The sequence below is a fragment of the Ranitomeya variabilis genome, chromosome 3 (assembly GCF_051348905.1).
Source record: "Ranitomeya variabilis isolate aRanVar5 chromosome 3, aRanVar5.hap1, whole genome shotgun sequence".
Classification (NCBI taxonomy): domain Eukaryota; kingdom Metazoa; phylum Chordata; class Amphibia; order Anura; family Dendrobatidae; genus Ranitomeya; species Ranitomeya variabilis.
In genome coordinates, this window is record NC_135234.1 from 782029318 (window position 1) to 782101406 (window position 72089).

Consider the following 72089-nt stretch of genomic DNA (forward strand, 5'->3'; position numbering starts at 1 on the left):
CGGTCGGCGGGAACGCCCCTTTATAGCCCCTGTGACGCCGCAGAAAGCAAGCCAATCACTGTCATGCCCTTCTCTAAGATGGTGGGGACCGAGACCTACGTCATCACGCTGCCCACACTCTGCGTCCACCTTCATTGGCTGAGAAATGGCGCTTAAAGCGTCATACGAAACGTGACTTTGGCGCGAAGATCGCCGACCGCATGGCCGATCCCACGCTGGGATCGGATCGGGTTTCACGAAACCCGACTTTGCCGAAAGTCGGCGATTTTTGAAAATGTCTGATCCGTTTCGCTCAACCCTAGTATTAACAACAAAAAATAGTTTTTAAACTCTGCACCACCTCTGCAAACATCTGAATTTCAGCTACAGTAAATTCCAAGTTGAAATATGGCATGTTGTATTGTGTTAGTCACAGAATAAAGAATTGTTTGCGTGTGGATGAGGCCTGTATGGCAAAGAAGTTATGCTACAAACAATTTGAAAGTCAGGTCCCTTACTGTATAACACTAGGAACAGAAGAATATTTGTGGCCTCTGGATAAGGCCTCTATAACACACTAGATGCTACAAACTATTTTAAAGTCAGGTCCCTTACTGTATGACGTTTAGAACAGAAGAATTTTTTGTGGACTCTGGATTAGGCCTCTATAACACACTAGATGCTAGAAACTATTTTAAAGTCAGGTCCCCTACTGTATGACACTAGAAACAGAAGAATTTTTTGTGGCTTCTGGATCTGGCCTCTATAACACACTAGATGCTACAAACTAATTTAAAGTCAGGTCCCCTACTTATGACACTAGAAACAGAAGGGTTTTTTGTGGCTTCTGGATCTGGCCGCTATAACACACTAGATTCTGCAAACTTTTTTATAGTCAGGCCCCCTACTGTATGACACTAGAAACAGAATAATTTTTTGTGGCCTCTGAATCAGGCCTCTATAACACACTAGATGCACAAACTAATTTAAAGTCAGGTCCCCTGCTGTATGATACTAGAAACAGAAGATTTGTTGGTGGACTTTGGATCAGGACACTATAACACTTTAGATGCTACAAAATATTTTAAAGTCAGGTCCCCTACTATATGACACTAGGAACAGAAGAATTTTTGTGGCCTCTGAATTGTCTAATTTTTTGCAACTGAAAAATTATAATTATTTATTAATGTGCCTTTGGTCTGCAGACAGGTTCATATCACCGCCACAAGATGACAATGTGGGATACAGCAGGCTGTTTCACATTTAGCAGCTGAAAAAATATAAGTTTTTTATGCACCTTAGGTCTGCAGACAGGTTCATATCACCACATCTATAAATGACAAGGTGGGATACAGCGGCTGTTTCACATTTAGCTAGTGAAAAAATATTATTTAGAATGCTATACTCATGCATGGAGCACAATTGTCATGTCGGACGCTGTTCAGACCAGGTCGTTTGACAGACAGCGGTAATTCCGCTTTTGACCACTATGTGCTAATTGGCGTCGGCTAGATTTTATCTAGCTGGTCCGGGGTTAATTTACCTGATGCTCGGATTGGAAGCTGGGCCATGCCCATTGCCTTTAAATAGTTCTCCTGAACATTGGGCGTCGCTGATTATAGCTTCTGTCTTGTGCGTTGTTATCTCAGTCTGGAGTGGTGAGCTAGTAGTTGGAGTATCGCTGCTGGTGGTGTATTTCCCTTTGTCTTATTTACTCCTTCCTATATTTGTATTTATTTTGCCCTGCACATTTTATAGTGTATTCCTGAGTGACTGCGGCGTGGTGTATATTTTCCGTTATCCTTGTCTGTTCTAACTGTGGGTATTGGTGTATGATCTTTTCACTGGGTGGTGGGCGGTGGTTTCAGCCTAGGGTTGAAACAGGAGACAGGGCGAGGGTTGAGGCCTAGACATGCACACCATCAGTGTAAACTCTAGGTAGAGGGTCAGTCAGGATTTCCCCAGTCTGAGGGAAATTGCAGGGGCCCAGGTTATTAGCTCTTGCCCACCTAGTCTCCCCGTGACATTATAATCGGCCTTTAAAACAAAACAAAAAAAAGGGTTTCCTTTTTTTTGTTTTGTCATGGATCCCATGACTTCCATAACCCGCCAGTTGGAGGCGCTGTCCCTACAGGTCACTGAGTTGAGGGGGGCAGTGCAGCAGCAGGGACTAGCAGTATCTAATGTGCAAGCTGGAGCGACAGGTAGAGTTGCTGAGCCTAAGTTTCCTTTGCCTGAAAAATTTGCTGGGGAACGCAGTAAATTTGTTTCTTTTCGTGAAGCTTGCAAACTATATTTCCGTATGCGCCCGATCTCAGGTAATGAGGCTCAGTGTGTGGGCCTGGTGTTGTCATTGTTAAGCGGGGATCCCCAAGCATGGGCGTTTTCTTTGCCATCCGATTCTGCTGCATTTGACTCTGTGGAGAGTTTTTTTTCCTTTCGTGGAAATATTTACAATGAGCCAGACAGAATAGCTCTAGCAGAATCTAAGATACGCACTATTCGCCAGGGGGAGCGAGTTGCAGAGGATTACTGTTCTGAATTTCGTCGCTGGGCGATCGATACACAGTGGAATGATCCAGCGCTGCGGAGTCAGCTTATTCATGGGGTTTCTGGAAGGGTTAAAAAAGCCCTTCTGATGTACGAGACTCCTACCTCTCTAGATTCCGCTGAGTCTGGTTGTCCGCATTGATCGCCATTTGCGTCAGGGGGAGCATGAGACACCGCCTATGGGAGAGGGTTTAGGTTCACGTGTGATTGCTGCAGGTGAGCCCACGGAGCCTATGCAAATCGCAGGGGTGTCACATGTGAAGCGTCGAGCCCCTGAGCTCAGGAAGCAGGGAGCCTGTTTTTACTGCGGTAAGACTGGTCATTTTATTAACATCTGTCCTCTGCTGTCTAAGAAAAACGCAACGGCGGAAACTTCTAAGCTCAGAGGGTGTGGAGGAGACCAATCTGAGCTTATGTATATCCTCCACGGTGGTTTCTCAGTGCATGCTCCCTGCTAAGGTTATTATCGCTGGCAGGGAGCTGCCAATTACTGTGTTTGTGGATAGTGGTTCAGCCACAAATCTCATTGATGAGGAGTTTGCGCGCACAGCAGGTTTTAGGATTGAAAAACTGCCTCATCCTATCCGTGTGGTCACCATCAATGCTGCTCCTCTCTCACAGGGGGAGATTATTGAATTTGTGGCTGAGGTGAAACTCCACATTGGGGTTCTACATTCTGAGCAGGTTACATGTAAGGTGCTCAGGAATCTTCCTGCTCAGGTGGTTTTGGGGTTTCCATGGTTGTCTATGCACAACCCGGTAATTGACTGGAAAACTCAGGACATAATTCAGTGGAGCGAATTCTGCCAGGAGAATTGTCTGGCTACATGTGTGGCTGCTGTGACTTCAAGCTTTCCGGAGTCACTTCTGGATTTTGTGGATGTGTTCTCTGAGATGGGTTGTTCAGAGTTGCCGCCACATCGCCCCTATGACTGTACTATCAGATTTAAACCAGGGGCCAAGTTGCCTAAAGCAAGGATGTTTAACATCTCTGGTCCGGAGAGACAAGCATTAAAGGATTACATTGCTGAAAGTTTGAGCAAAGGGCACATCAGGCCTTCATCCTCGCCTGTGGCAGCAGGGTTCTTCTTCGTGAAGAAGAAAGATGGCGGATTACGCCCGTGTTTGGATTTCAGGGAGTTGAACCAGATTACGGTTCATGATCCATACCCTATGCCTCTGATACCAGATTTGTTCAACCAGGTGGCTGGTGCTAAGTGGTTTACCAAGCTTGACCTCAGGAGGTCGTACAACCTCATAAGAGTCCATCAAGGTGATGAGTGGAAGACGGCTTTTAATACCCCTGAGGGTCATTTTGAAAATTTGGTGATGCCATTTGGGTTGACTAACGCACCTGCAGTGTTCCAACATTTCATTAATGATGTGTTTTCACATGTTTTGGGGAAATTCGTTATCGTGTACCTAGATGACATTCTCATATATTCTTGCGACCGTGAGGCTCATTTAGATCATGTCAGGCAGGTGTTACAGCTTCTCAGAGAGAATAAGCTGTATGCTAAACTTGAGAAATGTGTATTTTCTGTTCAAGAGTTGCCTTTCTTGGGCTATATTGTGTCTGCTTCTGGTTTTAAAATGGGCGCCGCTAAGGTGCAGGCGGTGCTGCATTGGGAACGTCCCGATAACCTGAAAGCACTTCAGCGGTTCCTTGGGTTTTCTAACTACTATAGGAAATTTATCAAGGATTTTTCCATCATTGCTAAACTGCTAACTGACATGACTAAAAAGAGTACCAATTTCTCCGTTTGGCCTGAGGCTGCTGTGCGCGTATTTGAATTTCTTAAGAACAGTTTTGTTTCAGCCCCCATTCTTGTGCAGCCAGACATATCAAAACCTTTTGTTGTAGAAGTTGATGCGTCTGAGGTTGGTGTGGGGGCAGTACTATCTCAAGGCTCATCTTTGAGTGGTTTGCGTCCGTGCGCCTATTTCTCCAAGAAACTGTCGTCCGCCGAACGTAACTACAATATCGGCAACAGGGAGTTGTTGGCTATCAAGTTGGCCTTTGAGGAATGGCGACACTTCTTGGAGGGGTCGGTACATCAGGTTACTGTTATTACCGATCATAAGAATTTGCTTTATTTGGAGTCTGCCAAGCGTCTGTCCCCCAGGCAGGCTCGCTGGGCATTGTTTTTCACGCGGTTCTATTTTGTGGTCACTTACAGACCGGGGTCTAAAAACACTAAGGCGGATGCTCTGTCCAGGTGTTTTCTGGAGGAAGAACCTCGGGAGGATCCAGTACCCATCCTCCAAAAGGGTGTTGTGGTTTCGGCTCTCACTACCGAGGTTGAGGCTGAGATTGCCGAGGCTCAGGAGGAGGTACCATCTGAGCTTCCCGTCAACAAATCTTTTGTACCGCTTCATCTCCGCCTAAAGGTTTTGGCGGAGCATCATGATGCTGTCCTGGCTGGCCACCCAGGGGTTAGAGGTACCTTGGAGTTGGTGTCACGTCGGTTTTGGTGGCCCAAGATCCGACAGGACGTGGTCTCATACGTGTCAGCTTGTACCACGTGTGCTACGACTAAGACGCCTCGCTCCCGTCCTGTTGGCACACTACTTCCTCTCGAGGTACCTAGTAAGCCATGGACGGAAATCTCCATGGATTTCATCACTGATTTGCCCTCCTCAGCTGGGAACACGGTCATCTTGGTGATTGTTGATCGGTTTTCTAAAATGTCGCACTTTGTGTCTTTGCCTTCGTTGCCTAACGCTAAGACTCTGGCTCAGGTATTTGTGCAGGAGGTGGTCAGACTTCATGGGGTTCCGTCTGACATCGTTTCTGATAGGGGGTCTCAGTTTGTGGCAAAATTTTGGAAAGCATTTTGTTCATGGCTGGGGATCAAGTTGTCTCATTCTTTGGCATTTCATCCTCAGTCAAATGGTCAGACTGAGCGTATGAACCAAAATTTGGAACAGTAGTTACGCTGCTTTGTCTCTGATAACCAGGAGGAGTGGTCTACCTTTCTTCCTTTGGCTGAGTTTGCCATCAATAATCACCGCCAGGAGTCGTCTGGGGAGTCTCCGTTTTTTTGTGTTTACGGGCTACATCCTCAATTTTGTACCTTGAGTCAGAGGGGCTCTTCCGGCGTTCAGGAGGAGGATCAGTTAGGAGCACAATTGTCATCAGTCTGGAGGAGAGTTAAACAGCGCCTGTTGAGTGTGGGTGCTAGGTACAAACATGTGGCTGACAGTAGGCGTGTGCCAGGTCCGGACCTGAGTGTGGATGACTGGGTGTGGTTATCCACAAAAAACCTAAGACTCAAAATACCGTCCCTTAAATTGGGTCCACGGTTTATTGGTCCATTTAGGGTCACCGCCGTCATTAACCCAGTAGTGTACCGATTGGAGCTTCCTACGGTGTATAAGATACACAACGTGTTCCACAGGTCTCTTTTAAAGAAGGTGGTGGGTTCTGTGGACGTGGCGCCTATGCCACCTCCAGTCTTGGTGGATGGTAATTTGGAATTTGAAGTCTCCAAGGTGGTTGACTCTCGTGTAGTGCGCCGCACTTTACAGTACTTGGTACACTGGCGTGGTTATGGGCCTGAGGAGAGGTCCTGGGTACCAGCCTCGGACGTTCATGCGGATCGGCTGGTCAGGTTTTTTCACCGCCGCCATCCGGACAAGCCAGGTCCTATAAGCCGTGAGGGCCCTGGGGTCCCTCGTAGAAGGCGGGGTACTGTCATGTCGGACGCTGTTCAGACAAGGTCGTTCGACAGACAGCGGTAATTCCGCTTTTGACCACTATGTGCTCATTGGCGTCGGCTAGATTTTATCTAGCTGGTCCGGGGTCAATTTACCTGATGCTCGGATTGGAAGCTGGGCCATGCCCATTGCCTTTAAATAGTTCTCCTGAACATTGGGCGTCGCCGATTATAGCTTCTGTCTTGTGCGTTGTTATCTCGGTCTGGAGTGGTGAGCTAAGTAGTTGGAGTATCGTTGCTGGTGGTGTATTTCCCTTTTGTCATATTTTCTCCTTCCCATATTTGCATTTATTTTGCCCTGCGCATTTTATAGTGTATTCCTGAGTGACTGCGGCGTGGTGTATATTTTCCGTTATCCTTGTCTGTGCTAACTGTGGGTATTGGTGTATTACCTCTTCACTGGGTGGTGGGCAGTGGTTTCAGCCTAGGGTTGAAACAGGAGACAGGGCGAGGGTCGAGGCCTAGACATGCACACCATCAGTGTAAACTCTAGGTTGAGGGTCAGTCAGGATTTCCCCAGTCTGAGGGAAATTGCAGGGGCCCGGGTTATTAGCTCTTGCCCACCTAGTCTCCCCGTGACAACAATAGAAGCACAACACACTTGTAGGACATGTGCCCTGCTGGCTTTGAACTAGCTAAAATCTTGCTGCTAACAGTGGAAACGTAAGGAGCAGCCTCTCTGCGCTGTTATACAGTGTCAAAATGGCATTAAAATAAAATGTCCGCTATTTATATGGAGAGGGACATGTGATTTCAGCAGCCAATGACACAAGCCGTTGTTTCAGGACATTGTGGGTGTTTCCTGCTCCCTGATTGGTTAGCTGCAACGTGCACACATAAAGTTAGGAAAAATAATTGACTGCTTACAAGAACGCCGCGCCTCTGAGCTCTGCAAACCCCCTCCCCTCATGAAACATGTGCCAAACGCTCGTGATACACCACCATTATCGTTGCTAAAGTGCTGAAAATACTTTTGTGGCAATGCAAATATTTTTCTGAACTTTTACAGAATGTTACCGATTATTTCCTATTTTATGAAATTTTGCTCGTATTTCTGATCAAGAATCTGACTGTGCCATATTCGCATCAAATTTATGTTTGACAATCATTTTCCAAACAAATTCGCTCATCACTAATCCTGTACCTCATCCTGGTTTATATGTGCCCCATCCTGGTATACTGTATATGTCCCCCATCCTGGTACAGTGCCTTGTGAAAGTATTCGGCCCCCTGGAACTTTTCAACCTTTTTCCACATATCGCGCTTCAAACATAAAGATACCAAATGTAAATTTTCGGTGAAGAATCAACAACAAGTGGAACACAATTGTGAAGCTGAGCTAAATTTATTGGTTATTTTACATTTTTGTGGAAATTCAGGGGTCTAAGGGGTAACGTTTCTCCTTATGGAGAGTGACATACCAGCTGTGGCTTGTCAAGGTAAGGAGGCTTATTCGCCATGGAAGCTCCACTGGGAAATTCAATATGCAAATTGCCTCTTCAGAGAAAAAGAGGACTTAAACTCTATAGCGCCACCTGTTGGACCCAGCGATCCTACAAGTCACAATCAACCCTGATTGTGACTTGTAGGATCGCTACTTCTAACAGGTGGCGCTATAGAGTTTAAGACCTCTTTTTCTCTGAAGAGGCAATTTGCATGTGGAAATTCAAAAACTGAAAAGTGGGGCGTGCAATATTATTCGGCCCCTGTAACTTAATACTTTGTTGCGCCTCCTTTTGCTGCGATTACAAGTCTCTTGGGGTATGTCTCTATCAGTTTTGTACATGGAGAGACTGAAATTCTCGCCCATTCTTCCTTGGCAAACAGCCCGAGCTCAGTGAGGTTGATGGAGATCGTTTGTGAACAGCAGTTTTCAGCTCTTTCCACAGATTCTCGATTGGATTGAGGTCTGGACTCTGACTTGGCCATTCTAACACCTGGATACGTTTATTTGTGAACCATTCCATTGTAGATTTTGCTTTATGTTTGGGATCATTGTCTTGTTGGAAGACAAATCTCCGTCCCAGTCTCAGCTCTTTTGCAGACTCCCAACAGGTTTTCTTCAAGAATGGTCCTGTATTTGGCTCCATCCATCTTCCCATCAATTTTAACCATCTTCCCTGTCCCTGCTGAAGAAAAGCAGGCCCAAACCATGATGCTGCCTGTTGTGAACTCTATTTCTGGGCTCCCTCTTGTGGTCACAAGTGGTACTGTGTGAGTGCTGTCTTTCTGCAGGTTTGTGACTGGCATCAGCTGTCTCGTTATCTGTGGGCTGGTTTTCTATTTAAGCTCACTTGGACTCTCAGTCTATGCCTGCTGTCATTGTATTCAGTGCTATTCTGTTTGCTCCTGTCTACATCCGTAATCAGTCTCTCCATGAGAAGCTAAGTTCTGTTTGCTTATTCTTGCTCATCTATGTTCAATATGTTTCCTAGAATATTATGAGTTTTGTCCAGCTTGCTTATATGTGATTTCTCTGCTTGCTGGTAGCTCTGGGGTGCTGAGTTTCTCCCCCCACATCGTCAGTTGGTGTGGGGGTTCTCGCATTCTCTGCGTGGATATTTTTGTATAGGGTTTTTTACTGACCGCACAGATCCCTTGCTATTTTCTGCTATCTAGTGTTAGCGGGCCTCATTTGCTTAACCTGTTTCATCTCTGCGTTTGTCTTTTCCTCTTAACTCACCGTTATTATTTGTGGGGGGCTGTTCTATATCTTTGGGGTTATTTCTCTGAGGCAAGTGAGGTCTTACTTTATCTCTAGGGGTAGTCAGTTTCTCAGGCCGTGAAGAGACGTCTAGGATTTCAGGAAACGTTCCACGGCTACCTTTAGTGTGTTTGGTTAGGATCAGGTTTTGCAGGCAGTCCAGTTACCACATCCCCAGAGCTTGTCCTATTTTCTCTGACTTAGCTGGTTAGATTTGTGATCCTAAGCCACTGGGATCATAACAGCTGCCACCACCATGTTTGACAGTGGGGATGGTGTGTTCAGGGTGATGAGCTGTGTTGCCTTTACGCCAAACATATCGTTTGGCATTGTTGCCAAAAAGTTCGATTTTGGTTTCTTCTGAACAGAGCACCTTCTTCCACATGTTTGGTGTCTCCCAGGTGGCTTGTTGCAAACTTTAAACGACACTTTTTATGGACATCTTTGGGAAATGGCTTTCTTCTTGCCACTCTTCCATAAAAGCCAGATTTGTGCAGTGTACAACTGATTGTTGTCCTATGGACAGACTGTCCCACCTCAGCTGTAGATCTCTGTAGTTCATCCACAGTGATCATGGGCCTCTTGGCTGCATCTCTGATCAGTCTTCTCCTTGTCTGAGATGAAAGTTTAGAGGAACGGCCGGGTCTTGGTAGATTTGCAGTGGTATGATACTCCTTCCATTCGATATGATCGCTTGCACAGTGCTCCTTGGGATGTTTACAGTTTTGGAAATCATTTTGTATCCAAATCCGGCTTTAAACTTCTCCACAACAGTATCACGGACCTGCCTGTAGTGTTCCTTGGTCTTCATGATGCTCTCTGTGCTTCACACAGAACCCTGAGACTATTACAGGGCAGGTGCATTAATACGGAGACTTAATTACACACAAGTGGATTATATTTATCATCATTAGGCATTTAGGACAACATTGGATCATTCAGAGATCCACAATGAACTTCTGCACTGAAAGGAAAGGGGCCGAATAATATTGCACGCCCCACTTTTCAGGTTTTGAATTTCCCAAAAAATGTAAAATAATCAATAAATTTCATTCAACTTCACAATTGTGTTCCACTTGTTGTTGATTCATCATCAAAAATTTACATTTGGTATTTTTATGTTTGAAGCATGACATGTGGGAGAAGGTTGAAAAGTTCCAGGGGGCCGAACACTTTCGCAAGGCACTGCGTACATATCCCCCATCCTGGTATATATGTCCCCCATCCTGGTATATATTTCCCCATCCTTGTATATATTTCCCCCATCCTGGTATATATGTCCCCCATCCTGGTATATATTTCCCCATCCTGGTATATATGTCCCCCATCCTGGTATACATATCCTCCATCCTGGTATATATGTCTCCCATCCTGGTATATATATATCCTCCATCCTGGTATATATGTCTCCCATCCTGGTATATATGTCCCCCATCCTGGTATACATATCCTCCATCCTGGTATATATATCTCCCATCCTGGTATACATATCCCCCATCCTGGTATATATTTCCCCATCCTGGTATATATTTCCCCCTTCCTGGTATATATTTCCCCATCCTGGTATATATTTCCCCATCCTGGTATATATTTCCCCCTTCCTGGTATATATTTCCCCATCCTGGTATATATTTCCCCAATCCTGGTATATATGTCCCCATCCTGGTATATATTTCCCCCATCCTGGTATATATTTTCCCCATCCTGGTATATATCCCCCATCCTGGTATATATGTCTCCCATCCTGTTATATATTTCCCCCATCCTGGTATATATTTCCCCATCCTGGTATATATTTCCCCCTTCCTGGTATATATTTCCCCATCCTGGTATATATTTCCCCAATCCTGGTATATATGTCCCCATCCTGGTATATATTTCCCCCATCCTGGTATATATTTCCCCCATCCTGGTATATATCCCCCATCCTGGTATATATGTCTCCCATCCTGTTATATATTTCCCCCATCCTGGTATATATTTCCCCATCCTGGTATATATTTCAACATCCTGGTATATATTTCCCCATCCTGGTATATATTTCCCCCATCCTGGTATATATGTCCCCATCTTGGTATATATTTCCCCCATCCTGGTATATATTTCCCCCATCCTGGTATATATCCCCCATCCTGGTATATATGTCTCCCATCCTGTTATATATTTCCCCCATCCTGGTATATATTTCCCCATCCTGGTATATATTTCCCCCTTCCTGGTATATATTTCCCCATCCTGGTATATATTTCACCATCCTGTTATATATGTCCCCATCCTGGTATATATTTCCCCCATCCTGGTATATATTTCCCCCATCCTGGTATATATTTCCCCCATCCAAGTATATATTTCCCCCATCCTGGTATATATTTCCCCCATCCTGGTATATATGTCTCCCATCCTGGTATATATTTCCCCCATCCTGGTATACATGTCTCCCATCCTGGTATACATGTCCTCATCCTGGTATATATTTCCCCCATCCTGGTATATATGTCACCCATCCTGGTATATATGTCCCCATCCTGGTATATATGTCCCCCATCCTGGTATACATGTCCTCATCCTGGTATATATTTCCCCCATCCTGGTATATATGTCCCCCATCCTGGAATATATTTCCCCATCCTTGTATATATTTCCCCATCCTGGTATATATTTCCCCATCCTGGTATATATTTCCCCCATCCTGTTATATATGTCTCCCATCCTGGTATATATTTCCCCATCCTTGTATATATTTCCCCCATCCTGGTATATATATCCCCCATCCTGGTATATATTTCCCCCATCCTGGTATATATGTCTCTAATCCTGGTATATATTTCCCCCATCCTGGTATATATTTCCCCATCCTGGTATATGTGTCCCCATCCTGGTATATATGTCCCCCATCCTGGAATATATTTCCCCATCCTTGTATATATTTCCCCATCCTGGTATATATTTCCCCATCCTGGTATATATTTCCCCCATCCTGTTATATATGTCTCCCATCCTGGTATATATTTCCCCATCCAAGTATATATTTCCCCCATCCTGGTATATATTTCCCCCATCCTGGTATATATATCCCCCATCCTGGTATATATTTCCCCCATCCTGGTATACATGTCTCCCATCCTGGTATACATGTCCTCATCCTGGTATATATTTCCCCCATCCTGGTATATATGTCACCCATCCTGGTATATATGTCCCCATCCTGGTATATATGTCCCCCATCCTGGTATACATGTCCTCATCCTGGTATATATTTCCCCCATCCTGGTATATATGTCCCCCATCCTGGAATATATTTCCCCATCCTTGTATATATTTCCCCATCCTGGTATATATTTCCCCATCCTGGTATATATTTCCACCATCCTGGTATATATGTCCCCCATCCTGGTATATATGTCACCCATCCTGGTATAAATGTCCCCATCCTGGAATATATGTCCCCCATCCTGGAATATATTTCCCCATCCTTGTATATATTTCCCCATCCTGGTATATATTTCCCCATCCTGGTATATATTTCCCCCATCCTGTTATATATGTCTCCCATCCTGGTATATATTTCCCCATCCTTGTATATATTTCCCCCATCCTGGTATATATATCCCCCATCCTGGTATATATTTCCCCCATCCTGGTATATATGTCTCCTATCCTGGTATATATGTCTCTAATCCTGGTATATATTTCCCCCATCCTGGTATATATTTCCCCATCCTGGTATATGTGTCCCCATCCTGGTATATATGTCCCCCATCCTGATATATATTTCCCCATCCTGGTATATATTTCCACTTTCCTGGTATATATTTCCCCATCCTGGTATATATGTCCCCCATCCTGGTATATATTTCCCCCATCCTGGTATATATGTCCCCCATCCTTGTATATATATCCCCCATCCTGGTATATATGTCCCCCATCCTGGTATATATTTCCCCCATCCTGGTATATATTTCCCCCATCCTGGTATATATTTCCCCCATCCTGGTTTATATGTCCCCCATCCTTGTATATATATCCCCCATCCTGGTATATATTTCCCCCATCCTGGTATATATGTCCCCCATCCTGGTATATATTTCCCCCATCCTGGTATATATTTCCCCCATCCTGGTATATATGTCCCCCATCCTTGTATATATATCCCCCATCCTGGTATATATTTCCCCCATCCTTGTATATATGTCCCCCATCCTGGTATATATGTCCCCCATCCTGGTATATATTTCCCCCATCCTGGTATATATGTCCCCCATCCTGGTATATATTTCCCCCATCCTGGTATATATTTCCCCCATCCTGGTATATATTTCCCCCATCCTGGTTTATATGTCCCCCATCCTTGTATATATATCCCCCATCCTGGTATATATTTCCCCCATCCTGGTATATATGTCCCCCATCCTGGTATATATTTCCCCCATCCTGGTATATATTTCCCCCATCCTGGTATATATTTCCCCCATCCTGGTATATATGTCTCCCATCCTGGTATATATTTCCCCATCCTGGTATATATATCTCCCATCCTGGTATACATATCCCCCATCCTGGTATATATTTCCCCATCCTGTTATATATGTCCCCCATCTTGGTATACATATCCTCCATCCTGGTATATATTTCCCCCATCCTGGTATATATCCCCCATCCTGGTATATATGTCTCCCATCCTGTTATATATTTCCCCCATCCTGGTATATATTTCCCCCACCCTGGTATATATCCCCCATCCTGGAATATATGTCTCCCATCCTGTTATATATTTCCCCCATCCTGGTATATATCCCCCATCCTGGTATATATTTCTGCCATCCTGGTATATATGTCTCCCATCCTGGTATATATTTTCCCCATCCTAGTATATATTTCCCCCATCCTGGTATATATTTCCCCCATCCTGGTATATATTTCCCCCATCCTGGTATATATGTCTCCCATCCTGGTATATATTTTCCCCATCCTGGTATACATGTCTCCCATTCTTGTATATATTTCCCTCATCCTGGTATATATGTCCCCCATCCTGGTATATATATCTCCAATCCTGGTATACATATTCCCCATCCTGGTATATATGTCCCCCATCCTGGTATATATTTCCCCATCCTGGTATATATATCCCCCATCCTGGTATATATTTCACCCATCCTGGTATACATGTCCCCCATCCTGGTATATATTTCCCCCATCCTGGTATATATTTCCCCCATCCTGGTATATATATCTCCCATCCTGGTATACATGTCTCCCATCCTTGTATATATTTCCCCCATCCTGGTATATATGTCTCCTATCCTGTTATATATTTCCCCCATCCTGGTATATATTTCCCCATCCTGGTATACATGTCTTCCATCCTTGTATATATTTCCCCCATCCTGGTATATATGTCTCCTATCCTGTTATATATTTCCCCCATCCTGGTATATATTTCCCCATCCTGGTATATATTTCCCCCTTCCTGGTATATATGTCCCCCATCCTGGTATATATGTCCCCCATCCTGGTATGTATTTTCCCCATCCTGGTATATATGTCTCCCATCTTGGTATATATGTTTTCCATCCTGGTATATATGTCCCCATCCTGGTATATATGTCCCCCATCCTGGTATATATGTCCCCATCCTGGTATACATATCCCCCATCCTAGTATATATTTCCCCCATCCTGGTATATATGTCCCCCATCATGGTATATGTTGTGAACTCCGTTTTCAGGCTCCCTCTTGTGGTCACAGATGGTACTGTGTGACTTTGGTTTTTTGGCTCCCCCTGGTGGTTTGGTTTATTGTCCTGCGGGTCTTGCTGGATCAGCTGCCTCGTTATTCACCAGGGAGGTTCCTATTTAGCTCTGCTTCACTTCCACTTGTTGCCGGCTGTCAATGTATTCAGTGTTATTCTGACTACTCCTGACTATCTTGTTTTCTGCCTCTTCAGGATAAGCTAAGTTCTGTTTGAATATTTTTTGCTCATCTGTCTGCAATATGATTTCTGTGTATGATGAGTCTAGTCCAACTTGCTAATATGTGAATTCTTGTTGCTGGTAAGCTCTGGGGTACGGAGTTGCTTTCCCCGCACCGTTAGTTGGTGCGGGGGCTCGAGCAATCTCTGCGTGGATTTTTTGAATAGGGTTTTTTTATTGACCGCACAGTTCCCTTCCTATTTTCTGCTATCTAGTATTAGCGGGCCTCATTTGCTAAATCTAATTTCATCTCTGTGTTTGTGCTTTCCCCTTAACTCACCGTTAATATTTGTGGGGGGCTATTCTATATATTTGGGGTCATTCCACTGAGGCAAGAGAGGACTTTCTTTCCCTCCAGGAATAGTCAGTTTCTCAGGCCGTGAAGAGACGTCTAGGATTTCAGGTAACGTTCCACGGCTACTTATAGTTGTTTGCGGATAGGATCAGGTTGCGGTCAATCTAGTTACCACCTCCCCAGAGCTAGTCGTCTGTTCAGTTACTTAGCTAGTCCTACCTGCGATCCTTGCCACTAGGATCATAACAGTACAGCCGGCCGGTAAAGTGTTAATTGCATGGCAGAAGCAGGAGAAAAGAAGTTTGGAGAATTTTTTTTTTTTTCTTTTGCCGTGTGTCTAGCTGCTGTGTGTCTAGCTTCTCTCCTCCTCTTAATCTTGGTGTGGCTCTGAGTTCAGCTGCTGATATGGATATTCAGAGTTTAGCCTCCAGTGTAGATCATCTTGCTGCAAGGGTACAAAGTATTCAGGATTTTGTTGTTCACAGTCCTATGTCAGAGCCTAGAATACCTATTCCGGAGTTGTTTTCTGGAGATAGATCTAGGTTCCTGAATTTTAAGAACAATTGTAAATTGCTTCTTTCTTTGAAACCTCGTTCCTCTGGTGATTCCGTTCAGCAAGTTAAAATTATAATTTCTTTCTTGCGTGGTGACCCTCAAGATTGGGCCTTCGCATTGGCGCCAGGGGATCCTGCATTGCTCAGTGTGGATGCGCTTTTTCTGGCCCTTGGATTGCTCTATGAGGAACCTAATCTTGAGAACCAGGCTGAAAAGGCGTTGTTGGTCCTCTCTCAGGGGCAAGATGATGCAGAGGTGTACTGTCAGAAATTTCGGAAATGGTCGGTGCTTACTCAATGGAATGAGTGTGCCCTGGCTGCAAATTTCAGAAAAGGTCTTTCTGAAGCCATTAAGAATGTCATGGTGGGGTTCCCTACGCCTGCAGGTCTGAATGAGTCCATGACTCTGGCCATTCAGATTGATCGGCGTTTGCCGGAGCGCAAACCTGCGCACTATTTGGCGGTGTCTTCTGAACAGACACCTGAGTCTATGCAATGTGATAGAATTCTGACCAGAAGTGAACGGCAAAATTATAGACGGCAAAATGGGTTGTGCTTTTACTGTGGTGACTCAGCTCATGTTATCTCAGCATGCTCTAAGCGCACAAAAAAGATTGATAAATCTGTCACCATCGGTACTTTACAGCCTAAGTTTATTTTGTCTGTTACCCTGATTTGTTCCCTGTCATCTTACCCGGTTATGGCTTTTGTAGATTCAGGTGCTGCACTGAGCCTGATGGATTTGTCATTTGCCAGGCGCTGTGGTTTTGTTTTGGAGCCTTTAAAATTCCCTATTCCACTAAGGGGAATTGATGCTAAACCATTGGCTACGAATAAACCTCAGTACTGGACACACGTGACCATGTGCATGACTCCTGTTCATCAGGAGGTGATTCGCTTTCTTGTATTGCATAATTTGCATGATGTTGTCGTGTTGGGCCTGCCATGGTTGCAGACTCATAATCCAGTCCTGGATTGGAAAGCAATGTCTGTGTCAAGTTGGGGTTGCCAGGGAATTCATTGCGACGCTCCTGTGGTGTCAATTGCTTCATCCACTCCTTCTGAAGTCCCTGCGTTTTTGTCAGACTACCAGGATGTATTTGATGAGCCCAAACTCAGTTCTCTACCTCCTCATAGGGATTGTGATTGTGCTATAAATTTGATTCCTGGTAATAAGTTTCCTAAGGGACGACTTTTCAATTTGTCAGTGCCGGAGCATGCTGCTATGCGGAGTTATATAAAGGAGTCTTTGGAGAAAGGACTTATTCGCCCCTCCTCCTCCCCTCTTGGTGCGGGGTTCTTTTTTGTGGCTAAGAAGGATGGTTCTCTGAGACCTTGTATAGATTATCGCCTTCTAAACAAAATCACGGTCAAATTTCAGTATCCTTTGCCATTGTTATCTGATCTGTTTGCTCGCATTAGGGGGTCTAGTTGGCTCACCAAGATAGATCTTCGTGGTGCGTATAACCTTGTGCGTATTAAGCAGGGTGATGAATGGAAAACTGCATTTAATACGCCCGAAGGCCATTTTGAGTACTTGGTGATGCCTTTTGGACTTTCTAACGCTCCTTCTGTCTTTCAGTCCTTCATGCACGACATCTTCCGCGAATATCTGGATAAATTTATGATTGTGTATCTGGATGATATTCTGTTTTTTTCGGATGATTGGGAGTCTCATGTTAAGCAGGTCAGGATGGTGTTTCAGGTCCTGCGTGCCAATGCTTTATTTGTGAAGGGCTCAAAATGTCTTTTTGGAGTCCAGAAGGTTTCTTTTTTGGGTTTCATTTTTTCTCCTTCTGCTATTGAGATGGACCCAGTCAAGGTTCAGGCTATTCATGACTGGACTCAGCCTACATCTGTTAAGAGTCTTCAGAAGTTCTTGGGTTTTGCTAATTTTTACCGTCGCTTCATCGCTAATTTTTCTGGTGTTGTTAAGCCATTGACGGATTTGACCAAGAAGGGTTCTGATGTTACTAATTGGTTTCCTGCGGCTGTGGAGGCCTTTCGGGAGCTGAAGCGCCGGTTTTCTTCGGCTCCGGTCTTATGTCAGCCAGACGTCTCCCTTCCTTTCCAAGTCGAGGTTGATGCTTCTGAGATTGGAGCGGGGGCTGTTTTGTCGCAGAGAAGCTCTGATGGCTCTGTGATGAAGCCAAGTGCTTTCTTTTCAAGAAAGTTTTCGCCTGCCGAGCGGAATTATGATGTTGGTAATCGGGAGTTGTTGGCTATGAAGTGGGCATTTGAGGAGTGGCGACATTGGCTCGAGGGAGCTAAGCATCGTGTGGTGGTCTTGACTGATCACAAGAATTTGATTTATCTCGAGTCTGCCAAGCGGCTGAATCCTAGACAGGCTCGTTGGTCGTTGTTTTTCTCTCGTTTTGATTTTGTGGTCTCATACCTGCCTGGTTCGAAGAATGTGAAGGCTGATGCTCTTTCTAGGAGTTTTGTGCCTGACTCTCCTGGTGATTCAGAGCCAGCTGGTATCCTCAGAGAAGGGGTGATTTTGTCTGCCATCTCCCCAGATTTGCGACGAGTGCTGCAGGAGTTTCAGGCGGATAGACCTGACCGTTGCCCACCGGAGAGACTGTTTGTCCCGGATAGATGGACCAGCAGAGTTATTTCCGAGGTTCATTCTTCGGTGTTGGCAGGCCATCCTGGGATTTTTGGTACCAGAGATTTGGAGGCTAGGTCCTTCTGGTGGCCTTCCTTGTCGCGGGATGTGCGTTCCTTTGTGCAGTCTTGTGGAATTTGTGCTCGGGCTAAGCCTTGCTGTTCTCGTGCCAGTGGCTTGTTGTTACCTTTGCCTGTCCCGAAGAGGCCTTGGACGCACATTTCCATGGATTTTATTTCAGATCTCCCTGTCTCTCAGAGAATGTCTGTCATTTGGGTGGTGTGTGATCGTTTTTCTAAGATGGTCCATTTGGCGCCCTTGCCTAAGTTGCCTTCCTCCTCCGAGTTGGTTCCTCTGTTTTTTCAAAATGTGGTTCGTTTGCACGGGATCCCTGAAAATATTGTTTCCGACAGAGGATCCCAGTTTGTGTCTAGATTTTGGCGGACCTTTTGTGCTTAGATGGGCTTAATTTGTCTTTTTCGTCGGCCTTCCATCCTCAGACGAATGGCCAAACCGAGCGCACTAATCAGACTTTGGAAACCTATTTAAGATGTTTTCTTTCTGCTGATCAGGACGACTGGGTGACTTTTTTGCCATTGGCCGAGTTTGCCCTTAATAATCGGGCTAGTTCTGCTACTTTGGTTTCGCCTTTTTTTTGTAATTCAGGGTTTCATCCTCGTTTTTCCTCGGGTCAGGTGGAGCCTTCTGACTGTCCTGGAGTGGATGTTGTGGTGGATAGGTTGCATCAGATTTGGAATCATGTGGTGGACAATTTGAAGCTGTCACAAGAGAAGGCTCAGCGCTTTGCCAACCGCCGTCGCTGTGTGGGTCCCCGACTTCGCGTTGGGGACTTGGTGTGGTTGTCTTCTCGCTTTGTTCCTATGAAGGTCTCCTCTCCTAAGTTTAAGCCTCGGTTTATCGGTCCTTATAAGATTTTGGAAGTCCTTAACCCTGTGTCATTTCGTTTGGACCTCCCGGCATCGTTTGCTATTCATAATGTGTTCCATCGGTCGTTGTTGCGGAGGTATATGGTGCCTGTGGTTCCTTCGGTTGAGCCTCCTGCCCCTGTGCTGGTTGAGGGAGAATTGGAATATGTGGTGGAGAAGATCTTGGATTCTCGTATTTCTAGACGGAGGCTTCAGTATTTGGTTAAGTGGAAAGGCTATGGTCAGGAGGATAATTCCTGGGTTGTCGCCTCTGATGTTCATGCGGCCGATTTGGTTCGTGCCTTTCATGTGGCTCACCCTGATCGCCCTGGGGGTTTTGATGAGGGTTCGGTGACCCCTCCTCAAGGGGGGGGGGTACTGTTGTGAACTCCGTTTTCAGGCTCCCTCTTGTGGTCACAGATGGTACTGTGTGACTTTGGTTTTTTGGCTCCCCCTGGTGGTTTGGTTTATTATCCTGCGGGTCTGGCTGGATCAGCTGCCTCGTTATTCACCAGGGAGGTTCCTATTTAGCTCTGCTTCACTTCCACTTGTTGCCGGCTGTCAATGTATTCAGTGCTATTCTGATTACTCCTGACTATCTTGTTTTCTGCCTCTTCAGGATAAGCTAAGTTCTGTTTGAATATTTTTTGCTCATCTGTCTGCAATATGATTTCTGTGTATGATGAGTCTAGTCCAGCTTGCTAATATGTGAATTCTTGTTGCTGGTAAGCTCTGGGGTACGGAGTTGCTTTCCCCGCACCGTTAGTTGGTGCGGGAGCTCGAGCAATCTCTGCGTGGATATTTTGAATAGGGTTTTTTTATTGACCGCACAGTTCCCTGTCATGATTCCCAATGGCAGGGAAACATCAGAACACAAAAATAACGGACGAGCTCTGGGTGATGGAATCTCGAGCTGACCGTGAGCTAAATCTACCACACAACTAACAGTAGCCAGGGAGCATACCTACGACTTCCTAGATGCCACGCGCCAGCCGGAGGACTAACTACGCCTGGTAGAGGAAGGAACAGACCTGGCTTACCTCTAGGGAAATACCCCAAAAGATGATAGCAGCCCCCCACATGTAATAACGGTGAGTTAAGAGGAAAAGACATACACAGTATGAAAGTAGATTTAGCAAAGAGAGGTCCACTTACTAGATAGCAGAAGGATACAAAAGAGGACTTCACGGTCAACTGAAAACCCTTTCAAAAAACCATCCTGAAATTACTTTAAGACTCCTGTGTCAACTCATGACACAGGAGTGGCAATTTCAGCCCGCAAGAGCTTCCAGCTACAGAAAATAACAAAAACTGCAAACTGGACAAAAGATACAAAACAAAAGGACAAAGTCCACTTAGCTGATCAGCAGACTAGTAGCAGGAACATGCAACCGAAGGCTCTGGTTACAATGATGACCGGCAAGGAAATGACTGGAGAGCAAGGCTAAATAGGAAACTCCCAAACACTGATGGGAGCAGGTGAACTGAGACAGCAAAGCACACACAAGTCACCAGTACCACCAGCAACCACCAGGGGAGCCCAAAAAGCGGATTCACAACAGTACCCCCCCCTTAAGGAGGGGGCACCGAACCCTCACGAGAACCGCCAGGGCGATCTGGATGAGCCCTATGAAAGGCACGAACCAAATCCGAGGCATGAACATCAGAGGCAGTCACCCAAGAATTATCTTCCTGACCATAGCCCTTCCATTTAACCAGATATTGAAGTCTCCGTCTGGAAATACGAGAATCCAAGATCTTCTCTACAACGTACTCCAATTCACCCTCCACCAGCACAGGAGCAGGAGGTTCAGTAGAAGGAACCACCGGTACCTCATATCTCCGCAACAACGACCGATGGAATACATTATGGATAGCGAAAGATGCCGGGAGGTCCAAACGAAAGGACACAGGGTTAAGTATCTCCAAAATCCTATAAGGACCGATGAACCGAGGCTTAAACTTAGGAGAAGAAACCCTCATAGGGACAAAACGGGAAGACAACCACACCAAGTCCCCAACACGAAGGCGAGGACCAACACGACGACGGCGGTTAGCAAACTGCTGAGTCCTCTCCTGGGACAACTTCAAATTGTCCACCACTTGTCCCCAAATCTGATGCAACCGATCCACCACCGCATCCACTCCAGGACAATCCGAAGATTCCACCTGACCAGATGAAAAACGAGGATGAAACCCTGAATTGCAAAAGAAAGGAGAAACCAAAGTGGCAGAACTAGCCCGATTATTAAGAGCAAATTCTGCCAACGGCAAAAAGGCAACCCAGTCATCCTGATCAGCAGACACAAAACACCTCAAATAAGTCTCCAAGGTTTGATTAGTTCGCTCCGTCTGGCCATTAGTCTGAGGATGGAATGCAGACGAAAAAGACAAATCAATGCCCAACCTGGCACAGAATGCCCGCCAAAATCTGGACACAAACTGGGTTCCCCTGTCAGAAACGATGTTTTCCGGAATACCATGCAAGCGAACCACATTTTGAAAAAATAGAGGGACCAACTCAGATGAGGAAGGCAACTTAGGCAATGGTTCCAAATGAACCATTTTAGAAAAACGGTCACACACCACCCAGATAACAGACATCTTCTGAGAAACAGGGAGATCAGAAATAAAGTCCATAGAGATGTGCGTCCAAGGCCTCTTCGGAACAGGCAAGGGCAACAATAACCCACTAGCCCTAGAACAACAAGGCTTGGCCCGAGCACACACATCACAAGACTGCACAAAAACACGCACATCCCGAGACAGGGAAGGCCACCAGAAGGATCTAGCCACCAAATCTCTGGTACCAAAAATTCCAGGATGACCTGCCAGCGAAGAAGAATGAACTTCCGAGATGACTCTACTGGTCCAATCATCAGGAACAAACAGTCTACCAGGCGGACAACGATCAGGTCTATCCGCCTGAAATTCTTGCAAAGCACGTCGCAGATCTGGGGAGACAGCAGACAAAACCACCCCATCCTTAAGGACACCAGCAGGTTCAGAATCCCCAGGAGAGTCAGGCTCAAAACTCCTAGAAAGAGCATCTGCCTTAACATTCTTAGAACCCGGTAAGTATGAAACCACAAAATTAAACCGAGAAAAAAACAACGACCATCGTGCCTGTCTAGGATTCAGGCGCCTGGCAGACTCTAGATAAATCAGATTCTTGTGATCCGTCAAAACTACCACCTGATGTCTGGCACCCTCAAGCCAATGACGCCACTCCTCAAATGCCCACTTCATGGCCAAAAGCTCCCGATTACCAACATCATAGTTTTGCTCGGCGGCCGAGAATTTTCGAGAAAAGAACGCACAAGGTCTCATCACTGAGCAGTCAGAACTTTTCTGCGACAAAACCGCCCCCGCTCCGATCTCGGAAGCATCGACCTCAACCTGAAAGGGAAGAGAAACATCAGGCTGGCGCAACACAGGGGCAGACAAAAAGCGGCGCTTAAGCTCACGAAAGGCCTCCACAGCAGCAGGGGACCAATTGGCAACATCAGCACCCTTTTTGGTCAAATCCGTCAGAGGTTTAGCAACGCCAGAAAAACCAGTTATAAATCGACGATAAAAATTAGCAAAGCCCAAGAATTTCTGAAGACTCTTAAGAGAAGTAGGCTGCGTCCAGTCACAAATAGCCCGAACCTTGACAGGGTCCATCTCAATAGAAGAAGGGGAAAAAATGTACCCCAAAAAGGAAATCTTTTGAACCCCAAAAACACACTTTGAACCCTTTACACACAAAGAATTCTCCCGCAAAACCTGAAAAACCCTCCTGACCTGTTGAACATGAGACTCCCAGTCATCAGAAAAAATCAAAATATCATCCAAATACACAATCATAAATTTATCCAAATATTCACGGAAAATATCATGCATTAAGGACTGAAAGACTGAAGGTGCATTAGAAAGGCCGAAAGGCATTACTAAATACTCAAAATGGCCCTCAGGCGTATTAAATGCGGTTTTCCACTCATCCCCCTGCTTAATTCGCACCAAATTATACGCACCACGAAGATCAATCTTAGAGAACCACTTAGCCCCCCTTATGCGAGCAAACAAATCAGTCAGCAAAGGCAACGGATACTGATATTTGACTGTAATTTTATTCAGGAGACGATAATCAATACAAGGCCTCAGAGAGCCATCCGTTTTAGATACAAAGAAAAAACCAGCTCCTAAAGGAGATGAAGAAGGACGAATGTGTCCCTTTTCCAGGGACTCCTTAATATACTCTAGCATAGCAGCATGTTCAGGTACAGATAAGTTAAACAAACGACCCTTTGGAAATTTACTGCCAGGAATCAGATCTATGGCGCAATCACAATCTCTGTGGGGAGGGAGTGAACCAATTTTTTGCTCCTCAAAAATATCACGATAATCAGACAAAAATGCCGGAATCTCAGAGGGAAAAGATGACGAAATGGAAACCAAAGGTATGTCCCCATGAGCCCACCGACATCCCCAGCTTAACACAGACATTGTTTTCCAGTCAAGGACTGGGTTATGAGATTGTAACCATGGTAATCCAAGCACCAAAACATCATGCAAATTGTACAACACAAGGAAGCGAATCACCTCCTGATGGTCTGGAGTCATACGCATAGTCACTTGCGTCCAGAATTGTGGTTTATTACAAGCCAAAGGCGTAGAATCAATACCCTTCAGAGGTATAGGGACTTCCAGAGGCTCTAAATCAAACCCACAGCGCCTGGCAAAGGACCAATCCATAAGACTCAGAGCGGCGCCAGAGTCCACATAGGCATCCACGGTAATAACTGATAATGAACAAATCAAGGTTACAGACAGAATAAATTTAGACTGTAAAGTGCCAATTGAAATAGAGTTGTCAACCTTCCTTGTACGTTTAGAGCATGCTGATATAACATGAGCAGAATCACCACAATAGAAGCATAACCCATTTTTACGCCTATAATTCTGCCGCTCGCTTCTGGACAGAATTCTGTCACATTGCATTTTCTTTGGCGTCTCTTCAGAAGATACCGCCAAATGGTGCACGGGTTTGCGCTCCCGCAAACGCCGATCAATCTGAATAGCCATTGTCATGGAATCATTCAGACCTGTGGGCGCAGGGAACCCGACCATAACATCTTTAACGGCATCAGAAAGGCCCTCTCTGAAATTTGCCGCTAGGGCGCACTCATTCCACTGAGTAAGCACAGACCATCTACGAAATTTTTGGCAGTATATCTCAGCTTCATCTTGCCCTTGAGATAGGGCTATCAAAGCTTTTTCAGCTTGAATCTCCAAATTAGGTTCCTCATAAAGCAACCCTAAAGCCAGAAAAAACGCATCCACATTGAGCAACGCAGGATCCCCTGGTGTCAATGAAAATGCCCAATTTTGAGGGTCACCTCGCAGCAAAGAGATTACAATCTTAACCTGCTGGACAGGATCTCCAGAGGAGTGAGGTCTGAGAGAAAGGAACAATTTACAATTATATTTGAAATTCAGGAACCGAGATTTATCTCCGGAAAACACCTCTGGTGTAGGAATTTTAGGTTCAGACATCGGAGTATGTATAACAAAATCTTGTAAATTTTGAACCTTGGTAGCAAGATTATTTAAACCTACAGCCAAACTCTGAGGGTCCATCTTTAAACAGGTGAGATCAGAGCCATTCAAGGATTAGAAGGAGAGAAAGGCAAAGGCTGTAATTAGAGCTGAAATACAACTGATCCAACTATGGAGCAAGCATAGGGGAAAAAAAAAAAAAAAATCTACAGACTTCTTTTTTCTCTCCTTTCTTCTGCCAATAACTTTAACATAGGCCGGTCATACTGTCATGATTCCCAATGGCAGGGAAACATCAGAACACAAAAATAAAGGACGAGCTCTGGGTGATGGAATCTCGAGCTGACCGTGAGCTAAATCTACCACACAACTAACAGTAGCCAGGGAGCATACCTACGACTTCCTAGATGCCACGCGCCAGCCGGAGGACTAACTACGCCTGGTAGAGGAAGGAACAGACCTGGCTTACCTCTAGGGAAATACCCCAAAAGATGATAGCAGCCCCCCACATGTAATAACGGTGAGTTAAGAGGAAAAGACATGCACAGTATGAAAGTAGATTTAGCAAAGAGAGGTCCACTTACTAGATAGCAGAAGGATACAAAAGAGGACTTCACGGTCAACTGAAAACCCTTTCAAAAAACCATCCTGAAATTACTTTAAGACTCCTGTGTCAACTCATGACACAGGAGTGGCAATTTCAGCCCGCAAGAGCTTCCAGCTACAGAGAATAACAAAAACTGCAAACTGGACAAAAGATACAAAACAAAAGGACAAAGTCCACTTAGCTGATCAGCAGACTAGTAGCAGGAACATGCAACCGAAGGCTCTGGTTACAATGATGACCGGCAAGGAAATGACTGGAGAGCAAGGCTAAATAGGAAACTCCCAAACACTGATGGGAGCAGGTGAACTGAGACAGCAAAGCACACACAAGTCACCAGTACCACCAGCAACCACCAGGGGAGCCCAAAAAGCGGATTCACAACAGTTCCCTTCCTATTTTCTGCTATCTAGTATTAGCGGGCCTCATTTGCTAAATCTAATTTCATCTCTGTGTTTGTGCTTTCCCCTTAACTCACCGTTAATATTTGTGGGGGGCTATTCTATATCTTTGGGGTCATTCCACTGAGGCAAGAGAGGACTTTCTTTCCCTCCAGGAATAGTCAGTTTCTCAGGCCGTGAAGAGACGTCTAGGATTTCAGGTAACGTTCCACGGCTACTTATACTTGTTTGCGGATAGGATCAGGTTGCGGTCAATCTAGTTACCACCTCCCCAGAGCTAGTCGTCTGTTCAGTTACTTAGCTAGTCCTACCTGCGATCCTTGCCACTAGGATCATAACAGGTATATGTCCCCCATCCTGGTATATATTTCCCCATCCTGGTATATATTTCCCCCTTCCTGGTATATATTTCCCCATCCTGGTATATATTTCCCCATCCTAGTATATATTTCCCCCATCCTGGTATATATTTCCCCCATCCTGGTATATATGTCTCCCATCCTGGTATATATTTCCCCCATCCTGGTATACATGTCCCCATCCTGGTATACATGTTCCCCCATCCTGGTATACATGTCTCCCATCCTGGTATATATGTCTCCCATCCTGGTATATATGTCTCCCATCCTGGTATATATGTCTCCCATCCTGGTATACATCTCCCCCATCCTGGTATATATGTCTCCCATCCTGGTATATATGTCTCCCATCCTGGTATACATGTCCCCCATCCTGGTATATATGTCCCCCATCCTGGTATACATGTCCTCATCCTGGTATATATTTCCCCCATCCTGGTATATATGTCACCCATCCTGGTATATATGTCCCCCATCCTGGAATATATTTCCCCATCCTTGTATATATTTCCCCCTTCCTGGTATATATTTCCCCATCCTGGTATATATTTCCCCATCCTGGTATATATGTCCCCATCCTGGTATACATTTCCCCCATCCTGGTATATATTTTCCCCATCCTGGTATATATTTCCCCCATCCTGGTATATATCCCCCATCCTGGTATATATGTCTCCCATCCTGTTATATATTTCCCCCATCCTGGTATATATTTCCCCATCCTGGTATATATTTCCCCCTTCCTGGTATATATTTCCCCATCCTGGTATATATTTCCCCATCCTGGTATATATGTCCCCATCCTGGTATAAATTTCCCCCATCCTGGTATATATTTCCCCCATCCTGGTATATATTTCCCCCATCCTGGTATATATCCCCCATCCTGGTATATATGTCTCCCATCCTGTTATATATTTCCCCCATCCTGGTATATATTTCCCCATCCTGGTATATATTTCCCCCTTCCTGGTATATATTTCCCCATCCTGGTATATATTTCCCCCATCCTGGTATATATGTCCCCATCTTGGTATATATTTCCCCCATCCTGGTATATATTTCCCACATACTGGTATATATTTCCCCCATCCTGGTATATATCCCCCATCCTGGTATATATGTCTCCCATCCTGTTATATATTTCCCCCATCCTGGTATATATTTCCCCATCCTGGTATATATTTCCCCCATCCTGTTATATATTTCCCCCATCCTGGTATATATTTCCCCATCCTGGTATATATTTCCCCATCCTGTTATATATTTCCCCCATCCTGGTATATATTTCCCCATCCTGGTATATATGTCTCCTATCCTGGTATATATGTCCCCCATCCTGGTATATATTTCCCCATCCTGGTATATATTTCCCCATCCTGGCATGTATGTCCCCCATCCTGGTATATATTTCCCCCATCCTGGCATATATTTCCCCCATCATGGTATATATGTCCCCCATCCTGGTATATATTTCCCCCATCCTGGCATATATTTCCCCCATCCTGGTATATATTTCCACCTTCCTGGTATATATTTCCCCATCCTGGTATATATTTCCCCCATCCTGGTATATATTTCCACCTTCCTGGTATATATTTCCCCATCCTGGTATATATGTCCCCCATCCTGGTATATATTTCCCCCATCCTGGCATATATTTCCCCCATCCTGGTATATATGTCTCCCATCCTGGTATATATGTCCCCCATCCTGGTATATATTTCCCCCATCCTGGTATATATGTCCCCCATCCTTGTATATATATCCCCCATCCTGGTATATATTTCCCCCATCCTGGTATATATATCTCCCATCCTGGTATACATATCCCCCATCCTGGTATATATTTCCCCATCCTGGTATATATGTCCCCCATCCTGGTATACATATCCTCCATCCTGGTATATATTTCCCCCATCCTGGTATATATCCCCCATCCTGGTATATATGTCTCCCATCCTGTTATATATGTCCCCCATCCTGGTATATATTTCCCCCATCCTGGTATATATATCTCCAATCCTGGTATACATATTCCCCATCCTGGTATATATGTCCCCCATCCTGGTATATATTTCCCCATCCTGGTATATATTTCCCCCATCCTGGTATATATCCCCCATCCTGGTATATATGTCTCGCATCCTGTTATATATTTCCCCCATCCTGGTATATATTTCCCCATCCTGGTATATATTTCCCCCATCCTGTTATATATTTCCCCCATCCTGGTATATATTTCCCCATCCTGGTATATATTTCCCCATCCTGTTATATATTTCCCCCATCCTGGTATATATTTCCCCATCCTGGTATATATGTCTCCTATCCTGGTATATATGTCCCCCATCCTGGTATATATTTCCCCATACTGGTATATATTTCCCCATCCTGGTATGTATGTCCCCCATCCTGGTATATATTTCCCCCATCCTGGCATATATTTCCCCCATCCTGGTATATATGTCCCCCATCCTGGTATATATTTCCCCCATCCTGGCATATATTTCCCCCATCCTGGTATATATTTCCACCTTCCTGGTATATATTTCCCCATCCTGGTATATATTTCCCCCATCCTGGTATATATTTCCACCTTCCTGGTATATATTTCCCCATCCTGGTATATATGTCCCCCATCCTGGTATATATTTCCCCCATCCTGGCATATATTTCCCCCATCCTGGTATATATGTCTCCGATCCTGGTATATATGTCCCCCATCCTGGTATATATTTCCCCCATCCTGGTATATATGTCCCCCATCCTTGTATATATATCCCCCATCCTGGTATATATTTCCCCCATCCTGGTATATATATCTCCCATCCTGGTATACATATCCCCCATCCTGGTATATATTTCCCCATCCTGGTATATATGTCCCCCATCCTGGTATACATATCCTCCATCCTGGTATATATTTCCCCCATCCTGGTATATATCCCCCATCCTGGTATATATGTCTCCCATCCTGTTATATATGTCCCCCATCCTGGTATATATTTCCCCCATCCTGGTATATATATCTCCAATCCTGGTATACATATTCCCCATCCTGGTATATATGTCCCCCATCCTGGTATATATTTCCCCATCCTGGTATACATGTCCCCCATCCTGGTATATATTTCCCCCATCCTGGTATATATCCCCCATCCTGGTATATATGTCTCCCATCCTGTTATATATGTCCCCCATCCTGGTATATATTTCCCCCATCCTGGTATATATATCTCCAATCCTGGTATACATATTCCCCATCCTGGTATATATGTCCCCCATCCTGGTATATATTTCCCCATCCTGGTATATATATTCCCCATCCTGGTATACATATCCTCCATCCTGGTATACATATCCTCCATCCTGGTATATATTTCCCCCATCCTGGTATATATCCCCCATCCTGGTATATATGTCCCCCATCCTGCTATATATCCCCCATCCTGGTATATATTTCCCCATCCTGGTATATATATCTCCAATCCTGGTATACATATTCCCCATCCTGGTATATATGTCCCCCATCCTGGTATATATTTCCCCCATCCTGGTATATATTTCCCCAATCCTAGTATATATATCTCCCATCCTGGTATTCATGTCTCCCATCCTTGTATATATTTCCCCCATCCTGGTATATATCCCCCATCCTGGTATATATGTCTCCTATCCTGTTATATATTTCCCCCATCCTGGTATATATTTTCCCCATCCTGGTATATATGTTTCCCATCCTGTTATATATGTCCCCATCCTGGTATATATGTCCCCCATCCTGGTATATATGTCCCCATCCTGGTATACATATCCCCCATCCTAGTATATATTTCCCCCATCCTGGTATATATGTCCCCCATCATGGTATATGTCCCCCATCCTGGTATATATTTCTCCCATCCTGGTATATATGTCCCCCATCCTGGTATACATATCCTCCATCCTGGTATATATGTCCCCCATCCTGGTATATATATATCTCCCCCATCCTGGTATACATGTCTCCCATCCTGGTATATATGTCCCCCATCCTGGTATATATTTCCCCCATCCTGGTATATATCTCCCCATCCTGGTATATATTTCCCCCATCCTGGTATATATGTCTCCCATCCTGGTATTTATTTCCCCCATCCTGGTATATATGTCTCCCATCCTGGTATATATTTCCCCCATCCTGGTATATATTTCTCCCATCCTGGTATATATTTCCCCCATCCTGTTATACATATCCTCCAGCCTGATATATATGTCCCCCATCCTGGTATATATATCCCCCATCCTGGTATATATTTCCCCCATCCTGGTATATATTTCCCCCATCCTGGTATATATATCTCCCATCCTGGTATACATATCCCCCATCCTGGTATATATTTCCCCATCCTGGTATATATGTCCCCCATCCTGGTATACATATCCCCCATCCTGGTATATATTTCCCCATCCTGGTATATATATCCTCCATCCTGCTATATATTTCCCCATCCTGGTATATATTTCCCCCATCCTGGTATATATTTCCCCCATTCTGGTATATATGTCCCCCATCCTGGTATATATTTACCCCATCCTGGTATATATTTCCCCCATCCTGGTATATATGTCCCCCATCCTGGTATATATTTACCCCATCCTGGTATATATTTCCCCCATCCTGGTATATATGTCCCCCATCCTGGTATATATGTCCCCCATCCTGGTATATATTTATCCCATCCTAGTATATATTTCCCCCATCCTGGTATATATTTCCCCCATCCTGGTATATATTTCCCCCATCCTGGTATATATTTCCCCCATCCTGATATATATGTCCCCCATCCTGGTATATATTTCCCCCATCCTGGTATATATTTCCCCCATCCTGGTATATATTTCCCCCATCCTGGTATATATGTCTCCCATCCTGGTATATATTTCCCCCATCCTGATATATATATGTCCCCCATCCTGGTATATATTTCCCCCATCCTGGTATATATGTCCCCCATCCTGGTATATATTTCCCCCATCCTGGTATATATTTACCCCATCCTGGTATATATTTCCCCCATCCTGGTATATATTTCCCCCATCCTGATATATATATGTCCCCCATCCTGGTATATATTTCCCCATCCTGGTATATATATCCCCCATCCTGGTATATATTTCCCCCATCCTGGTATATATTTCCCCCATCCTGGTATATATGTCCCCCATCCTGGTATATATGTCCCCCATCCTGGTATATATGTCCCCCATCCTGGTACATATGATCCCCTTCCTGGTATATATTTCCCCCATCCTGGTATATATGTCTCCCATCCTGGTATATATCTCCCATCCTGGTATATATGTGCCCATCCTGGTATATGTTTTCCATCCTGGTATATATGTCCCCATCCTGGTATATATTTCCCCCATCCTGGTATATATGTCCCCCATCCAGGTATATTTTTCGTCTTTCCTAGGCCCACCCTAGTGTAAGATGCCATGGTCCTGCCTTACTCCAGCAGTAGTTTAGTCTTCTTATTTGCTTTTCCTATTATTTGATTTGCTTATTTGCACATACATTTCATGTCTCCCGTGTTTGTCTCATGTTACGAGTCACCGCTGTTACTGTGTGTCCATCAGGACTTTGGTGTCGGCCCCTCTGGACAGGAGATCCTTATAGAAACCAATGTTCCCTGCAGGTTTTCTCATTAGTGCAGTCTAATTACTGAGATCACCTGGAGTCTATGGACACTGGTATATATGGACAGTGGATGGGACTTGGCGGCGACTGGAGCTTTTCTATCAGAGGTGAGTGATCGCTTTCATTAACCAGTTCAAGACCAGTCCATTTACCTCCGCTCCAGACCAGGCGCATTTTCATGTTCTTTTCATGTATGCGGATTAAAGAAGAGTCAAATTTTTTTCGTTCAGATTTACAAATCATTTTTGCATCATTTTTTGTGATATGTGTGATATGTGTGGCCTAATTTTTCTATTTTCATACTTCCCTTTTAGTTTTTTGTTTGGAATCAAGAATTTTTGGTGGGAAAATAAAGGAAATAAGTGTCCGCTTTTTAATTTTTTTTACAACTGCAAAGGACCCACATTTTATAAATGATCAGTTGTCCAAAATAATTATTTTTTATAAATCAGACATTATTTATTTTTCAGTGCTAACGTGGCTGATATTAGCGATTTGGATTGGTGACAGTTTTTTGTGCTTACTTTTGTCCTCCTGGTACCATATCTTCACACTTTTGGTTACTCTTCTATCTTATAGCAAGCACGTTACACAGATACGTTTCCAGGACCAGGAGAAGAACCACATACAGTAGCATCATCAGTATTACAGCAGCAACAGTACCCATGTAATATCAGGAGTAATACCCTTATAGTCAGTGGCATAACTAGAGTCCAGTGGACCCCAGTTCAAGATTTGGACCTTCACCCCCCCCATTGCATATTGGTCAAATGTATGGGCTCTTGAAGGGTTCTAACATCCATCCTGTACTAATGTTTTCCATGCTCGACCCCATTCAAGTATACATGTTCACACATCCTTATATATGCTAGGGACTAGCGGTGGACTCCGCGTCTGGCGGCATGCACGCCTACACCTTGCTCTCCTAAAGCACTGCTCTCTGCATACCTGGGCTTTGGTCCCCCAGCATAGAATTTGTGTGGCCAACTGACTTCTGGCCCCATTCATCACATGTATTCCGTATACGTAACTGAAGAAGGTTCATGTTGAACTGAAACATTTTGAGTATACTGCAAAATAAATTCTTCTGTTCCAGCATCCTAAGTTGAGTGCTAAGTTTTATGTTGATTAAGTATATGGCGTGGGAGCCTAACTATAGCACCACTTCGTAGCTGTGCTCACGGTGTTGTTTCACAAGCTTAGGAAGCTGACCGAGAGCAGTGAGGTATATGGCCAGGAGACCTGACTGTCCCAACCTGGGTTCTCCAAACATCTTCATAGGCTCAATGATTAGCAGTGGAGCAGATCTGTATTCCACCTGGGCTGATGTCCTGTGGAGCCTATCTGAAAACAGAGGCATCCCCCTCTTATGTTCCACATCTCTCATTCAGGGCATTCTTCTACAGGATTGGGGTAAGTGGGGGGAGGTATTCCTTCATTATTCAATTAACCTGCAGTCACCTACTGAACAAAGAATCAATACGTTTGGCATAATTGAGAAGAATTTACCCTGGTACCAGGGGCCATGGTGAAGCTGTGTCATCACAACCCCATCCTAGTATATATGTCTCCCATCCTGCTGTATATGCTGCTCATCCTGAGCCCATCCTGGTGTATAGGTCCCCCATACTGGTATATATTTCCCCCATCCTCGGTCCATCATTGTATATGTGTCCACAATCCATACCCATGTTATACCAGCAGTATGCCACCAGAATAACCCATAGCACCAGAATTGGTCCCTGCATAATGCCAGCAGTAATACCCATGTAATACCATCAGTATACCACCAGAATAACCCATAGCACCAGAATTGGTCCCTACATAATGCCAGCAGTAATACCCATGCAATACAAGCAGTATGCCACCATAATAATCCATAGCATCAGAATTGGTCCCTACGTAATACCAGCAGTAATATACATGTAATACCAGCAGTATACCACCAGAATAACCCACAGCACCAGAATTGGTCCCTACATAATGCCAGCAGTAATACCCATGCAATACAAGCAGTATACCACCAGAATAACCCATAGCACCAGAATTGGTCCCTACATACTGCCAGCAGTAATACCCATGTAATACCAGCAGTATGCCACCATAATAATCCATAGCATCAGAATTGGTCCCTACGTAATACCAGCAGTAATATACATGTAATACCAGCAGTATACCACCAGAATAACCCACAGCACCAGAATTGGTCCCTGCGTAATGCCAGCAGCAATACCCATGTAATATCAGCAGTATACCACCAGAATAACCCATAGCACCAGAATTGGTTCCTGCATAATGCCATCAGTAATTCCCTTGTATCTTGTATAAGCCTAGATAGGTCCACCAGGGTCTTCTCCACCACTATGTTAATTGTATGAAGCCTTTGGGTTGCTGGTCTTCTTCACCTTGTTCTTCTGTTCTTCTAACCTTGATGTCCTTCTCCAATGATTGCTCTCTTTGTATGATGTGTCCAAAGTAGACAAGTCTTACCGTGGCAATCCTTGCTTCCAGTGACATGCCTGGCTTGGTTTATCCTTTTTTCCATCCATGGTATTGATAACATCCTTCTCCAGCTCCACATTTCGTAGGCGTTGATTCTTCTTCTGTCTTGTTTTTTTATCATTCAGGTTTTGCATTCATATGTTACCATAGAAAAGACCAGATTATGTGTGAGCCGTGTGTACCTCATTAGTAGTGTTGAGCGATACCGTCCGATACTTGAAAGTATCGGTATCGGAAAGTATCGGCCGATACCGGCAAAGTATCGGATCTAATCCGATACCGATACCCGATACCAATACAAGTCAATGGGACTCAAGTATCGGACGGTATCCTGTATGGTTCCCAGGGTCTGAAGGAGAGGAAACTCTCCTTCAGGCCCTGGGATCCATATCAATGTGTAAAAGAAAGAATTAAAATAAAAAATAGGGATATACTCACCTCTCCGACGCAGCCTGGACTTTACCGCCGTAACCGGGAGCCGTTGTACCTAAGAATGAGCGCTTGAAGGGCCTTAGATGACGTCACTGCGTTCTGATTGGTCCGTAGCGGTCGCGCGACTGCTACGTGACCAATCACAAAGCAGTGACGTCACCTAAGGTCTTTCAAGCGCTTGAAATACCTTAGAAGACGTCCGCAGCTTCTGATTGGTCGCGTAGCAGTCGCGTGACCGCTACGTGACCAATCACAAAGCAGTGACGTCACCTAAGGTCTTTCAAGCGCTTGAAAGACCTTAGGTGACGTCACTGCTTTGTGATTGGTCGCGTAGCGGTCACGCGACCGCTACGGACCAATCAGAGCGCCGTGACGTCATCTAAGGCCCTTCAAGCGCGCATTTTTAGGTACAACGGCTCCCGGTTACGGCGGTAAAGTCCAGGCTGCGTCGGAGAGGTCAGTATATCCCTATTTTTTATTTTAATTCTTTTTTTTACACATTGATATTAATCCCGATACCGATTCCCGATACCACAAAAGTATCGGATCTCGGTATCGGAATTCCGATACCCGCAAGTATCGGCCGATACCCGATACTTGCGGTATCGGAATGCTCAACACTACTCATTAGTCAAATGTTCCTCGATTTGAAGACCTTTCCAGTGCCTTCATTTCTGGAATGCCCATAGCTATTCTCCTACTGACTGCTGGTGTCATCGATGTATCTTGAGTGATTATCACTCAGTAGGTTGATGTCTTTTACAGCTTTCACTTCTTCATCATCCACCCAAAATGTGTACCGGTTCTACCTGGCAGTAGTCAGTATCTTTGTCTTCCTTGCATTTACTAGCAGTCCCATGTTCGAGTTTTCCATCTTGACCCTCCATAATTAGTCCTTTGTTCCATCTATACTTGTTGCTATCAAGGTTGTGTCGTCTGCATATTTAAGATTGTTGATGATTCGATCAGCAATTTTGATTACTTCTTGTTTTTTGGCAAGTCCAGCCTTCGTCAAAATCGATGACAGGATGCCATCGAGAGAAATGATGACAGGATGCCACCTTGTCTGACGCCTAGCTCTCCTCTGAACCAAACCATGATGATGTGTTCCAGTCAAACTGTTGTGTATTGGTCGATGTAAAAGTTCCTTATCTGATCAGATGATTTGGCACATCCATATCATTCACGGCATTCCAAAGATTCTGGTGATCAAAACAGATGAAGCCTTTGCTGTAGTTGATGAAGCAAAAAAAAAATCGATCTTGTTGTATTCTTTGGCCTTTTCCTTTATCCATCTAATGTTAGCAATCACATCTCTTGCTCCCCTGACTTTTCTAAATCCTGCTTGTTTCTCTGGCAGCTTTTTATCAGTAAGGCTATAGACATCTTTGTCGGATCTTCAGTAGTATTTTGCTGGCATGAGGTATGAGCTCAGTAGTCTGATAGTTTCCACAGTTGGTAGCATCTCCTTTCTACGGAATAGGAATACACACCGATCTTGTCCAGTCCTTGGGCGATTTACCAGTTGTCCATTTCTGCTGACACTGGCTTGTGATGACATTAAATGCTGCTCCAGAAGACTTTATTAGCTCTATTGGAATATTGTCACATAAAGGCGCTTTGTTGTTTGACAGAAGCTTTATTGCAGCAATGACTTTGTCTTTCAGGATGTTCAGCTCTTTATAATTTATCATTTCAGTTTCTTCCTGTATCACTGATTCGTTCTTGTAGAGTCGCTCCATGTACTTTTTCCATCTTTCCTTGATCCCTTCTGGCTCAGTTAGTTTGTTCCGGTTATGCGTCTTTCAACATGTCCACTCTTGGGTTAAACTTTCTTCGTATCTTTTTGACTATCGTCCACTAATATTAGTCTCTCTCAATAGAGGCATATTACTCCTTCAACTGGGCAATATATCTCTGGATACACGGAGGTCAGTGGGTTCTCTCATCCGCTGGTTCGGCTGTCTTTAGAAAGACTGCATGAACCAGGGCTCATTCCCCTGAACGCCCACAGTCCTTCCCCGTGGGAGGAATACTACTCAGACAACACAGGGTGAAGGTAAAGCAGTGTGGCAATACATTATTGAACCACCGACAATAAATAAATAGTCCCAGCAAATACACAAGATGGTTCAAATTACAGTCTCACCCTTCTGCTGGCTCCCCAGGATTAGAGCAGCTGTGACTTCTTTGAACTTCTCAGTGGAGTCAAGTGACCAGATGGTCTCAACCTGGCTTCTCCAAACATCTCCATGGGTTCAGTTATGGTCAATGTATCAGATCTGTATTCCTCTAGCTAGGGCTATGGTCCCTTTAGCTGTCATCCTGTAGAATCTATCAAATCTGTATCTGTTGGAACCATGGTGTCTTGGCTGCTTTTCTGTAGAGTCTTCCTGCAGAAAGATAAAGGTCCTTTTTATACCCATATTTATCCTTTAGGCTATCATCCACAGGTCAGGGGGAAGCCAGGATGAGGTAAAACTCTCATTGTTTGGTATTTAATCAATCTGCATAGTTTGTCCTTCACTGTTTACAGCTCAACAAACTACATGGTGTGGTACAATAGGTTATCAACATATTAGCAAACATCAAATATTCAATTACCCAGCGTTCCTGTCCTCCAAGGATAGCAAAACAATAATCAATTCAAGAGTCAACATTTAAGCTCATATGAAAAATTTCCTATGTCTCTTGACCCACCGAAAAAAACACGTCTGGCATAACCATGATTAAGTGCTGTGTCGTTACAATATCCATGTACTTCACCATGAGTCCATGTCAATGTGAACACAAAAGATGCAAACCCTAGCACTGCTGTGTTAATAGTTATGCACTTGTCACTATGAATTAGGTATGTTTTATTGTCTTTTATTTCATGCATTAACCTTTGTAAAATAGTAATGAAATTCATCAATTTATTAGATATAAAAAGCTGAATTCATAATTATAATCCTCCTAGCCAGCATTATTCCACCTGTAGGTTCATCACACATTTAATCAGGAAGTTTTCTCCTGGTAATCGACAAAACTAGATTAATCCATGAATGTCTGGTCATAGAATTCAATAAATTATCCAACAGGAAGCATTTCCACATGTCCAGAGTCCAATGGCTGCCTACATTCCAGTTGTCTTCATCGTCAAACATTTTTCTGTAGTCTATAGTCTATATTTGCTCAGGGACTGACCTCACAAAATAACAAACCTCACTTGTCTATTTTCAGCAGGAGACATGAATTCATCACAAATGTTTAGCTTAATTCCTCCCCAGTTTCTTCTGACTGGCCTTTCATGGGTTGAGGACAAGAAGCTTCCCGTATCTGTAAGTTTCCTGTTGATGTACCTGGTGGGGATCTTTAGTAATTGCACCATTGTTATCCTTATCAAAACTGACCGGAAGCTTCAGGAACCAATGCATATATTGATATCTTTGCTGTCTCTGATAGACCTCAGTGTCTCCTCCTCCGTCATCCCAAAAGTCTTGGCCATTCTGTGGTTTGATTCCACTGAAATTTCCAGCACAGGATGCCTGATTCAGTTCTACATTCTGTACAGCATGTTGGGTCTCCAGTCTTCTCTCTTTGGTCTGATGTCCTACGACAGGTATGTGGCCATTTGTCACCCACTCAGACATTCCACCATAATGAGTCCATCCTTTATTACGATGTGTGTGATCTTCATTGTTTTGCGGAGCTCAGTTTTCATGATTCCTTTGCCAGCAGTGACAGCCGGTCTGACCTTCTGCAAAATGAACATCATAAGCAACTCGCATTGTGAATTTGTTGAAGTTATAAAGCTGGCCTGTGGAGACCTCATGCCAGTCATCATCTATGTGGTCATTCTTATCTGTATCTTCCCTGGAGGCGATAACAGCCTCATGATCTTCTCTTATGTGAAGATCTTGAGGGTAGTTTACATGTTGAAGTCTCCTCAAGCTCGATCCAGGTCCCTGAACACGTGCAGCTCCCACGCCATCCTGCTGTTATTGTTCTACATCTCCTCATCATTCCCTCTTTATCTTTTTCTTTTTTATCCTAATTCTCCCCTTTATTTGAAAACATTAACTGAGGCCCTCAGCTTTCTTCTTCTGCCCATGATAAACCCAATGGTTTATGGAGCAAAAACCAAGGAAATTCAGGACGGGCTGAGAAGACTTTATTGGAGAATAATATTGTCTTGAAATGGAAAAACGGAGATTGGTGAAAATAATTTTTATAACCTACTTGTAAGGACAGACACGTCGTGGTCGAGTTGTCTTGCGATGGAATGCAGTGTATGAAATAAATCTAGGACTTCACTATGCCATGACGGTGGACCTAATTATCCTCTCCATTCAGTACAATGGGAGGTAATCAGGGATACAAGCTCCATAGTTTTTACAGTTGCCATTTCCCATTATTTTGCCTACCATGATATTGATGACTTACGTTGGAATCTTAGGTTTGTGTTTTGGATCCTCTCACTATTGGACATATTTTGGGATTTGAGGTAGAGCTCATGACCAAGTCTACACGGACTCTTAGTGAGACTGCGGTCGCTGATAAACACTATATTATATGCAGGATTGTGCAGGAGCAGAGGATTTCAGAGTAAATTCCTTACTATAAAACCACAACATCATGTCCTCCCTCTATCTGAAGCTGAACCTGTCAAAAACTGGACTCCTTGTGTTTCCTCGCTCTACTAACCTACCTTGCCCGACATTGCCATTTGCATGTGTGGTTCTACCATTACTCCCCAGCAACATGCCCACTGTCTTGGGATCATACTTGATTCAGAGCTTTCATTCACCCCCCCACATCCGAACACTGGCATTTTTTTACTTTCGACTCTGCAAAAACTCTTCTTTTTGCTCTTATTCATTCTCGTCTGGACTATTGCAACTCTCTACTAATTGGCCTACCTCATACCAAACTCTCCCCGCTCCAATCTGTCCTGAATGCTGCGGCCAGGATCATATTCCTCACCAACCGTGACACTGATGCCTCTACCTTGTGGCAGTCATTGCACTGATTACCCATGCACTCCATAATTCAATAAAAATGTATCATTCTCACCCACAAAGCGCTCCATGACTCAGCACCATTCTACATCTCCTCCCTGGTGTCAGTCTACCACCCTACCCGTGCTCTCCATGACTCAGCACCATTCTACATCTCCTCCCTGGTCTCAGCCTACCACCCTACCCGTGCTCTCCATGGCTCAGCACCATTCTACATCTCCTCCCTGGTGTCAGTCTACCACCCTACCCGTGCTCTCCATGACTCAGCACCATTCTACATCTCCTCCCTGGTGTCAGTCTACCACCCTACCCGTGCTCTCCATGACTCAGCACCATTCTACATCTCCTCCCTGGTGTCAGTCTACCACCCTACCCGTGCCCTCCGTTCTGCTAATGACCTCAGGTTAGCATCCGCAATAATCAGAACCTCCCACTCCCATCTCCAAGACTTCTCATGTGCTTCGCCAATTCTCTGGAATGCACTACCCAGGATAATTCGATTAATCCCCAATCCCCACAGTTTTAAGCGTGCCCTAAAAACACTACTTCAGACTGGCCTACCACCTCAACACATTTATCTAACTATCCCTGTGTGACCCATTCAACATTTTCACCATAACCAGGTTCCTGGTATCATGTTCTCACATGCTTCATGCATTTAATAGCCCTCTATGTCTGCACTCTTAGGCCTCTTTCACACTTCAGTCTTCTGGCGTCAGTCAAAATCCATCTTCGCGACGGAGCGACGGATCCGTCAAAAATAGTGAAAAACGGAAACAATGGATCCGTTGCATGCGTCACATCCGGTTTTTATCCATTTCTTCTATTTTTTCAACGGATCCATTTTTTCATATCCCCAAATGGGAGGCTCCCAAACGTGATTGGCTACTGGAAAATAATGGAAACCTATATATTGAGTGTTTTAACACCACATCTTTGAGAGGATGTAGAGCAAGTGGTAGAAATGGAAGGAGTTCTAGCAAATATTGTGACCATCTATGTATCTATCCATCAGGCAGGTTGCTGGCAGGCTTCTTGCCATGCTTCTTGCTGGCACATTGAGGAATGAAGCCACATGGCAGGTTTATATAGATACAGATTTGGAGCATGCTCAGTGTAAAAAAACGGAATCCATCGCAGGATTCCGTCATTTGATGGACAGCGACGGATCCTGCGCCCATAGGCTTCCATTCTAGCCAATGACGGAGGCTGCTGGATCCGTAGCTGTCTGACTTTTCAACGCAGACAAAAAACGTTACTTTGTCCGTCCTCTCCAGACGACGGATAAACAAATTTCGACGGATCCAGCGCACGACGGACGAAACGTGAGGCCATCCGTCGTAATCCGTCGCTAATGTAAGTCTATGAGAAAAACACGGATCCAGCAGGCAAATTCTCTGGATCCGTTTTTTTCACAAAATGACAGATTTTGACTGAAACAAAAAGACTGAAGTGTGAAAGAAGCCTTACACATACTGGTTGGTAACAGGTTCATGCAGCTTTACATGAACACCTGATCCTTACACTATGGCTGGTCCGAACAATTGTAGATTGTAGCTGCGAGCAGCAGGGCCCTCACTCCTCTTGGTTTCTGGTGATCGGGGCCCTCACTCCTCTTGGTTTCTGGTGATCGGGGCCCTCACTCCTCTTGGTTTCTGGTGATCGGGGCCCTCACTCCTCTTGGTTTCTGGTGATCGGGGCCCTCACTCCTCTTGGTTTCTGGTGATCGGGGCCCTCACTCCTCTTGGTTTCTGGTGATCGGGGCCCTCACTCCTCTTGGTTTCTGTTTTGAACTGTGATTTCTGTTATGCTGTAATGTCTATTGTCTGTACAAGTCCCCTCTATAAGTTGTAAAGCGCTGCGGAATATGTTGGCGCTATATAAATAAAATTATTATTATTAACAGTTTATGTACCGGAATGTGCTTCATTACAGCTTTAAGCATTGTTTTAGATAACTCTTTTATCCTCTTTGGACTTCTCCCTCAACTTCAGACCCATCTGTCTCCTCATTGCTAGGGATGAGCAGACCCATGGATGTTCGGGTTTGTTGGGTTTGGCTGAACTAGAGTTATAAGTTCAGTTAGGTATCCAAATGTGATCCCAAACTTGACCCCGAAGCCCATAAAATTCAATGGGGACCTGAACTTCGGTGCTGTAAAATGGACGAAGTAAGGGCTGCAAAAGTAAGCAAAATGGGGTAAGAGTAGGACAAGTGCACCGCAAACAAATTTGGATAGGGAAATTACTTAAAATAACATAGAATCCCCCAAAATAGAACCCCCGCAGCGTAAGCAGGTCTAAGCCTGACAGAGGCATGGTGCAGGCCCTCACGCCCTCACCCCTCTACTGAGCGACCCTGTGCGAAAGTCAAGAGGCAGGACGGCCGTGGTGTCCTCCGGAGGTCATTGCCTCACCCTCCCCTGTGCAAGGGTTATTTTCTGTATGTCTGCCTGTCACGGATCCCAGGGAGGATAACTTTGTCATCCCCACCCCTCACACCAATATGTCATGAACCGGGGTTGTTTGGTTGCCCCTGGTTCTTTCTGAAGGCGATTTATCTATATCCCACTTCCCAGTTCCTGTTTGGATCTTGCAGCTCTCCGGCGCCCCCCTTATCCTCAGGTCAGACCAGGTACTTCATATAGGATAAATAGTCGCTAGAAAGGCTGCCTGCTGTGTACTGGCTAATGGGCACACTGCAGCGAGGGCGAGGGCGATATAACTACTCCACTCAGGTGGGAACAATTAAAAGAAGACAAGTATCGTATGTACAGTACAATTACAAATAAAAAGGGATTAACAGAAGAAATTCGACTTACGATTCATTTATATCATAGCTGACCATGTGCTGCAGGGGATGGGCATATATCCCAGTGCATGACAGATCGGACTCTCAGCTCGTTCCTTGGACAAAAGATTGGTGAAGACTGATAAACGTAAAAAAGAGAAGGGCTGACAGCACTCACTCAATGGGGCGCCCGTTCCATGTTCAGGGAACCGTCCCGGATAATCCAAACAGACTACAGATAGATGAACAGCGCTCCAGCCGGGTGTAGTAATACCCAAGTGAAGTATTTATGAAGCCATGGTACAGCAACGTTTTGACCAAAGTGTGGTATTTTTCAAGCATACCCATCAATACAACATGCTGGCTTAGTGTGGACACCACACAGGGCACCAATCACCATCCAGCCACCAACTATATCAAAAAATACAGCACATAACACACATCGAATAGACATATAATAATTAAACACCCATAAAATACAATCCACCATATAGATAATCGCAATATACAATTATAAATACAAGATTAATAGTGTGTTTATCTTCTGCTCAGCGAATTGAAATGAAGCATCCTCGTATCCATAGTGATGTTCCACCAATGTATATGTTCATATGGTTATCCGCAAAGCCAATCCAATATCAGCAAAAATATTGCTCCCATTACAGCATAGGACAGAGGTTGAATGTTGGACTGAGTGAGAGGAGATAGATTTAACCCTTGCAGATGCAACCCCACGTGCTGAGAAGCGGGTATGTGACAAGTAGTTATATGCTTTAATGAGCATCTATGAGGGCAAGTCTGGTGCCAGCAGCCGCGCGGATGTGCTTGTTCTGTGGTGTCCAGCAAGCCTGTATTTGGGGTGTGGAAGAAGCTCCATGGACCAGGAATCAAAACCGAGTCCTGCCTCTCTACTCCCCAGGCTCCTGTCCCCCCTGTTCACATCGGCGGGGGGTAGGGAGACATCGGCTGACGACGCGCCGAGGAGGTCTACAAGGGTGAATAGGATAGTTTTCCTATATCCAGTGCCCAAGGAGGAACCCACTCGGCAGTGGCAGCAAGTTAAGTGGCTAGTGTCTGCCCCAGGGATGGCCACCCTGGTGAAAAATTGGGGGTTATGGATACCCGTGAGTTTGCGAGCACCTATTGTACCTGGGTGACCCAGATGTTTAAGATCTGTGAGGAGACAAGAAAGGAGGTGTGCGTCGCCTCCAGGAGGAACTGAAGGGCACACGGTTTGAAAATGACCACGCATCCAGAGAGGACCGTCTGGAGGTGTCTGGCTAGGTGAAAACCCTGAAAGAGAAATTTGAAAAGGCTACGGCTCTCATGGAGGTGATCCTAAAAAATTCTGGTCCCTTCCCCTCTGCGAGTGCCTCAACCAGGGTTACTATCTCACCTAGTGGTAATGTGACTGGTAGTGGTGCTCCGCCCAGCTCCGCTGCTCTGCTTGGTGCTGCAGCTCCGTAAAGCTCTGCTGCTCTACTGTTGTGAATTCTGTTCTCGAACTCCCTCCGGTGGTTATGAATGGTACTTCGGCGAGTTCTGTCCATGGACTCCCTCTGGTGGCTGTGAGTGGAGCTGCTGGTTCTGAGGTTCCGTCCTCAGCTGACCTCATTTAGTCCTAGGCTGGCTGCTCTATTTAACTCCACTTAGATCGTTACTTGATGCCAGCTGTCAATGTCCTAGTACTGGTTCAGTTTGCTCTTGGATCTTTCAGATGACCTGTCTACTCCAGCAAAAGCTAAGTCCCTGCTAGCTTATTTGTTTACCACTGTTTTCTTGTCCAGCTTGCTATCATGATTCTGCCTTGCTAGCTGGAAGCTCTGGGATGCAGAGTGGCACCTCCACGCCGTGAGTCGGTGTGGGGTCTCTTTTGCACACTCTGCGTGGTTTTTGGTAGTTTTTTATGCTGACCGCAAAGATACCTTTTCTATCCTCAAGTCTGTTTAGTTAAGTCTGGCCTCCTTTGCTGAAACCTATTTCATTCCTGTGTTTGTGACTTCCATCTTAACTCACAGTCAATACGTGTGGGGGGCTGCCTATTTCTTTGGGGAATTTCTCTGAGGCAAGTTAGGCCTTATTTTCTATCTTTAGGGGTAGTTAGCTCTTAGGCTGTGAAGAGGCGTCTAGGCAGAGTCAGGTACGCTCCACGGCTATTTCTAGTTGTTGTGATAGGATCAGGGTTTGCAGTCAGCAGAGCTCCCACTTCCCAGAGCTTGTCCTGTATTACTAGTTTGCTCATCAGGTCTTTCCTAGTGCTCCTAACCACCAGGTCATCATAACAGTACAGCTGGCCCGTAAAGTGTTAATGCATCTCAATAGAGGGATAAAGGAAGTTCTGAGACCATTTTTTTTTTTTTTCCTCTGCAGCGTGTTTTGTTTTTCTTTTCCCCTAAATCTCTGGGTGGTTCAGGACACAGGTGTAGATATGGACATTCAAGGTCTGTCCTCTTGTGTGGATCAACTCACTGCAAGGGTACAAGGCATTCAAGATTATGTAGTTCAGAACCCGATGTTAGAACCCAGAATTCCAATTCCTGATTTGTTTTCTGGGGATAGATCTAAGTTCCTGAATTTCAAAAATAATTGTAGACTGTTTTTTGCTTTGAAACCCCGCTCCTCTGGTGACCCCATTCAGCAAGTGAAAATCATTATTTCTTTGCTACGTGGCGACCCTCAAGACTGGGCATTTTCCCTTGCGCCAGGAGATCCTGCATTGCGTAATGTAGATGCGTTTTTTCTGGCGCTTGGGTTGCTTTATGATGACCCAGATTCAGTGGATCAGGCAGAGAAAATCTTGCTGGCTTTGTGTCAGGGTCAGGATAAAGCGGAGGTATATTGTCAGAAGTTTAGAAAGTGGTCTGTGCTTACTCAGTGGAATGAGTGTGCCCTGGCGGCAATTTTCAGAAAGGGTCTTTCTGAAGCCCTTAAGGATGGTATGGTGGGATTTCCCACGACTGCTGGTCTGAATGAGTCTATGTCCTTGGCCATTCAGATCGATCGACGCTTACGTGAGCGCAAAACTGTGCACCATTTGGCGGTATCTTCTGAGCAGAGGCCTGAGCCTATGCAATGTGATAGGACCTTGACCAGAGCTGAACGGCAAGAATACAGACGTCAGAATAGGCTGTGTTTTTACTGTGGTGACTCCACTCATGCTATCTCTGATTGTCCTAAACGCACTAAGCGGTTCGCTAGGTTTGCCACCATTGGTACGGTACAGCCTAAATTTCTTTTGTCTGTTACTCTGATTTGCTCTTTGTCGTCCTATTCTGTTATGGCATTTGTGGATTCAGGCGCTGCCCTGAATTTGATGGACTTGGAGTTTGCCAGGCGCTGTGGTTTTTTCTTGGAACCCTTACAGTATCCTATTCCATTGAGAGGAATTGATGCTACGCCTTTGGCCAAGAATAAGCCTCAGTACTGGACTCAATTGACCATGTGCATGGCTCCTGCACATCAGGAGGATATTCGCTTTTTGGTGTTGCATAATCTGCATGATGTGGTCGTTTTGGGTTTGCCATGGCTACAGGTCCATAATCCAGTATTGGATTGGAAATCAACGTCTGTTTCTAGTTGGGGTTGTCAAGGGGTACATGGGGATGTCCCATTGTTGTCAATTTCGTCTTCCCATCCTTCTGAAGTCCCTGAGTTCTTGTCAGATTACCGGGATGTATTTGATGAGCCCAAATCCAGTGCCCTACCTCCTCATAGGGATTGTGGTTGTGCTATTAATTTGATTCCTGGTAGCAAGTTTCCGAAGGGCCGACTGTTCAATTTATCTGTGCCAGAACACGCCGCTATGCGGAGTTATGTAAAGGAGTCCTTGGAGAAAGGGCATATTCGCCCGTCGTCGTCACCGTTGGGAGCAGGGTTCTTTTTTGTGGCCAAGAAGGATGGTTCTCTGAGACCTTGTATAGATTACCGCCTTCTCAATAAAATCACCGTCAAATTTCAGTACCCTTTGCCGCTACTGTCTGATTTGTTTGCTCGGATTAAGGGGGCTAGCTGGTTCACCAAGATAGATCTTCGAGGGGCGTATAATCTTGTGCGTATTAAACAGGGCGACGAATGGAAAACAGCATTTAATACGCCTGAGGGCCATTTTGAGTACCTGGTGATGCCATTCGGGCTTTCTAATGCCTCATCTGTGTTTCAGTCCTTTATGCATGACATCTTCCGAAAGTACCTGGATAGATTCATGATTGTATATTTGGATGATATTTTGGTCTTTTCGGACGATTGGGAGTCTCATGTGAAGCAGGTCAGAATGGTGTTCCAGGTCCTTCGTGCTAATTCCTTGTTTGTGAAGGGGTCTAAATGTCTCTTTGGAGTTCAGAAGGTTTCATTTTTGGGCTTCATTTTTTCCCCTTCTACTATCGAGATGGACCCTGTTAAAGTTCAGGCCATTTATGATTGGACTCAGCCTACTTCTGTGAAGAGCCTTCAGAAATTCCTGGGCTTTGCTAATTTTTACCGTCGCTTCATCGCTAATTTTTCTAGTGTTGTTAAACCATTGACTGATTTAACCAAGAAAGGTGCGGATGTGGTCAATTGGTCCTCTGCGGCCGTTGAGGCTTTTCAGGAGTTGAAGCGTCGTTTTTCTTCTGCCCCTGTGTTGTGTCAGCCAGATGTTTCGCTCCCGTTTCAGGTCGAGGTGTATGCTTCTGAGATTGGAGCAGGGGCTGTTCTATCTCAAAGAAGTTCTGATGGCTCGGTGATGAAACCATGTGCTTTCTTTTCTAGAAAGTTTTCGCCTGCTGAGCGCAATTATGATGTGGGCAATCGAGAGTTGTTGGCTATGAAGTGGGCGTTCGAGGAGTGGCGACATTGGCTTGAAGGAGCCAAGCATCGCGTGGTGGTCTTGACGGATCACAAGAATCTGACTTATCTCGAGTCTGCCAAGCGGTTGAATCCTAGACAGGCTCGATGGTCGCTGTTTTTCTCCCGCTTCGATTTTGTGGTTTCGTACCTTCCGGGTTCTAAGAATGTGAAGGCTGATGCCCTTTCAAGGAGTTTTGTGCCTGATTCTCCGGGAGTTCCTGAGACGGCTGGTATTCTCAAAGAGGGGGTAATTTTGTCTGCCATCTCCCCTGATTTGCGGCGGGTGCTGCAGGAGTTTCAGGCTGATAGACCTGACCGTTGCCCAGCGGAGAAACTGTTTGTCCCTGATAGATGGACTAGTAGAGTTATCTCTGAGGTTCATTGTTCGGTGTTGGCTGGTCATCCTGGAATCTTTGGTACCAGGGATTTGGTGGCTAGATCCTTTTGGTGGCCTTCCTTGTCACGGGATGTGCGTTCTTTTGTGCAGTCCTGTGGGACTTGTGCTCGGGCTAAGCCCTGCTGTTCTCGTGCCAGTGGGTTGCTTTTGCCCTTGCCGGTCCTGAAAAGGCCCTGGACGCATATTTCCATGGATTTTATTTCAGATCTCCCTGTCTCTCAAAGGATGCCGGTTATCTGGGTGGTTTGTGATCGCTTCTCTAAGATGGTCCATTTGGTGCCTTTGCCTAAATTGCCTTCCTCCTCTGATTTGGTTCCGTTGTTTTTCCAGCACGTGGTTCGTTTACATGGCATTCCGGAGAACATCGTGTCGGACAGAGGTTCCCAGTTTGTTTCGAGGTTTTGGCGGTCCTTTTGTGCTAAGATGGGCATTGATTTGTCTTTTTCTTCGGTTTTCCATCCTCAGACAAATGGCCAAACCGAACGAACCAATCAGACTTTGGAGACATATCTGAGATGCTTTGTTTCTGCTGATCAGGATGATTGGGTGTCCTTCTTGCCTTTGGCTGAGTTCGCCCTTAATAATCGGGCTGTCATGCAGCGCTCGCCCCCGGCTTCTGCAGCTCGCCGGGTGCGCGCGCGCGGCGCATTCAGCTCTGCGCGTGCGCACATCTGATTCCTCTGTTGGCACTCCTTCCTGTCCTCTCCGTCATCCTGGAAGACTGTAACCCGGAAGTAGCTCTCACGCTGGTATATAAGCTGCTTCCTGCTGCTCCTCTGTGCCTGATGATCATTTGTGTTTACAAGTGCTTCTGGTCACCTGTGGTCTCTGTGCGTTCCTAGCTTTCTGACCTTGGGACTCCTCCTTCCTCTGCAGTACCTGCCTGATTTTCCTGTGTTCCTGCTTTGTTCCTTCAGTTCCTGTTTCTCTGCGGTACCTGCCCGGCTCCTTTACCATTTCCTTGCTCCCGTCAGCCTCTGTGTCTCCATATTGTCTCGTCAGCCTCCGTGTCTCTGTAGTATTCCCATCTTCTCCCTCGTCTCAGTAGTTCCTTGCCATTCCCTCTGTTTCCTCCGCTGTTTCCTTCGGTCCCTGTGTTCCTGCAGTGTACCCTTCTTATCTCAGTCGACCCTCCAGCTTCCGTGGCGATAGTCCCTCACGGGCCTGCCCCTAACGCTCCCTGTATAGGGGGCGGTCCACCTGGTCAGCTCGTCCGAGAGGGGTTCGTCGTCACGGTCCAGTGGGTCCACTCTCCGTTGTCCCTGTTTGAATCCACTCTCTCAAATGGGACTGCACTCGGATGACATCTGAGTGCAGCCTGATTCTTACAGCATCACAGTATCATCAGGCCATGGACCCCGCTGGAGCTTCCGCTACTCAAAAAGACTTACTCTTTTTGCGTGAAAACCAGACTAGGATCATGTCGTTTTTAAAAAATATGGAGTCTCGCCTAGCGGCTTTACAGCCTTCTGATCCTGGTATTGCTCCGCAGTTGGTTGCCCTTCAGCTGGAGCTAGGTCTACAATGGGACACTCAGTCCCATATTTCGAATTTTTTGGCCTCTATTAATGATCGGCTTCTCGCCCTCCAGAATGTGGCCTCTGTCTCCACTCCTGTCTCTGCGCCACAACCCTCGCCCCGACTTGCTAGACCTCCTCGGTATGGTGGGGATCCTAAAGCGTGCCGCGGCTTTCTTATTCAATGCCAGTTGCATTTTGAATTGTCTCCGCTACTTTATCCCACCGATCGAGCTAAGGTTGTTTTTATAGTATCCCATTTGGAGGGTGAGGCTTTGGCGTGGGTTAATCCCCTCTGGGAGCGTAATGATCCTTTGGTCTCCCAACTCAATCCGTTCCTGGATACCTTCCGCAAGGTTTTTGATGAACCTGGACGTCTGGTCTCTACCACAGAGTCCCTCTTTAACCTTAGCCAGGCCACTCTCTCTGTAGCTCAGTACGCCATCCGTTTCCGGACTCTGTCTTCAGACCTTGGGTGGAATAATGAGGCTTTGGTTGGAGCGTTTTGGCGTGGTTTGTCTTCACGGATTAAGGATGAGCTGGCAGGACGGGACACTCCCACCTCTTTGGATGATCTTATCTCCTTGGCCATACGCATTGATCTGCGCTTTCAGGAGCGCACTCGCGAGCTTGCCAGAGAAAAGAGACCTCTTCGCCAGACCACTATTGCTCGAGAGACCTCTTTTTCTCAAACAGCCCCGGTGGTTTCTTCATCTTCTCCTGAATCCATGCAGGTCGATCGCTTTGAGTCTTCCGAGCAGCGCCGCAAGGAGAGACTCGCACAAGGTCTCTGTTTTTACTGCGGTAGTGCCTCTCATCTCTTACGCGCCTGTCCTCAGAGGTCGGGAAACGCCTCCGCCTAGGACAGGTAAGAGAGGCCTTCCTAGGTGGTTATGACTCCTCTCCACCTCTGGTTTTGTCTGTTTTTCTACATTTAGGTTCCCGTCACTTTTCTCTGGAGGCTTATGTTGATTCAGGAGCGGCTGGGAACTTTGTTCAGCTCAAAGTTGTTAACAGGCTAGGGATACCTGTTAGACCCTTGGAGACTCCTAGACAAATAGCTTCCGTCGATGGTCAGCCTTTGCGGGAGACCGTCAACTTAGTTACGGAGGAAGTTGAACTTCAGATTGGAGCTCTTCATCGTGAGAAACTGGCCTTTTATGTTTTACCTTCATTGTCTCATTCTTTCCTTTTGGGTCTTCCTTGGCTGCGAGATCACGAACCCACTCTGGACTGGCGCACTGGAGATGTTCTACCGTGGGGACAGTCTTGTCTGAACAGGTGCCTGCTTCCTGTCAAGCCTGCGTCCTCCTTTCGGTCTGCTTCGGAATCCACGGGAATTCCTCCAGCCTATTGCGCCTTCTCGGATGTCTTTAACAAGAAGGAGGCGGAGATCTTGCCGCCGCACCGCTCTTATGACTGCCCGATAGACCTTGTTCCTGGTTCTACTCCACCTCGAGGACGTATTTACCCATTGTCTCCTACCGAAACTCAAGCCATGTCCGAATATATCCAAGAGAATCTGGCCAGAGGCTTCATTCGAAAGTCCTCCTCACCTGCAGGAGCTGGGTTCTTCTTCGTCAAGAAGAAGGACGGTTCTCTTCGCCCATGTATAGACTATCGGGGTCTCAACACTATCACGATCAAGAACAAGTACCCACTTCCTCTCATACCAGAACTCTTTGATCGTCTACGTGGAGCACGAATCTTTACCAAATTGGATCTCAGAGGAGCTTATAATTTGGTCCGTATCCGTTCCGGTGACGAGTGGAAGACTGCGTTTAATACCAGAGATGGTCATTATGAATATTTGGTTATGCCATTCGGTTTATGCAACGCACCCGCAGTCTTCCAGGAGTTTGTAAATGATGTTTTTCGGGATCTACTTTACACCTGTGTTGTAGTGTACTTGGACGATATCCTTGTGTTCTCTCCAGATCTGTCTACTCACAGAAGAGATGTACGGCAAGTACTTCAGCGTTTGAGAGAGAATCGGCTGTACGCAAAACTGGAAAAATGTGTCTTCGAACAGTCATCTCTTCCCTTCTTGGGTTTCATCATTTCTGACGCTGGTTTGTGTATGGATCCAGGAAAAGTTTCTGCCGTGCTCAACTGGCCACGTCCTCTTGGAGTGAAAGCAATTCAGCGATTTCTTGGATTTGCTAACTACTATCGGCAGTTTATCCCTCACTTTTCCTCTCTTTCTGCTCCAATCTCCTCCATGATTCGGAAGGGTGCCAATCCTCATCTATGGTCGTCTGAGGCCGAAGAGGCTTTCCGGTCCATCAAGCAGGCCTTCGCCTCCGCTCCTATTCTTCATCGTCCTGTGGCCAATAAACCCTTCATCCTTGAAGTAGATGCTTCTGCAATTGGAGCTGGAGCTGTGCTCTCGCAGAAATCCTCTTCTGGTCGTCTTGTGCCCTGTGGTTTTTTCTCTAAGATCTTCTCCTCCTCTGAAAAGAATTATTCTATCGGTGATAAAGAACTTTTGGCAATCAGGTTGGCATTGGAGGAGTGGCGGTACCTCTTGGAGGGGGCTTTACATCGTTTTGTAATTTACACAGATCACAAGAATCTGGCATATATCCGCTCTGCGCAAAGACTAAATCCTCGGCAGGCCAGGTGGGCCTTGTTTTTCGCCAGGTTTGACTTCGAACTTCGTTTCCTTCCAGGAGATAAAAACTCCAGAGCCGACGCTCTGTCTAGGTCATTCCAGGCGGTGGATATGGAGGAAGAACCTGCGCACATCATCGATCCTGCAAGAGTCATCACAGTTGCTCCACTCTCTCTTTCCTCGTTGCCTCCGGGTAAGACCTTAGTTGCTGAAGAGAACAGAGAACGCGTCTTACTTAGGGGTCATGCCTCCAAATTAGCTGGACATGTTGGTCTCAAAAAAAACCTCCGTCTGATCTCTCGCTATTACTGGTGGCCTACGTTGTCCAAGGACGTCCAAAGTTTTGTCGCCTCTTGTCCCTCCTGTGCCAAGAATAAAATTCCCAGGCAACTACCTTCCGGGCTTTTGCATCCTTTACCGGTACCCTCCACTCCGTGGCAACATTTATCGATGGACTTCATCACTGACCTGCCTTCTTCATCTGGTTGTACCGTCATCTTCGTGGTCATGGATCGTTTCTCCAAGATGGCTCATTTCATTGCACTACCTGGTTTGCCTTCTGCTCCCGAATTGGCAAAGATTTTTGTTCACCATATTTTTCGTCTTCATGGTCTTCCTTTACATATTGTTTCTGACCGAGGTGTTCAATTCACCGCCCGCTTCTGGAAATCCCTCTGCAAATCTATGAACATTTCGCTTGACTTTTCTTCGGCCTACCATCCGCAGTCCAATGGCCAGGTGGAACGTACTAATCAGACCTTGGTAACTTATCTCCGTCATTTTTCCAATTCCCATCAGAATGATTGGTCTGACTTGCTGCCATGGGCTGAGTTTTCTTACAATAACCATTCCAGCGAAGCTACTAACAAATCTCCATTTTTTATCGTCTACGGTCAACATCCTGGTCTTCCTCTTCCGGTTCCTCCTGTCTCTACTGTACCAGCGGCTGATCTTCTGTCTAGAGAGTTCTCCAGGGTCTGGCAGGAGACCAAGTCTGCCCTTGAGTTGGCTCAAGTCAGGATGAAGAGACATGCGGACAAAAGACGCCTCGATTCTCCTATATTCCATCCTGGGGACAAGGTTTGGGTTTCTTCTAAATTTATCCGTCTCAAAATTCCTTCACATAAGCTGGGTCCTCGCTATATCGGTCCATTCGAAGTTTTGTCTCGTATTAATGACGTTTCTTACAAACTTAAGTTGCCTGCCTCTCTGCGTATTTCTAATTCTTTTCATGTGTCTCTCCTTAAACCCGTAGTTTTTAATCAGTTTCATTCTTCTAACCTTTGTTCTCCTTCGCCTGTTTCCGAGGATGATGTCTTTGAAGTTAGGGACATTTTAGCCATGAAAAAACTTAGAGGGAGAACTTTTGGTTTCGCCTTTTTTCTGTAATTCTGGTTTCCACCCTCGCTTTTCTTCAGGACAGGTTGAGCCTTCGGACTGCCCTGGTGTGGATTCTGTGGTGGACAGGTTGCAGCAGATTTGGACTCACGTGGTGGACAACTTGACATTGTCCCAGGAGAAGGCTCAACGTTTCGCTAACCGCCGTCGCTGTGTTGGTCCCCGACTTCGTGTTGGGGATTTGGTTTGGTTATCGTCTCGTTATGTTCCTATGAAGGTTTCGTCTCCTAAGTTTAAGCCTCGTTTCATTGGTCCTTATAAGATTTCTGAAATTCTTAATCCTGTGTCATTTAGTTTGGACCTTCCAGCTTCTTTCGCCATCCATAATGTGTTCCATAGGTCGTTATTGCGGAGATATGTAGCTCCTATGGTTCCCTCCGTCGACCCTCCTGCCCCGGTGTTGGTTGAGGGGGAGTTGGAGTATGTGGTGGAGAAGATTTTGGATTCTCGTATTTCGAGATGGAAACTTCAGTACCTAGTCAAGTGGAAAGGTTATGGTCAGGAGGATAATTCTTGGGTGGTTGCGTCTGATGTTCATGCTGCCGATCTTGTTCGTGCCTTTCATTTGGCTCGTCCTGATCGGCCTGGGGGCTCTGGTGAGGGTTCGGTGACCCCTCCTCAAGGGGGGGGTTCTGTTGTGAATTCTGTTCTCAAACTCCCTCCGGTGGTTATGAATGGTACTTCGGCGAGTTCTGTCCATGGACTCCCTCTGGTGGCTGTGAGTGGAGCTGCTGGTTCTGAGGTTCCGTCCTCAGCTGACCTCGTTTAGTTCTAGGCTGGCTGCTCTATTTAACTCCACTTAGATCGTTACTTGATGCCAGCTGTCAATGTCCTAGTACTGGTTCAGTTTGCTCTTGGATCTTTCAGATGACCTGTCTACTCCAGCAAAAGCTAAGTCCCTGCTAGCTTATTTGTTTACCACTGTTTTCTTGTCCAGCTTGCTATCATGATTCTGCCTTGCTAGCTGGAAGCTCTGGGATGCAGAGTGGCACCTCCACGCCGTGAGTCGGTGTGGGGTCTCTTTTGCACACTCTGCGTGGTTTTTGGTAGTTTTTTATGCTGACCGCAAAGATACCTTTTCTATCCTCAAGTCTGTTTAGTTAAGTCTGGCCTCCTTTGCTGAAACCTATTTCATTCCTGTGTTTGTGACTTCCATCTTAACTCACAGTCAATACGTGTGGAGGGCTGCCTATTTCTTTGGGGAATTTAATAAAGGAGATTATGTAATATATACACATGTATATGTGTGTTGCTATTTATACTGTATATAGCTTTGTCGCCATAAATGGAGGGGGGCCCAGACACATTTCTTGCACAGAGGCCCCAAGCTGTCATTGTCTGCCCCTGCCCGGGGATCCATTGTACAAGCATCTTACAGAAGTGAGTACAATTGAGGCTCTGTCTGCCGAGTCAGAATGATCAGATATGAGTGGAGATAGGGGTATTTATTATGTGTGGGGAGAATTGGAGTGGGGATGGGGGGATTTAATGTGTGGGGTGAGATTTCGAGTGGAGATAGGGTTATTTATTGTTTGTTGGAAGATTTGTAGTGGGGATGGGGGGATTTAATGTGTGGGGGAGATTTGAGAACACAAAATGAAGAGCAAAGGGGGAGATGGGGGCATGTATGAGGAAACAGTACCAGGGAATGGGGGCATGTATGAGGAAACAGTATGGTGGGGGGCATGTATGAGGAAACAGTATGGGGGGATGGGTGCAGACAGTATGGGGAGTGAATGGGGGAATGTATGTGGACACAGTATGAGTAGCGATGTGAAAAATGTATGTTGACAGAGTACGGGGAGTGAGGGTGATGGGATGTGTGCAGATACAGTATGGGGAGTCAGGTGAGCAGACGGTATACAAAGTGAGGGTAAATATATGAGGAGACACTATGGTGAACAGGAGGGATGTGAGAGGAGACAGTATGAGGAGGGAGGGGAATAGTGTGAGGAGACAGTATGGGGGGAGAAAAGTGAGTGGGCACAGAATAGAAATAGAGTAGTGGGGGCGTAGCATGGAGGGACAGTGTAAGGGCACAGCCAGGAGGGGTCAGTATACCAAGGAGGGGGAGTGTGATGAGAGAGTGCAGTATAAATACTGGGCCCTATAGGGGGGACACAGTGTGAGAGGACAATGTGAAGAGGGGGCCGGTATGGAAAGGAGAAGTCAGTGTGAAGAGCATGTACCATAAGAGGGACAGTGTGGGGGTCATATTTTAGTGAGGGGCAATTTTTTATTCAGGAGCATTATAATGACACTTGTATCTTTAAGGGCTTCATGTGGAGATTTTCTGCAAAAGAGCGGAGAAGATGGAAGTCTGCAGAGACGGCTGTGGATGAGAAAACTCATCATGGGATCTGGACAAGATGAAGAAAAGAAGAACGGCTCCAGAGACGACGTCATCTATAAGGCACCTGGATGTAAATGTTATTTGTGATACTGACTAATTCTCATGTTTTTATTTATGTTAGGAACATTACAGGAAATGTCCAGGTTTATTAATAATAATAATCTGTGATAAGTCTGCAGTCATTCTTTGTGACTGCAGACTTCTGACTTCTCACAGTGCGCACTGCACACTGTCAGGATTCTCTCGTGCCGGCGATTTACATACATGCGGTCATGTGCTGACTAGACATGTGTGGCCTCATTCTATGAAAATGAACTAACCGAGGCCGGGCACGTCTGGTCGGAATGTGGTCAGAAGTATACAAATCGCATGCTTGTGCTGACATGACCGTCCACCGGTAAGGGAGAATCCTAAAAGTGTGCAGTGCATGAGTTGTGAGAATTCAGAAGCTGCGATGTCAGGATTCAGCTCTGCAGGTTCCAGTAGTCGTCACATGGACACGTCACTCACATGCGACTTTTATACTCATGGTCCTGTGACATCGAGCTTCTGCTTCTCTCAGTTTTTCACTGAACATTGAGAGCATTAGTGAGAGGAGCTCGTGGGTACATGACTGAGTGTGCAAATCGCATATGTCCTGGGGAGGGCACCAAACTGAATTCTTGCCCCGGGTGCCAGAAACCCTAGATGCACCTCTGCCGGTATGCTACTGCGAGCGGCGATTACCGGGTCCGGTGGAGGGAGGTCTGTGCACAGCGCAGCACAGGCAGTGAGGCAGGGACTGAGGGTGTGAGAGAATGGAGACCCGGAGACTGCCCGTCCCAGTCTACGCCGTAGCCTGGAGCCCTCATTATATGTCAATGGTATATGTCAGGTAATAAACTGTTTTTCTAAAGCTTTAGGCTATGTGCACATGTTCAGGATTTATCGCATTTGTTTGCGTTTTTTCGGCGGTTTTCTGCTGCAAAAAACGCTTAAAAACCGCTTACATTAAGCATCCCATCATTTTAATGGATTCCGCAATTTTGGTGACCATGCTACATTTTTCAGTGAAAAAAATGCATCGCGGAAAACAATGCAGCATGTTCATTAATTTTGCGGAAAATGTGCGGATTTGCCGCTATATCATTGCATCGGGAACCTCTGGAAAAAAAAACGTAAAAAAATACGTGAAAAAATGTGCAAAAAGCACAATAAAAACGTGAAAAAAACGAGAGGGAATTTCCTGCAAAAGGAGTCCAGATTTGCTCAGGAAAAGTCTGCCTACATTTCTGAACGTGTGCACATAGCCTTATAGTGTAGTTTTAGGTCAGAGGGATGGTTGGGATGAGCTAGCAAGGTGCAGGGACAGGTAGTGATGGCTACTTGTGGACATGTGCGGCACTTGCGGTTTTGCACTTGCGGTGAGACAAAAAAACACTGCCAGCAGCATTTTTTTCTCCATTGCTGCAAGTACAGCATTTGTCGGATCGCGGCAAAACCACAAGTGCCGCACATGTCCGCAAGTCCCATAGGGAATGAATGAGGCCGAACGCAGTGTTGCCGTAAGTGATCTGTTACGCGGCAGATGCGGAAAAACTGCCGGATCTGCTGAAAAACTGCCGGATCTGCTGCAAAAGGCCAAAGTCACTGCCGATAGTGTCATACTCACCAATGGGGGAGGCAGCAGTAAAAGTGCCGAGGGCAGCAGAAACTCGAAATATGGCCCTGGTTAGCACTGTACTATATACAACTGTACTATATACAGCAAAAATGAAGAGACCACTGCACAATGTTCAGGTTGTCTGATTTTTCTCTTTATATTTTTGAGTAAAATGTAAATTGTTCTTTTATTCTATAAACTTCTGACCACATGTCTCTGAAGTTCCAAGCAATAAATTTTGTATTTTTTTCTGACAAAGAAAAATGGTCCAAAAAAATACCCCCAGTGCTTTCAGACCTCAAATAATGCAAAGAAACCAAGTTCATGATCATTTAGAAACAACAATATTAATGTTTTATCTCAGGAAGAGATCAGAAATCAATATTTGGTGGAATAACCATGATTGTTAATCCCAGCTTTCCCGCGTCTTGGCAGCTTTCCACCAGTCTCTCTCACGGCTCCTGGTACAATAATGTCAGCAGTTCTTCTTTATCTGATGGCTTGTGACTATCCATCATCCTCCTGATTACATTCCAGAGGTTTTCAGTGGGGTTCAGGTCTGGAGATTGGGCGGCCATAACAGGGATTTGATGTGGAGGTCTCTTAATTTTTGCCAGAGATGTATAAAGTAGCGCGGTGGCTCAGTGGTTCACTGTACTACATATATAGTAGGGCAGCACGTTGGCTCAGTGGATAGCACTGTACTATATACAGTCGGTGCGGAAAGTATTCAGACCCCTTTAAATTTTTCAGTCTGCTTCATTGCAGCCATTTGGAAAATTCTATAAAGTTCATTTTTTTCTCATTACTGTACACTCTGCACCTCATCTTGACTGAAAAAACAGAAATGTAGAAATTTTTGCAAATTTATTAACAAAGAAAAACAGAAATCTCCCATGGCCATAAGTCTTCAGTCCCTTTGCCCAGTATTGGGTAGAAGCCCCTTTTGCGCTAGTGCAGCCATGAGTCTTCTTGGGAATGATGCAACAAGTTTCCCCCCCTGGATTTGGGGATCCTCGGCCATTCTTCCTTGCAGATCCTCTCCAGTTCCGTCAGGTTGGATGGTGAACGTTGGTGGACGCCATTTTCAGGTCTCTCCAGAGATGCTCCATTGGGTTCAGGTCAGGGCTCTGGCTGGGCCGGTCAGGAATGGTCTCAGAGTTGTTCTGAAGCCACTCCTTTGTTATTTTAGCTGTGTGCTTAGGGTCATTGTCTTGATGGAAGGTGAACCTCCAGCCAAGTCTGAGGTCCAGAGCACTCTGGAAGAGGTTTCCATCCAGGATATCTCTGTACTTGGCCGCATTCATGTTTCCTTCAATGACAACCAGTCATCCTGTCCCTGCAGCTGAAAAACACCCCCATAGCATGATGCTGCCACCACCATGTTTCACTGTAGGGATTGTATTGGGCAGGTGATGAGCAGTGCCTGGTTTTCTCCATACATACCACTTAGAATTATCACCAAAAAGGTCTATCTTCATCTCATCAGACCAGAGAATCTTAATTCTCATACTCTGGGAGTCCTTCATATTTTTTTTTACCAAACTCTATGCAGCTTTCATATGTCTTGCACTGAGGAGAGGCTTCCGTCCAGCCACTCTGCCATAAAGGCCTGACTGGTGGAGGCTGCAGTGATAGGTGACTTTGTGGAACTTTCTCCCATCTCCCTACTGCATCTCTGGAGCTCAGCCACAGTGATCTTGAGGTTCTTCTTTATCTCTCTCACAAGGCTCTTCTCCCACGATTGCTCAGTTTGGCTGGATGACCAGGTCTAGGAAGACTTCTGGTGGTCCCAAACTTCTTCCATTTAAGGACTGTGGAGGCCCCTGTGCTCTTAGGAACCTTGAGTCCTGCAGAAATTCTGTTGTAACCTTTGACAGATCTGAGCCTTGCCACAATTCTGTCTCTGAGCTCCTTGGCCAGTTGCTTTGACCTCATGATTCTCATTTGGTTCAAAATACACTGTACAATTTTATTTTTACAATCTGTTTTGCACTTGCAATCTCTCTTCTGGATCTCTCTTCTGGATCTCTCCATACCTCTGGGTAAAAGGCTGCGAACACGGTTCAAAGAATCCACATCACCAGTGAGTTTTGTGTTTTGTCTGTTTATCTCCGTATGAGAGTTGAATAATAGAGTAATAAGATGATAATTGTGATAATTGTTATCTGTATTATTTGTCAATATCCTAATTGGTTGTGTATTTGTTTAGTGTGTGTGTGTGTGTGTAATACAAGAGCTGGGATAGGCTCTGTGCAGTGTTGTTATTTTGGTCATTTTGGATTGGCAGTACATTATATGAAGCTGTATTTTGTATAAGGCCGTGGTTTTTGTTGTTTGGCCTTAAAGTGCTTTCAGAGTGTCAGTGGACAGTGCTGCAGTTTTTTTTATATAGAGTTGTGTTAATTCCAAAGTGCAGAATAGACAGGCTGTGTGAACCTTGTATGTATGTCAATGAGAACCTATGAATGAGATGAGAGGTGAGTAAATAAGGATAAGGGATAGATAAATCCCTGATTAATGAGGGGTTCCGTTAGGTGTGGTCCTCTGTATGTGACAGGAGACATTATTCAACTCAGTTTGAGCTGAATTAGGTGGAGTGATTGAGATAAGGGATTTTCTTTTTGTAAAAATCAACTGAAAAGTGAAAGGAAAAGAAAAAAAAACAATCCCTGAATGAGCACGTATGGATGAGTGATCACATTATTATTATTATTATTATTATTATTATTATTATTATTATTATTATTTATTGTTATAGCGCATTTTATTCCATGGCGCTTTACATGTAAGGAGGGGTATACATAATAAAAACAAGTACAATAATCTTGAACAATACAAGTCATAACTGGTACAGGAGGAGAGAGGACCCTGCCCGCGAGGGCTCACAATCTACAAGGGATGGGTGAGGATACAGTAGGTGAGGATAGAGCTGGTCATGCAGCGGTTGGTTGATCGGTGGTTACTGCAGGTTGTAGGCTTGTCGGAAGAGGTGGGTCTTCAGATTCTTTTTGAAGGTTTCGATGGTGGGCGAGAGTCTGATGTGTTGTGGTAGAGGGTTCCAGAGTAGGGGTGATACGCGAGAGAAATCTTGTATACGATTGTGGGAAGAGAAGATAAGAGGAGAGTAGAGAAGGAGATCTTGTGAGGATCGGAGGTTGCATGTAGGAAAGTACCGGGAGACGAGGTCACAGATGTATGGAGGAGACAGGTTGTGGATGGCCTTGTACGTCATGGTTAGGGTTTTGTACTGGAGTCTCTGGGCAATGGGGAGCCAGTGAAGGGATTGACAGAGGGGAGAGGCCGGAGAATAGCAGGGGGACAGGTGGATTAGTCGGGCAGCAGAGTTTAGAATAGATTGGAGGGGTGCGAGAGTGTTTGAGGGGAGGCCACAGAGCAGGAGGTTGCAGTAGTCAAGGCGAGAGATGATGAGGGCATGGACTAGGGTTTTTGCAGATTCTTGGTTGAGGAATGAACGGATTCGTGCAATATTTTTGAGTTGAAGTCGGCAGGAAGTGGAAAGGGCTTGGATATGTGGTTTGAAGGAGAGATCAGCGTCAAGGATAACCCCGAGGCAGCGAGCTTGTGGGACTGGGGAGAGTGGGCAGCCATTTACTGTAATGGATAGGTTCGTTGGGGGGGTCACGTGAGATGGGGGAAAGATGATGAATTCAGTTTTGTCCATGTTAAGTTTCAGAAATCTAGCAGAGAAGAAGGATGAAATAGCGGACAGACATTGAGGGATTCTGGTTAGTATGGAGGTGATATCTGGTCCAGAGATGTAGATCTGTGTGTCATCAGCATAGAGGTGATACTGAAAGCCATGAGATTCTATGAGCTGTCCCAGGCCGTAGGTGTAAATGGAGAAGAGCAGGGGCCCTAGGACTGAACCTTGCGGGACTCCGACAGATAGGGGGCGAGGAGAGGAGGTGGTGTGTGAGTGGGAGACGCTGAATGTCCGGTCTGTTAGGTATGATGAGATCCAGGATAGGGCCAAGTCTGTGATGCCAAGGGATGAGAGGGTCTGTAATAATAGGGAATGGTCCACTGTGTCAAAGGCAGCCGACAGGTCGAGGAGGAGGAGAACAGAGTAGTGTCGCTTACTGTTGGCGGTTAATAGGCCATTGGAGACCTTAGTTAGGGCAGTTTCAGTGGAATGGTGTGACCGGAAGCCTGATTGTAAGCGGTCAAAGAGGGAGCAAGAAGAGAGATGGGAGGACAGTTCAAGATGGACGTGTTGTTCCAGTAGTTTGGAGGCATAGGGGAGAAGTGATATAGGGCGATAGCTAGATACAGAGGATGGGTCAAGAGAGGGCTTTTTGAGGATAGGTGTGATGGAGGCATGTTTAAAGCTTGAGGGGAAAACACCAGTTGTTAGTGATAGGTTGAAGAGATGGGTTAGGGTTGGGATGAAGATTGTGGTGAGGTTTGGGATGAGGTGGGATGGGAGCGGGTCAAGTGCATCACATAAATATCATTACTTATCTAACTGTTGTTGAGGGTCCAGGATGAATGAGTTGTGGATATTTTTAATGCACATTTAATTACATCTGAGATTCAGTGAAACCCGTGTTATATATGGTTTGACATTGGATAGGTTTCTATACGTGTTTTGGCCGGACGCGGTCAGAATCAGCTTATTCAAGTTGTGCAGTGATTTGCCTGTATAGAGAGACTGTTGTTAATTCCGAGAGGATGAATGTTTTGTAGAGATTAAGTCTGATAACTGCTGCATTCTGTTTCTGTGTGGAAGACACTAAGCTCTTTAGATTCTAAGATCTCTACTGAATACCTGATGGGAGGGGTGAGTCGAACCCCTGCGTGACTTGCTTGTGATTTCTCCTCTCTGTGCTGCGTGCCAGAGGAAGGGGCGCATGGAGCTGTGCTCTCTATATTCTGTCCTTGATATCGTACGCGCTGGGAGATTTGTGTTTAAAGCAATAGTACTGTATGTATTGAAGTAGAAATATTGTAAGTTGAAGTTGGAAGTTGAAAGTTAAAAGAACTGTGCCTAGTTTAGAAGGAAACTTGTAAGTGATTGAAAGATTGGTAAAAAGATTCACCTGCTTCAAATTAAGTGATTGATATATAGCAAATTGAGGATCAACAGAGGAGGTAGCCAACTGCACGGCTCATGTAGTAGGTGAGAGTCTTCCTGCTACAGTCAGAATTCTTGACTGACACTGGGGCAGCCGGAACTGTGGTACACAAAGACTTGATAACGTCAGACATGATTACTGACGAGACTGTGGAATGCGTGAGTGTAGAGGGACAAGCGACTGAAGCCCCTATGACTAAACAAATAAGACTAGAATCACGAGACCGTGCTTAGAAGAGCTGCTTACAAACTTATTGTTAGTGACAATACCACTATGGATTTGCTGGGAGCAGAGTTGAGTGCTGGCTAGGCCACCATACAGTACTCTCCTGAGGGTATTAGGCCGGGGTCACACATGCGTGTTTTACGTACGTAAGAGCGCAAAAACTACGTACGTAACTCGCATTACATACGGCACAATGCTTCTCAATGGGTCTAGTCCTATACGGCGTATATTACGGATCCGTAATTTACAGAGTTGTACGGGCGCAGAAAATCGCAGCATGCTGCGTTTGTCAGCGTATCGCGCAAAAAATACGCCAATGCAAGTCTATGGGAGAGCGTATAATACGGAATGCTTACGGACCATGCGTGTGCCTTGCGCGAAATACGGATTTACTGGCAGATGTCCTGAAAGGTCCAAAGGCCTCAATCAGGCAGGTGAGACATGCTAATTAGCTGAAAAAGCCAGACAGTGAACCCGGAAGTCTGCTGCACGCCTCCACGGAGTGATATTCAGCATGGCAAACATTGTCAACGCGGACATGCTGATCATTTTGGTCCAAGAGAGGCCTGTCCTCTGGGACCAAAGAGACCCAAATTATGCCAACAGGGCACAAAAAGAGGCAGCATGGAGGAGCGTGTGTGTGGCCCTCTTCCCACATTATGACCAGCAGCCACGTCAGGCACAGCGACAGATAAGTAAGTACACCCATGTTTTAAATGTAATGTTCTTGAGAATTATCAGGCCCTTACTACTTTGAATTTCTCTTCCCGAATTTAGTAAATAGTCATGAAGGAACTAGAAAGCCCACCAGTAGATACATGGTGTTGTACATGAGAAACGGATTTCATTAATGTTTAGAATAGGTGTCCCTTTTACTTACTAACAGTGTTTCCCATTATTTGGCCTTTCTGTGATAGAGGTTAGTGGACTCTGTCCTTGTGGCTTTGCTTGCTAATTGTGGTTTTTTGGTATATTTAAGATTAAATCTTCTCCACAAAGGCCTATTTGGATGCTACACTTATAAATCTGTGTAGTCATTTACACCTTTTTGGAGCTCACTGATTAATGGCCTAAAGAATGTGTGTATTTTTTGTTGTTTCAGTGGGTGATGTTACAACAAGGTGGCGGAGTATCCGCGACCAGTACAGGAGGGAGAGGCAGCAGCGGGAGAGAAGTGGAGCCGGGGCACCTCCCAAAAAAAAAAAATACATATATTTTGACCGACTTAACTTTCTGAATCCCAGCATGGACCTCAGGCCGTAAGTAACATTGTTTTTTGTGTATTTTGGGGTTTTTGTCTTATTTGTGGCCCTAAAACATTTTTTCTTTTTCAGAACTCAGTCTAACCTCACTGACAGGGAGACAGGGTCTTACTCGGAACTTGTCATTGACCCAGTTGGTGAAGTTGAAGAGGTGGCTGGTCCATCTGATGCTCCCTCTGGCTCCATCCCTCCTGGATCCTCATCTGGTCAGGCAGCTCCATCTGCCTCCGTCCCACACCCTGAGGACCCACATTTTGCCTCTTCTGCAGCAGCCTCATCAGCAGCACCACCACCTAGCCAGGATGACCCTGGAAATAGCAGCAGCCCAACTGTTGCCCTGGCTCCATCCCCACAGGCTGCAGGCAGACCACAGCGTGCACGCCGCAGAAGAGAATTGCTCCAAAGGCGCCAAAACGTGGATGCTGGGGTCCTGAGCTACTTGGCCCGTGTTCGAGACGATGATGGGGAGGAGGGATTTACCAGGAGCATGGCCCATTACTTAAGGTCCCTAGAGCGTGAGTTAAGGCTTCGTGTGAGAGGGTGTTTTCAGATCCTTGTTGACGCATGCACCCCCCCAAATAACCCATACAATCTCATGCATATGATTGAACAGTGGCAGATGTCACCAGAAAATCTTCTGCGGCCTCAGAGATTACAAGGCCTGCCAGCTCAACAAGGATCTGAAGCACCCCCTCCACGACAGCCAACACCTCAGCCCCAACCCCCATCAAACACACAATGGCCACCTCAGCAACATATGGCGGGATATCTTCAACCATCCCAATATGGCCACTTGTCCACACCCAGTGCTGGAGGCTGGTCCCAACCTGGGTTTGGACAATATGGTCATTTTGGGTTGGGTTATGATTCCCGGCAATATGGTTATCACCAGCAGGGGTATCTACCAAATCCTCGCCCCACTCTTCCAAGTTCCCAGCATCATAGCTTGGCAAATGTCCCTCAGGCCACTACAACATCTGCACAGGGTGCTGGACAGTTGGCCGTACAAATGCCACCTGATGCAGACAATGAGCAAGCTACTTCTCCTGCCCCAACCTACCAGGACTTATAATTTTGTTTGTTTGTGTTTTAATGTTATTTTAACCTTTTTTTTTTTTGTTTTAAATATTATTTGGATACAATATTTAGGCTTGTATTGTCACTACAGAGCATGTTTTACTGTGGTTGTTTACGCTATTTTTGTTAAAAAAGAAAAATAGGCCTTTAGAAGGCCAAAAAAAGGTTTTGAAAAAAAAAACACCGAGAAAGTAAAAAAAGTTATTCAGTAAAAAACGTTTTCTTACTACCAGTCACCGTCTGTATGCGCTGGATTCATTCTTCCATCACACACACATGATATGCTGATAACCATATGTGAAATAAGAAAATACAACACACACAGTTGGAAACTTGATTAACACATACTTTATAGAGCTAATTAATTACACATGCAAAAATGCATAGTCTTGCCAGGGAGTAGCACCTTGAGGAGACATAAAATAATTGGTAAAGATATCACGAACTCTCAGTCCAGAAAGGGGACGACGCGGAGGAGGGACATATGGGGTAGGCCTAGGAACATTGGTCATGAGGTTATCTTCAAAATTTGGAGAGGAACAATCATGTATTCTTGTGAAATTATGGAGAATGACACAGGCTTTGATCACCTCATTGATTGTAGCCTCACTCAGCTGGATGGCAGACTGAAGAACACGCCATTTGGCCACAAGAATCCCAAAGGCGCACTCAACCAGTCTCCGTGCCCTGGCAAGTCTCAAATTAAACACCCTCCGCCGGTGGTCAAGGTTGCGCCTGGGGTAAGGCCTCATGACGTGGCTCGACAGTTGGAAGGCCTCATCTCCAACCAAAACAAAAGGCACTTCTTCCGCATTGGAGCCTGGGAGTTGTTGTGGTGGTGGGAGGTTCAACTGGTTGTCACGTAGCCGCCGACCCATTATGGACGAATTGAAGACCCTAGAGTCTCCAGTTCGCCCATAGGCCCCAATGTCTACAATTACAAACCTGTAGTTACTGTCAGCAACTGCTAACAGAACTACAGAGAAAAACTGCTTGTAATTGTAGAATTGGGAACCAGAGTTCGGCGGCTTACGCACCCTGATATGTTTCCCATCCACAGCTCCAATGCAATTAGGGAAGTCACAATTATTTCTGAAACCTGTGGCGATTTTAAGCCAATCGTCCTGTTTTGGCTCCGGCAACACAGCTTCATGTAGTTTCTGCCAGATTTGTGAACAGGTTGTCCTAACAATGCCTGAAATGGTCGACCGCCCAATCAGAAACTCCATGTGTAGACCCGCATAGGACAATCCTGTCGCCAGGAAGCTGCAATACAACAAAAAGGGAAAAAAAAACAAACATGAGGACGACGAACAAAGGAATAAGCCAAAGTGTATATTTCATTTACTATTAAATTATTTACAGTATACAAATTTACAGTTGACAAAATAACTAGACTAGAATATTGGCAAAAATCTTTGATATGTGCTTGTGACTTCATGTCAAAGTGAAGTTAATTAAACCTAGTAGGACAACACACATTTGGAAAGAACCCCAAAAAAAAACCAGTATTGGAAAATGTGGAATACATACCGTAAGGTTAGGAGCAGACGCTCCTCAGCAGAGATGGCTTTTCTCATCCAGATGTCCTGAAAGGTGAGCCCAGGACGTAAGATCTCCAACAACATGTCAAAAGTCCGGATGGACATGCGAGTATACTGGTAAAACTTCTCTGGATGTGCCCTCAAAGCTGAATATAGTCTCTGGAAATGGCCTTTACTCTGGCGTTGGGTCAATAGAGGATGTACCCACAATCTTCGTCTCCTCCTTCGCGGATCCACAATGACCGGATATGGCTGGCCAAAGCGACGAGACAACACCCAGTGAAGCAACACCCGCTGAGTTGTGCTTAAATACACAGGGCCAGACATGTTTGTAATCTCAAAGCAACACAGCCAAAATATGCTAGAGAACATATAGGGCAGATGGGAGGGCTCCACCTGTTGTAGAGGGCTTAAATAGTGTGGTTAATGATGGTTTAAATGATTTGCAGGCCTGAAAACCGTTAAATGTCCATTTTGTGATGGTGCGTGAAAAATACGCCATACGGATCACATACGGATTACACACGCACAAGCACATGCGCAAAATACGCGACCACACCTAAGCAACGCAGGAACTACGGAAGTCGCTTACGGAGACATTTTGGCGTATTGAACGCGTAGTACGGACGTATAATACGTGGCGTATTGTCTTACGCCATGTGTGACCCCAGCCTTACAGTCACAAGTCCCCTTTCATATAAACACTTGGTGCAGAGGGACGCCCGGGTCTTCCACATGCACATTATACCACAGGTAAATCATGCCCTATTATAGTTACACTTCAGTCCATTAATTTGCCAGTTTAGTAGTTTTCTTGCACAAGATGGTATAGTTACCGTGTATTTCTAGATTGTCTTCATATGATATATAGTTTTTTAGCCATTCATTATATTGGCTCAAACCATAGTCACTGTTTATTTGTCTTTTCCACTTCCTATACCTTATTGCAAGCAACTGGTATTGATATTTGGTATTTTTCAAATCCCTTCTTTTTATATTTGGAACTGTTAGTTATGGATTTACATAGGGCTGCTACCTTCTTAAAATAAGCTTGTGCTTTGCTGTGGCCTATGGCATTGTGCTCCCCCATGTTATGACTCAGTATCTTTCGTAATTATATATTTTCATATATATAATTTTCTTTTGGTAACATATTTTGTGAATCAAATTTAGTTCTTTAAGGGACACTCTACCCAATCAAATATGGGTATAAATAATATTTGGACATTAATGTGTGACTTATATAAACACTTGTGTAATATTTCACAAATGGTGTATATGGCAAGAGTAGTGAAAGTCACACCTGACACCAGAATGTCTGAGGACGGGGAAAAGAGTCAGGTACCAGACACCGTTTGGGCAAGGGGAAATCTGATGTGGGTCGGCTGCCCATTCCCCCTGTCATGATTAAATTAAAAGAAGGAACCACTCCTCTCCGGTTAAAGCAATACCCCCTTAAGTCTAGTCAAATCAATGGCCCCGAGCAGGGATATTAAAGAGTACGTTAAGGCAGGGGTTCTGGTGCAAAGATCTTCCCCCTGCAACACCCCTTTGTATCCCATTAAGAAGAAACAGGACCCAAGGGTTCCCCTGACACAGAATAGTTCAGGACTTACAGGCCATTAATGATGTTACAGTGAGTGTGACCCCAATTGTCCCTAATACACACATGTACGGTCACAGATCCCACCTACATCAGAATCTTTCACAATCACTGATTTGGCAAATGCGTTCCTCACCTCATCCACAGATTGTACTATTACAGCCCGTGGATGACCTCCTGCTCTGCTGCCCGGACCACATGTCCTTGTTGTGGCTTTTTAGCAGAAAAGGGTTGCAGAGTCTCACGTGACAAACTACAGTATTACAAACAAACGGTGACATTTTTAGGCCACAATATTTCTAAAGGTATAAGAGTCCTGATTAAAGAAAAAAACAAACAGGCAGTGCTGACTCAACAGCATAGAGGAAAACAGAGACCGATAGCTGACTACTCAGCACAATTAGACCCAGTGATTAGAGGGTCTCCTACGTGTGTCCGTGCTGTAAGAGCTGCTGTATTACAGCTAGGCATGTGAGATCACACTGACTTTTTCTTTTTGACAATTTGTTCCCCACATGACATTAATGCCATAGTCGTACAAGTTCAACCAAAACACCTGTCTATGGATAGACAGATCAGACTTGAATGTGCTCTAATACTAATTCCTGAATACATCACCCTCAAAAGACATAATGTTCTGAATCCAGCCACTCATCTGCCTGTGGATTCAGAAAAGGGGGAATTGGTGACAGCGTTGGCAGGTGGGAAAGAAAGAAAAAAAAAAAAAAAAAAAGAGTACTTTGGTTACATGACGCATGAACGTGACTGCATAGGAACTGATGAGTCAGGAGACAGTGGGTTTTACATATGTTCATGGAAAAAAAAACACCTTTTCCTAATGCATATTCTGAGGTTTTTACCTTTGTAGATGGCTCCAGATACCACCAGGATGGGCGATTCTACACTGGACATGCAGTAGTATCCTCACATGAGGTAATCCGAGTTGAACCACTCCCTCCTCACATGTCGGTGCAGGAGGCAGAGTTGAGGGCACTCACTGAGGCGCGTAGAGCTGCTGCAGGTAAAGTCGCTAATATTTACACAGATTCGAATTGTGCATGGGGAATATCCCATGATTATCACCCTGTCTGGAGAAGCAGAACGTTTCTTACATCAGCCGGTAAGCCCATTAAAAATGCAGAGCTGGTGAAACAATTAGTGGAGGCATTGACGTTACCAGTCCAGGTTGGCATAATCAAGGTAAAAGCACACACGGACGGTGACTCTGTGGAGGTAGAGGGCAACAGAAGGGCGGACGAGGCTGCTAAAGTAGCAGCAAGGCAGCCTAAGGAGCAGTGGACGGTGGCGAGGAGTCAGCGTATTCCAGCCACACTGAGCCTAGATGTCCTGAAATCCCTCCAGCTGCCCAAACAGAGAAGGAACACGGGGGAGAATGGGAGCTGAGCTGAACTCAGAAAGAGTATTGGAGAATAAGGATAAATTGTATATACCAAAGTCCCTGTTCCTAATAATGGCGCAAGCAACACCTGGCCCCACTCACACCTCAAAATGTCACATGCCTTCCGGATCGCTCCTGGTTTCAGTTACGCAGCAGCAAAGCTTGTACGGTCATGCCTCATCTGTGCACGGCACAGCCCTGGTAAAACAGTAAAAATCCCTAAGAAAGCGACACCCAGGCCTCTCTACCCGTTTCAGAGACTGCAGACGGGCTACATACAGCTACCCAAGGTAGGAGTGTGTGAAAAATGTCCTAATATGTGTAGATCTCTTCTCTGGTTGGCGGGAAGCCTATCTGGTAAAATGTGCAAATGCTAAAGCGACTGCAGACAACCCAATGAAAGAACTGATCTGCAGGTATGGTGCCCAGAAACCACAGAGAGCGATAGGGGCACACACTTCACAGGAGAAATAATGAGGGAAGTCATGCAGGCCCTGGGAGTACAGCAAGCATATCATGCACCATATAGACCACAAAGTAGTGGGAAAGTGGAAAGACTAAATGGGACACTTAAACTGGAAATTCAGAAGCCTTAGCAGACACAGGAAAGAGCGGGGTAGAGTGCTTGTCTCTTGCACTCTTTTCAGTCAGACACACTCCAAATAGAAAGACAGGCTTGTCCCCTTTTGAAGTCCTGTTTAGTAGTTTGCCAGAGACTGGTCTGTACTTCCCACAGGTGCTACAAATGCAACACGGTGCTATGACAGCCCATGTCCAGGCCTTGCAGAACAGACTTAATGTGGTGCATAAACATGTGTTTTCATCCATTCCAGATCTTAATGCCAGTGCGGACGTGCATCTGCTGAATCCAGGTTATTGGTGGTCATACACAGACACGCGAGAAGGAGCCTAGACCCACAGTGTGACGGCCCGTTGTAAAGTCCAGCTGACCACATTCACTTGGGGGAACGCCCACCTGGATCCATACCAGTCACTGCAAAAAGATCTTTTCACCAGCAGAATGACGGTTCTCCTAATCACCTTGCTGGCAGTGGTAGGATGTCTGCACCTTACAGAGACACTGGATAAACTTTTAAGTGTTGACAAGGACAAACCTGCTGGACTGTTGGATCTGTACACACAGCCCAGTATTTGTAAGGACTATGCTGTACTTAGCCTTTACCCCTGGAGCCAAGGAAGGTATTAACACCACACAACATACACAATGAGACTTGGACTCAGGTTTTCTAGGTTCCTTAAGGTTCTTAATGAGACTAATACAATATAGAGACTTTTTAAATCCAGCCAATTGGCTTAGCGGCCTAGAGGGAGGGATTATTTTTGGTATTTTACAGACTTGTATGCAAATTTTGTTGCTTTGCTTATTGTTTTATGTAGCGGTAAAAGCGCTAATATATGTATTACTTAAGGCTGAACCTTCTGTAGAGTATCATAGGCCCCGTATGGCCACTGCTGATGGGGAGTTGAGTGTCCACACTGAGGGTGGAAGGGCGAAGCAGGTAGAAAGCCCCCTTGTGGGTACTAGACCCATGAGACAGTAGCTCATTTGTGAACATCAGCTGACCCCGTAGCAAAGGTTATACCATTTACAAAAGGGGGAAATTGATATAGAAGGGTTAATAGGTTGCCTTTAAGTGCCTTTTTGCCTTTAATTGCTAGAATTACTAGAATCTGTTAACGCAGTAGTCTGATGGTCTCCTCTTCAAGGAGACTACACTTCTTATCATGTATGTTCTCAATAGTCAGCCACAACATGTTCTGGGTGCGTGGTAAATAAAGTATGACCCTGGGTGATGGTGGGGGCTACACAGGGCCGCCATCAGGGCATTACAGCCGTTACTGCTGTATGGGGCCCGGTCAGCAGCAGTACACAGAGGGGCCTGCAGATCCGGGGCCCCACTGTTGTGCTTCTACTGAGCGGGCCCCATCATGCACTAAAATACTGTGCACTGTGGCGCACACGTCGGCGCTGGGGCTTGGGAGCCGTCTTGGAGCTGTGCACGGCCGTCTCACCTAGTCGGCTGCGCAGCTCCTGCTCGGCTATAGCTAGAATGGGCTCCCTGCAGGTCCTGACTACAGCCCACACATTCTAGCAACCTCAGTAGTGAATGTGCTAGAATGTAGGGGCTCCTGTCAGGTCCTCTCTGCAGCCCATCCATTCTAGCTGCTGCTTCACTGCTGGAAACACTAGACGCCCCGGGGACGACTGAGGTAAGTATAAAAAACATTTTTAGTTTTGTTTTTTTAAATGGGTGAGGTGGGGGGTGAGGTGGGGGGGAGTGAGACTGCAGATGATGAAGTGTGTTTGAGGGGGCACTGCAGCTGATGAAATGATAGGGGGCTGCTGCTGATTAAATGATAGGGGGCTGCAGATGATGAAATGATAGGGGGCTGCAAATGATGAAGTGTGTTTGAGGGGGCTGCAGATGATGAAATGATAGGGGGCTGCAGATGATGAAGTGTGTTTGAGGGGGTACTGCGCATGATGAAATG

General features: G+C 45.4%; 1 protein-coding gene across 1 annotated transcript; it reads left to right on the forward strand.

Moving 5' to 3' along the window:
• The first annotated feature begins 38061 nt into the window (after positions 1-38061).
• Positions 38062-39009, forward strand: LOC143817862 (olfactory receptor 51E1-like). The gene has a single exon (XM_077299324.1). The coding sequence runs from the start codon at positions 38062-38064 to the stop codon at positions 39007-39009; it is 948 nt and encodes a 315-aa protein (XP_077155439.1).
• Positions 39010-72089: the final 33080 nt, after the last annotated feature.

Bases quoted from the DNA above. Each gene is read 5' to 3' on its own strand.
- LOC143817862 (XM_077299324.1), top strand. From the start codon at position 38,062: ATGAATTCATCACAAATGTTTAGCTTAATTCCTCCCCAGTTTCTTCTG.